The 70873-nt window shown below is 58.3% G+C and overlaps 1 pseudogene; it reads right to left on the reverse strand.

Annotated features, from left to right (window-relative positions):
- Positions 1-33677: 33677 nt before the first annotated feature.
- LOC118614093 lies at positions 33678-33793 on the reverse strand (annotated as a pseudogene).
- Positions 33794-70873: the final 37080 nt, after the last annotated feature.

Consider the following 70873-nt stretch of genomic DNA (forward strand, 5'->3'; position numbering starts at 1 on the left):
GGCGGAGGCGGTAAATGCGGAGGCGCCTTTTGAGCCATCGGCCCCTCCTGCCAGCGGCCGGGTCGGCCTCTGCGCGCCACCGAGGGGCGCGGGCGCTGTGCCCTCCCTGGGGGGGGGGGAGACGGAGAGAGAGACAGAGCCAGAGAGACCCAGAGGCGACTCGAAAGGCAGAACTCCACACGGATGGGGACAGACAGGGCCTGCCCGGGGCGCTGACAGGGACCTGGGCCTCGTGCATGTCCCCACTTCGCTGCTCACACAGGTGACCTTCGGGGGCCTCCCACCCCCGGCCTCGGTTTGCCGCAGGAAACGGGGAGGAAGAGCCGTCCCGTAGGGGGCGTCCCGACCGCACCTTCTGGGTCTCAGAAGCGAGCGTCCTGCTCGCCTCGCCGCCTGCGGAGCTGGGCCGGACCCGCCCTGGGGTCCCCCGTCGGGCGCTGCCACTGCGCCACGTGCCTGGGGCAACGGGCGACGCGACGTGCGTCCTGCGCAGCCGCTACTGCCCGATGCCTGTCCCGTCTCTGACTACCGAGAGGGCTCCCGTGGGGCCCTGGCCTCCGGCTCTGCATTTTCCCTGTCTGCCCACGAGCACGCGCGGATGCGGACAGACACGTGTACACGCACACGCGGTACACAGACACACGGACACGCACACAGGCCACACACACCCCTAAACCTTATTCATCACTTTTTTTGGCTTTTACGAAGTCAAGGGAATTTTCTCCGGAGGCCGCGACGCGGGCGGTACCCTCGGCCAGCGCGGTGGACGGGGAAGCGGACGGCGAAGTGTCCGGACCGCGCACGCGCGGGGGCGGCCGGCCCGGGACGCGCCACACGCGCTCGCTGGCCCGGCCCCACTGCTGGACCTCGGGGCGCGGAGCGTCCACCGCTGCACAGCGCCCGGCCGCCCGGCCAGGCCGAGAGAAACCAGCGTGTGGCGCGCCCGATGGTCTCTCTGCTGCTTCACAGGGTGAGGCCCCCGTGTCTGGGAGCTGGCGCCCCTCCCCCAGCACACAGGACTTGACCCTCCGCCCTCTGACGACCTCCTGGCCCCGCCTGCCTGCCAGGCCCCCTGTGTCGTGCTAAGAGCCACCGCGAGTCCCCGCACACCGGTGCCTTTCAGAGGTCCGTGTCCCCGGCCATATCGTTCCCTACAAAGTGCTCTTTATGCCACACGACTGGGCTCCTCCACGGCGACCTTGAACCAGAGAGGTCGGATCCACAGGTACCTCCCCCGCGGCCCTGGGGATCGTGATTGGTCTTCACCGGGGGTGGTGACGGCCGCCTCCCCCGAGAAGCAAGCTGGTTCAGTTCGGGAGGTGGCCCGCTGAGGGTGGACGTTGCCTGCGCCCAGAGCGGGTCCTGCGTCCGCGGTGTCAGGGGCTTGGAGACGGGGCGGTCACTCCGATGACTCACCTGCCGTCCATACTCCTCCAGCCGACGCCCAGGCTTTGCCCTTTGCACAGGGTCGAGGTGGACCGGAGCGTTTATTTATTCCCCTTTAAGTCTCAGCGGCTGAGAAAGAAAGCGTTTATTTTAAAATTTAAATTGCAGTTGGCAGCGTGTTCCATGACTCACTTACTCGCGCCCCCAAACGCCCTGGGTTTGCACTGTCTGCAGCAAACGCTCGCCTCAGCCGCGGGGTTCTCTGCGGGGTGACAGGCAGGTGGTCTGGCTGCTGTGGACAGCGCTGCCCAGTCGCCGATTTTGCGGGATTTGAAAAAAAGAAAATACAAAAGTTCCCCCAAATGGAAAAATAAAAGAGAATTTCCTTTGTGACTACCTGAGCGGCGGGGGTGAAGCCTGCGGGGGGCTCCTGGCAAGGCCCCCTCGGGCAGCAGGGGGTTCAGAGCTCCCAGTTCCTGCCTGTGTCCTGGACCCTCCAGCCCAGCTCCTGGTGTGGGGGCGGGGGGCTGGGTGGAGGTGCAGGGGAGGCCCACCTGGGGACCTTGTGGCCCCCCCTGAGGTGCGGCGGCCCTGCCCAGCTGCCCACCACGCAGCCCCAGGGCTCTGGGGAGGTCCCCCCCCCCCACCGCTGCCCAGCCAGTGCCCCCTCAGCCTGCCCGCATCACGGGAAAGGCAGATCCGGTGGGGGCGCTCCACGGGAGCCCCGAACCCGTCCCTCCTGCTTTCAGGGTGGGCTCGAGACCCCCGCCCGACCACGGCTGCCGCCCCCCGCCCGTCCTGGCCCCCACCTCCAGCCAGCTGGGACCATTCGGCGCGGTCCCAATCATGTGGCGGAGACACAGTTGACTTTTTTCCCTGTCCATCACAGACAGTATTTTGAAAATTACAGCAAAATTACTCAAAAAATGAAATCAAAAAGCATACAAAACACAAACTCCACCTTTTTATGATTAATTTCAGCAGACATAAAATTACTCTGTCAATTTTCTATAAACATTTCTAAATGCTGGCTCTCTACTTTTGTACCCCGCTCACGGGGGGCTGTACCACCTCGTCTGGGGGCTGGCACTGCTGCGACCCCGCCAGAGACACCCCTGGGAGAGTTCCTGGGAGACCCCGCACTCGGCCTTGACCCCGGCTGACCATGCTGCTCCCGCCGCTACGGCCTCTCCCCGCAAGGCCAACCCGACCCTCACCCCCTTCCCTGCCCAGTTTGGGGGTCTCCTTTCCCCCCAGTGTCTTCCCGGACCCCCTTGTCCAAGTCGAGTCCCCGTCCCCCATGCCCGCTCAAGACCGCGGGCCCTTTCCCAGCGCCTCATGCGGCCCGGGGTGCAGTCTGCGCTCAGGGTGTCCCCTGCGTGGGCCGTGGGTGCCCGGATGCAGACAGACCCAGGTGGCGCTTCCCCGAGCAGGGCTGTGGCCCCCATGACGTTACCACTTCAGGCTCAAAATTGTGGCTGCGAGGGAACCGTGTCCCACTGTGACCCCTCCCAGGAAGGTCACGGCGTTAGCGCCATGCCACGGACGCGACGAGGTGACTTACAGAGCCGCCGCCGCCGCCTCCGGCTCGGAGCTCATCTGCCCACTCCTGGGCGGCGTTACCGTGACGTCCGGTAGCCTCGGGCAGGCATGGCACTAAACCCATCACGATGACTGTAACGCACATGCCGCAAAGTTAGGGGGAGACCTCTGTAAAAGCAGATGCAAAAGACATTTTACGAAGACCCAGATTCCACTTCCGGAGAAGCGGGGCTCTGCCTCTGCGTCTGCGGCTGTAAACTGCCCGCGGATGACGTGCCTCTTTTCCTGGACTTAAAAAAACCATGCGCACGTCTTCGTTGGCGAAGTGTCTGTTCACATGTTTATCCATTTAAAAAGTTGGGTTATTCGTCTTCATATTTTTGAGTTGTACAAAAAAAAATCTTTACATAATCTGGACACAAGTTCTTGACCAGATGTACAACTTGTATGTATTTCCCCAAGTTTCTCATTTGTCTTTTAATTTTCTCAATGGTTTCTTTTGAATAGCAAAAGTTTTCAATTTCGTTGGAGTCCAATTTATCACATTCTTTTTTGGGGACCGTGCTTCTGGTGCTACAGTTAAGAACTCTTTGTCTCACCCAAGATCGCAAGGGGTTGTCTCCTATGCTTTCTTCTCAAAGTGTTAAAGCCATAATGCACACATTCAGATCTATGAGACACTTTTAGTTAACTTTTGCATATGGTATGAGGTGAAGGCCCTTCTTCTGTATATCTGATTGTTTCAACACCATTTTTTTGGAAAAAAAAAATGAAGCAACAAACGAAACCATCCTTTCCTCATTAAATGTCTCGTCCCTCACGCTGCGAATGACGTGATCATAAATGCTGGGGTTTCCTCCTGGACCCTCGATTCCATTCCGCTGACCCGTATGCCAACCTCATGCCGGCAACACATGTTTTGGATCATTTCCTTTGCGAGCGTGTTTCGGAATCAGCGGGTCGTAATGTAGAGAAAAGCCCGCTCGTGTTTGATTTGGGATGGCATCGGACCTGTGAGTCGGCCTGAGGAGGGATCGCCGTCCATCCTCCCAAGCCCGAGGCCTCTCTTCCACACGCGCAGAGCGTCTTCTGTGTCTGCATCTTTATTTTGCCTCGGCGGCTTTAAAGATTTCGGTGTGCAAGTCTAGAACTTTTTGTTCGATTTATTCTGAAGCGCTGTATTCCTTTTGTTGTGATTTTGAGTGGACTTGTTTTCTTAATTTCATTTGCAGTTAGTTCATTGCTAGTCTGTGGGAATAGAATTAACTGCTGTGTATGGAAATTGTATCTCGTGACCTCGCTGAATTCATTTATCGTTCTATTGATTTTTGATGGCTCTTCAGTGTTTTTGCACAGAGGATCATATTGTCTATGAATTTATACATGAAGCAGGCATTGGCAGGACCGAAGGGAGAAATAGGGCTAGCCACACGTAGTCATGCATGGAGATGTTAACACACGTATTTCGGTATGGTAGAACAAATAGACACTAAAAAAGACGTGAAATCACTAAGGACATGGAAGATCTAAAACAAACAAACAAGTGAAAGACTATCAACAAACCTAACCTCACCGACACTTATAATTTATAAAACACTAAATCCCACACCTGCAGCGCGCACCCTTTTACCGAAGCAAAGGTGACATATGATGTTAGTTGCAGGTGCTCAACACGGAGATTTGACATTTGCATACCCTATGAAACAATCATCACAATAAGTCCGGTGATTATCTGTCACCATATGACGTTATTACGATATTGTCGACTGTATTCCCTGGCTGCAGAATGCATGTTCTCTTCCTCTGCCCACGGAACGCTCACCCCAATAAAATGGCCATGTGGCATGACATAAAATAAGTCTCGGTACATTTTCCAGAACCAAAATAATAAATAATGCATTCTCTAGTCACGACGCAAGGGAATACTTCACAAACAATTTTATGATGCCGGCGTAACCATGCTACCAAAGCCCAATGAAGATGACACGATTAAATTAGAAATGAATAACAATAAAGTACCCGAGGAGTTGGCAATTATGATACATGCTTTGAAATAGACCCACAAAGTCGAAGATCACAATGAAAATTTAAAAAAATATCTTGAAATGAATGAAAATTGAAAGCACAATGTATCAAAATTTATGAGCTGAGGTTAAAACAATGCTTAGAAAGAAATTTATAAAATTTAATGCATAATTAGAGGGAAAGAAAAATTTAAAGTTAATGATATACTGTAAGCTAGCAAAATGAGAACAAATTAATCCCCAAGAAAGTAGTATAATTAAAACAATAAAGTTTCGAGCAGAATTAAATGAAATAGAAAAACTGCAATTAAGATATTAAAGAGGGAAAAAAGTTTTTGGAAAGGTTAACAAAATGGGTGAAACCTTAACTAGGCGGACAGATAATAAAAAACACACGCACGTGTGTGGGGGGCGGGGCCGCACGAAAAGCCGCCCACGATCAGCATCAACAGGGGGGGGGCACTTAAAGGGGCCGCAGACAGGCGGTGGACCACGAAGCGAATGCCATTAGCATCCTCATGCCAGTAATTTTTACAGCTTTAATATAAAGGACAAATCCCTTGAAGAAATGTAACTTACAAAACAAGAATAGGACGTCTGAACAGCTCTATAACATTGAATTCATAATTAGATATCTTTTTGTTTTTTCCCCAAGGAAAACTCTAGGCTCAAGCAGCCTGAATGATGAATTTCACGTTCAGGTAAGGAGCGTCGCCAACATGTTCCAAGTCATTTCATGATGCCGGTGTGACCCTGACACTAAACCCTAGCAGAAGTATGAACATGAAGTAAAATTATTGACCAACGTCTCTCATCAACGGACACAAAAATCCTAAACGAGGCATTAGCGAGTAAAACGTAATACGTAAAACTGAGATGCCACGACTGAATGGGCTTGTCCTAGGGATGCGATGTTTGTTTAACGTTCAAAAACCACTTGGTATAATTCGCCACGTTAACGAATGAAGGGCACGCGAGGTAAACCTATAGCTGGGATCAGATAACGGTGAAACATTGGCTGGTCTTATCAGGAATGAGGCAAAAATATCTGCTTTTATCAGTCCTATCCAACACTATGCTGGGAATCTTAGCTAGTATTAGGAAGCAAGAAAAACATAAATGGTATAAATATTTGAAAGGAAAAGGAAAACTATTCATGTCCACAGTCAACATTGTCACTTACATAGAAGTTTCTTAAACAACCTTAGAAAACATTCAAGGGATTATTAAATAAACAAATCAAAACTAAATCATTTTTTAAAAATATATAAAATAGTAGTCGTCGAGTGGACATCATTTAAAACTAATTTTGTTTATGAAAAAAATAAAAAAACTTAAGGATAATTTAAATGAAAGATGTATATGTGACCTTTTTATGTGAAAATCAGATGGCTTATAAAGGTAAAAAAGAGCTAAATAAATGCGGAGATATACCATGTTCATAGATTAAGCAAATCATTATTATTAATATATCAGTTTTCCCCAAATTGACTTATAGATTAAATTCAATTTCATTCAAAATGTAAACTCTCTCTCTCTCTTTTTTTTTTTTTTGGGCAAATTGTACTAGTGACTCTAAAAACTATATTAGCACACACAGGATTTAGAATAAAGTATTTTTAAGAGGCCAAGTTGGAAGACTCATAAGTGAAATCAACACCTACTATAAAGTCACGATAAATAGAATGGAGCATTGTTGGCTTCCCTGTAGGTACACAGATCAATGGAAAACAATAGAGAGTCCAGATCAATCTGTTCATATAAAGTGAATTGATTTTTGGCAAAGATGTCAAGGCAATTCGATGGGGGAAAAGAAAGTCTTTTTAACGAAAACTACTCTCATGATTGGATATCCATATAGAAAAAAAAAATGAAACTCAACCTCTATTTCACACCCTTCACAATAATTAATTGAGATAATAGTTCTACGTGTAAAATCTATAACACAAAAGCTTTTAGGAGAAACCCGAAGAATCTAATTGCAATTTTGGAGTAGGCAAAGGTTGCCTAGCAGGATGTGAAAAGCAATAACCATAAAAGAAAATAAATTGACAATTTGAGCTTCCTCAAAATTAAAAGCCTTTTCTCATCAAACGATACCATTAAGAAAATGAAAAGGCAAGACACAGACTTGAAGAAAATATTGGCAACACGATACGGTGATACAACACAATGTCTGTCCCTAGACGAGCAGTGTGTTTGAGAGAATAGGTGGGGATGTCCTCTAAGTCGGGGATAGAAGGTCAAGCAAAAGTATAAATAATGATGACTGACTTGCATGAAACTACTTCGCAGAAGAAGGTAACCTACCATGTGCTAGTCAGCACATGAAAAGGGGTCGAGGACTTTGATAACGAGGAAATACAAACTAACACCACAATGAAATTCCCCCTCCCATTTGTCATGATGGCTGCGCTGAAGTCTGGCGACATGAAATGTTATAAGAATAGAGATTTATAAGAATCCCCATATGGTGCTGGTGGAAATAAAAAATAATAGCATCCTTCTGGAAAGCTATTGGTCAATTTCTTGCGGATTTTAATGTAGACATATCCTATAATTTGGCCATTCCTGCTCCAAGAGGAATATAAACCCGGTTCTCAGAAAGTGTGCAGGTGAGTGCCATACTAGCTTTAATGTGCACGTGATCGAAGTGGCTGTCGATCGGAGAGTCAGTAGATGATTTATGGAATGTCGACAGAACGGCGTATGTCCTACTCGGAAATAGAAAGTAACAAACTGTTACTACGTGAAACCACATGGGCGGGGCTCGAGGACGTGACCGTTGGGAGGAGTCACGCGGACGCAAGAGCGGACACGCTCCGGGAGTCGGGGAGGTGGATGCGCAGAGGTCAGGGCAGCAGAGGGAGGAGCTCGTGGAGGCGGGACACGGCACCCGCACTCGGGGCGCGCGGGGCGGGGCGTGAGTGCGGGTGCGCGAGGCCCTCGTCTGAGGGGCGGCAGCGCCCCAAGTCCTGGCAGGGCTGTGCGCGTCGACACCCCCGCACTGCGCTCTCGCGACCTGTGCGCTTCATCACGTGTGGATTCTACCCCCGGATTCCGAGAAACAGAATCGCGAGTCCTCTGATGTAACTTATGCGCGGTGAGGCTACATTTTCCCCAGTTTTCAGGATAATTTTCTCTTTGAAACCTCGGCCCGTCATAAGCCGCCGTCCCCAGTACAGATCTCGATGTTCTGAGCAAACAAAGCAAGAGAACGTGGCCCTTTTCCTCGGGTGCCGTCTTCAGTCCTCCTTGTCAGGCCACTCTGGCGACCCCTGTGGTGGGGACCGGGACCCTTCTGCACCTATCGTTCCGCAGTGGGGACCCCAAAACACAGACTTCACTTCGACCCAAGCTCGCTCTGCTTCTGGAAGCGTCGGAGGAAGTCCAGTGACAACTACCTTGTTTTTCTCCAAAGCTGGAGGAAAAATCCACGTTTGAAAGCGAAGCTGCTGTTCTTTGGAAGGAAGTGTCTTTAATATGCAAAGGCACGGAAGCGGGGCGCGGGGCGCGGGGCTCGTCCCCCCAGCGCCGGCGAGCTGCTCCTGAGCTGCTCCGACTGCTCGCAAGGCCCGGTCTCGCCCTCACGGCGACGTGGGAGACGCGCCACAAGTCAGCCGAGTTTGGGCAGCCGTCTTGGGAAGCGCGAGTCGGCCGGCGGCCGGCGACGCTCCTGGGAAGGGCTCACGGGAGGTCGGCTCGGAGGAACAGGAACGGATCCGGAGTGAGGGAAGAGAGCACACCTTCGTCACCTCCCCGCCGACAGGTTCTTTCCGCTGTACGGCTTGTTCTTCTCCCTCCTCTTTTTCTCCACCGTGGCAGCCGGGCGGAGGGGCCACTGGGATCTCCTGACAGGGGGCGTGACCCATGGACCCCGACACCGCCCCTGTGGGTCCCCCAGCGTCTGGGACCCAGTGCATCCTCGCAGGGTGCCCCCGGGGCCCCGCGGGGCACAGACTCAGGCCAGCGCACGGGGCCACCGTGATGCCGAAAGATGCGCCAGCATCTCTGCCAAACGTTCTCAGAGACGCTGCAGCCCGAGCCTGTCCTTGCCCCCCCTCCCTTCCCCGTCCCCATGGGTCTGACGTGCACGGGAGGCGGGGAGGACACCACCTCTCCCGCTCCACAGCTCCACAGCTCGGCTTGGCTCGCAGGTCCCTGCTGGCAGATCCAGCCTCGGGGTGCGTCTCCCAGCAGGTGCAGCCTACCACACCCTTCCTCGTCCTCAGCCTCCCCTCCCTCCCCTCCTGGGTCGTGTGTCTCCCCGTCCCGCCTCCCTTCTGCTGTCCTCCTACGGGTTTCGGGGTTTCGTTGTGTTCGCCCCACCCGTCTGTCTGCGGAATCCGCTCCCCAGCGATACCGGAAATCAGAGTGCCCACGGGCTGGGCGCGGCCTCCGGTTACAGCGTGCGGTTGGCGATCTTGCCTCCTGTAGCCGGAGTCAATAAACACGCGTTGTATTACGAGTCTAGTAGCCGCGAAGACGCGACGGACCGGTCACCAGGGGACAGGCAGCACCGGGCAACAGCGTGGGAGAGCAGGGCCTCGCCAGACCGCACAGAGGCTGCCGCGGATGGAAGCCACGCGCAGGGACTCTTCGGCTGGCCGTCGGGGAAAGCGCCGCGGAAGGAAGAGCCGCACGTTGAGGAAACAGCTGCCTTCGAAAGCGGTCCCCGGTTTCGGGAGCAGAAGCCGCCCCATTTAGCCTTGCTCAGGATTTCCACAAAAGAAAACCTTTTCAATTGCCGACGAGTTCTCCTCCTGGAGGAAAACGCGAACTCAAACCCTTTGCAGAGCTCCAGCCTTTTCCTGTCGCCTGCCCGAGACAGAAATTCACACCCCCCCAGAACACTTATTTTGCAAATTAAACTTATGGATCAGTAGTGGTTGTATCAAAACATCCTTTAGCCAGGGGCGCTGAGTCAGGAAAATATCACACGACGACGGCGAACTTTCTAACTAATTTTCATTGTTCGATGTAAGAAACATGATGACTCAACTTGGTCTTCTGCGAGAAGTCACGGCTCGCAACCTGTCAAACAGTGAAAATTTGAGATCTTTAATGGGAAATGGTGCGTGCACACACACACACACGCACGCACACTCACACACACACGCAGACACGCTGCTAGTCACCATTTTTCTGAATATCTCGCCCAATGCGGTAAGACAAGAAAAGCACTAATATGTGAACAGAAGAAATAAACAGTCGTTTTCTGCAGACGAGGTGTTAAAAGTACCACCCAGAAGCCAGGAACAGGGCCCCTGAGGTGCAGGCGAGTGACCAGAGGGCTCGGTGCGGGGCAGAGGACGAGGCGGACGCACAAAACGGTTTTCTCGCGCACCGAGCTCCGGCTTCTTCCTCAGAGCGTAGACGGGTCCCCAAAGCCCGTTCGATGCCGCTGCTTGAATGTCTCCCTTCGCGCCTTCCTTCCACAGATGCTTCTCCGACCCAACCACGCGCCAGGCCCCCTCGAGTCTTTGGGGAACGAGTGTGACCGGCGGGGAGGAGGAAGCCCAGCCTGCGCAGGCCTTCCGCTCTGAGGCCACCAGACAAGTGAAACTAGCGACGTGTGTGGCAGATTCGACCGGGATAAGTGCCGACGAGAAGGTGAAGGACAAAGCACGTGTGTGCGCACGGAGAGATTCGCGGGGTTCGGGGGGCCCCGCCGGCCGGGCGTGGGCTCGGGGGACCTGGGGATGCAGGCGCCTGGCAGGAGAGTGTGCTCTGCGGAGGAGACCGAAATGCACGGTCCCCTGAGCCGGCGGCCTGCTGGCTTCGTCCGGTAGCCGTGAGGGCCCGCACGTCTGGAGGACGGCGCAGCGCGGGAGGGGGCGTCCCTCAGGCGCGTGGGGTCACCGGGCGGGCGCCGGCTTCCCTGGGAGGCAGAGGTGCCACCGGGAGACTCGGTGCTCAGCACAGGCGTCCCGGCAGCCTTCCCAGCGCACCCCAGACCGTCCCCACGGACCGAGCAGGGGCTCCCGGCCCCGCCACTCTGCCCCTCCCTTTCCCCGTGGGCTCCCATCAAACTCATCGCCAGGTCCTGTTGCTCTCACCTTTGACCTGCAGCTGCTCTCGAGATGCTGACCAGTGGCCTAAGATACCGCCGACTTTCTCCCGGGCCAGCGTGGGAGCCCCCATCTCGCCCCCGGGGTTCACGCCTGGCCCCCCATAATCCACATCCCACGCGGCACTCAGAGTGAGTCTCTGAAACGTGAAAGGCAAGCCGTGCATTTCCCTTGCTCGGAACGCTCCCGGGCTCCCCGTCATTCAGAGAAAAAAAAAATGGAATCGAATTCCTTCCCATGGACTTGAGGAGACACAGGGCCTTGTCCCCGCGGCCCGTTACCTGTCCGGCACCGGACACGGCCCCGTTCACAGCCTCTGCCCCTCCCGCGGGCCTCACACGGGAGGCTTTTCCTCAGGTTCGGCGGCTCGCTTAATTCCTCTCTGCTCAGACTTCACCGCCTCAGAGAAGACTTTGCTTATCACCTTGTTTCAATATGCAAACTCTCTGCAAATTAACCTACAGAATTAATGAATTCTTTCTAAAAAAAAAAAAATCTAATGAAATCGGTGTGCCAACTGACAAATTCATTTTAAAGTGCATACAAGAACATTTGCAAAAATATAGCCCAAATCATTTTTTTGTTGTTGTTATGTTTTGTTTCGAGACGAGAGTAGTTACCCTTGGCTTCTCGAGTGCAGTAGATGCCGAGGCCATTAGACCAGCGGCTGCTGCTGGTAAAACATCGGCCTGAACAGAATAAGGGGCAAGAAACATTCACTCACGTGAATATCCAATCTGAGTTCATTGTAAAGTTATGAAGTTTCAAATTCATGAAGAAAAGACAGTTAGATAAGTGACATTGGAACGAATATCCAACCACATAAAGAAAGATGACGTCAGAAATAACGGGTGGCCTTAAACGCTAAGTAGCAAAGCAAATCGTGACATATCAGAAGAAAATGTAAGATTTATAATCATCTGGCATATAGAAGCTCTCTTAAAACAAAGTATGGAATTTAGAAGCCGTGGGGAAAAAACAACAACGAGATATGGGAACTACAGAAGGATTTGATCCAATTAAAAGAAAAAAATAAAATCTCTGAATAATTAAAGACAACGAACGAAATTGAAAGAAATGTTTTAAACTGAGAGAAAACGATTATTATCAGGACGTAAACACGAACAGCGACTGACTAATAAGGAAAAGGCCTCCAGCGCAGCAGCGGGCACAGAACTCGGCTTCGTAATTTTCATCTGAAGAAATATAAAATCACAATAAACCACATAAAAAAATGGTCACTATCATGAGCAGTCACGGAAATGAAAATACTGATGGAATTCCTTTTCGTTGGGCGGATTCGTGATTCTTACATGGACAGCATCAGGTGCTGGCGGTCACGCAGGTGAACGCGTCTGCTCGCGCGCGGGGGCTGAAGCCACGGGTGTGGGGGTGAGAGGAGCCGCTCTTCCTTCCGCCCGATTCCCGGGGCGGAGTCGGGGGTGGACGCTCCATCCTGCCGTCTGCCTCGAAGCGCTCGCCGAACCCCGTCCCTCCAGGCGCTGTCCCCGCTGGACCGTGCCTGGGTCTTCAGGGCCTCATGGTATCCGATCGGGCCGTCTGCTTCTGGCTGGGTGGTGGGCGCCGCGGGGCGGGGCGGTTTCTACTTGGGGACAGGGAGCCTGAGGGAAAGGGTGGCCCTTGTGGTGGACCCGGAGTGCAAGGGTGGCATGTGGACGAGGGACAGGGTGTCAGAGAGGACGGACGCAGGGGACTGGGCGCCGCGCTCTGCCGATGGGACGCCAGGCGGATCTCTGCCCGCGTCCAGGTGCTCACAAGTGCTCACAGGTGGTCACAGTGCTCACAGGTGCTCACAGGTGCTCACGTGGCCGGCTGCTCTGCATCGTTCGTTCCTTCAGCAGCCGTTTGCAGACACCTTCCTGGGGACAGCCCTAACGCAGAGGAGGGTGGCCTGGCCAGCCCTGCCCTCGCGGGGGGACAGACGAGCTTCCTCAGGTCCCAGCGCTGACCGTGAGCTGCTGCAGGTGAGCGGAGTCCCCGGGCCGTGGGAGGTGGACGCACTGGGCAGGTGAGCGGCTGGAGATGCGGAGGCGGCAGGCTTGGCTCCCCGTGGCGGCTCTGCGCCCTTGGCAAGTTGCTGAAAGTTTACTTAAATGCCTGCGTTTCACCGCAGAAGTCAGACATTTAGATGAGGAGTTGAAAATAGAAAGAAAATGACTCGCCTGTGATGGGGATGGACCCACCTTCCCTGGACTCGGCCCATGTTTGTCTGCGGGGCCTGGGGGCCGCGGACGCGGGGTCCGGGCCTGCGCCAGGCCTCGCCTGCCGCGTGCGTCCTGCGGGTGGGCCTGGGGGCGGGTGGGCGAGGCCGGCTCAGCCTGAGAGCTGGGGCAGCCCCTCGGAAGAGCCGGGGTGCAGAGGACAGCAAGCCGGACAGCGGGCATGCAGCCTTCTGTGTGATCGCCCAAGGGGTTGGCCTGCAGTCGGATCGGGGGCGATCATGGACCGCTCCCCACTGTCTGTGGGTCTCAGCAGCGCTGTCTGAGAACCCGGCTGGGCCACATCAGCCCAACCGCCCAGGGACCTGAGGCCAGGGCACAGGCCACCCAGAGGTGAGCTGCTCCCTCGGGCCCGCAGGGAGTGGATGCTCCTTAGCACTCAGAGGAAGGGCTTGCGAGTACGCCGGCTCTCGTGAGTCACGCTGCACGCGCCCTCCGCCCACGGTGCAGTGGGGACCGGGCCTGCCCTCTGCTGAGCGGGGACCCTGAGCCCAGGTGCACACAGCTGCAGGACAGAGGCCGGCACATGGCCCCTGGCACCCGACCCTGTGATAGCTTTAAATGGGGCCCAAGTGCCTCTCGCATACGAGGACTCCACAGAGATTGGCTGGCTTTATCCTGCATCCGGCTGACTGGGCTCCTGCAGGGAGGGGCGAGCTTGGCCCCTCCCCTGGGTCCCTCCTGCCCACAGACGGGGGGTGGGGAGCTGCCACCTTCTCTGGGGGAGTCGGGACGTGTCTGAGCCTTGCGGTTTGGTTTTGGGTGAGTCAGGAGAAGCGAGTGCGAGTCCCATGTCCTGTGAGCACGATTTTCTGCTGTCACGGTCACACGTGGGCTGAATTTAGGGGAAAAACCTGGACTGGGCATCGCCGCAGCTTGCTGGATGACTCGGGGAGCACAGAGCGGGCGGCCGGCCGCAGGGGCCAGCAGCGGGCACAGGCAATGGCCAGGGCTTGGGGGCCGGGCCGGCCGTGCGCAGGGCCAGCCCGAGAGACTCACGGGCTTCTGTGTCACCGCTGGGCCCACAGTAGCCTCTGCAGACAGGGGACGGGAGGCAGCTCCGGGCTGGGCCCCGAGGCTCCGGGCCTTCCCTGGGTGAGATGGCCCGGGCGTGCGACCCGACCCCAGACCCAGCTCCGCGCACACTCCAGCTAGCGCTTCTCACGCATTCATTCGTTCACTCATCCTCTCTCTCCCTGCAGCATTAATTCACGCCGGCCTTCCGTCCGAGCGTGCCCATTGGCGCTCACTCCGGGCCTCGCGAGACGAGATGACGCGTAGACCTGGATCCTTAAGCGTGGGGACCCCGGAGTGGGGTGACGGGGTGACGGGCGCCAGCCCCGTGTCTACCGCGTGTGCTGCAGGCCGTGCGCAGCGTGCGGGGTGAGGGCCGCTGTCGCTCAGAAGCTGTTCCCCCTTGAAACCTGCCTTGTGCACGGTGAGCTGTTTTCCTGATCTTTCCCCATAAATCGAAGGTTTCGCCGCCACGCGAAGCCCGGGCGACCGTCCCAGCCCTGGCGTCGTTCCCGGAGGTGCCGACGCGGTCTCGCGGGCGGGGCGGCGTGGGCGGTGAGCCTCCAGGGCGAGAGTGGGGTGAACCCTTTGTATCGCCTCGTTGTCGGCTCGTACCTTCCGGGGTGCCCTGCGGTCAGATTCTGGGGGCGCGGCCCTTGTTCAAGGACACCCCCTCTCTGCTTGTGCCACCGACGGCCAGGAGGGACAGTCCCCTGCAGGCCGCTGGCCGCCCGACCGGACGCAGGAGCGACCCAGCACTTCGGGGAGCACTGCGCTTCCCGGGACCTTTGTGTCCTTGGCCCTCGGCCTTCCAGGCTGGGACCGGACACCCGCGGTCGGAGGCCGGGAGGAGGGCAGCTCATGTTATGGCTGGACGCGGCGGGGCAGACCGGGCAGTGGCGCTCACCCGCCCCCGCCGACCACCTCCGTCTCCTGCAGAGGGCCCGGGGCCGGGGGCTGGTCCGTGGCGGGCTCGGCCCTGAAGCGAGGCCGTGAGCATTCTGTCCACTGTGATCGGCGCCCCGAGCTGCGACCTGCTTGTGCCGGGAGGGGCAGCAGAGGACGGGACCTCCAAGCTGCAGGCGGGGCGCTGAGGCTGGGTGCTGGGGCTGGGTGCTGGGGCTGGGCGTTGGGCTGGGTGCTGAGAACGGGTGCTGAGAATGGGTGCCCTGGGCTGGGTGCTGTGGGCTGGGTGCCGAGGCTGGGTGCCCTGGGCTGGGCACCGTGGGCAGCAGCAGGGTCCGGTGGAACCACCGGGGGTTGGGCTCTGACGGGCGTGGGCTCGAGCTGGCTCCGCCGCCGCCGTGGTGGACTGTGGCCTCACAGTGGCATGTCCCTGAGCCCAGCCGCCCCGTCCATGGGGAATGACGACGTGACACAGGACTGGTCACGGCGCAGACTCGGGTCCCTCTGCACGCCCGGCGGACTGCGGTGAGCCAGGACCACCTGACGCCTCCCCCGGGGAGGGCGGGTAAAACCAGGCGGCCGGGCTGAAGGGGCAGGGCTGGCGAGGACACGGGCCAGCGGCCGGGGGGCGGGAGGGGACCTGGGTGTGGCGGGGGCCGCGCCCAGCCGGCGGGCCTGGAGGTGACTGCGAAGCCCCAGGCACCGCGCGGGGCCGGAGGCCGGCCCTGCCTCTCTCACCCCGTCCAGCGGATGCCGCGGCTGCCGGCCGCCTGGCCGTGCTGCGTGGGGCCCGCCTGGGCCTCGAGCCCCCACGTCGCACAGGCCGCGTGTCCCCTCGACACGCGCAGAAGTGCCCCAGGGGCTGAGGCCACTGGGAGGAAAGGGGTCTCCGTGGTGTGGCCCCGGCGCGCATCTGCTGAGCGGTGCCTCACTGCCGTCTGGGGTCCCCTGGTCCCTGCGGGGGGCTGCGTCCCTCCCATCTCTCTGGGGGCGGGGCATGCCTTCCAGTGGCCCAGCAGGAGACCCCGGAGGGCAGGTCCAGGGGTGCGAAGTTGGGTGCTGGGGGGTTGCAGGCCGCCGCCCCTCGGCTCCCCTCCCCCACTCTCCTCGGATGGCTGGAGCTGGTCCCGCTTCTCACAATCAGGACTATGGGGTGGGAGGTCCGAGCGATGTTCCAGAATGCGAATCCAGCCCGGGCAGACCCTGAGATCCTGCATAGCTCACCTGCTCCGGGCGAGGCCACTGCTGCAGGTGGGGGGTCCACACCTGGCCCGCTGAGGCCTCCTGTGGGCCCTGGAGGGAGGGGCCGAGTTCCTGCTTCTGGAAGGTTCTGTCCCCCCTGCCCCTTCCCGAGCTTGTGCTCTGCTCTCTGGTCCTCTTCCTGGGCGAGCCATCTGCTCTCTCCCCTGCAGTGGCTTCCCGGTGAGGAAGGGACACGGCTGAGCCACTGTGGCCATCTGGGTCCCACACAGCCCCTTCCTGCCTCCCCCTCCCCCTGCCCCCGCACCCCCAGCACTGCCCCACTCAGAGCCAGCTGCGGACCTGCTGGTTCCCCAAGTGCCCCAGCCTCTGTGGCTTCCACCTTCCACCCTGTCCTGGCTGTGTGAACCCCTCCCCGTCACTCCTCCGAGGCCAGCCCCTTGTCTCCCCAGACTCTCGTCCCCCCGTACTCTGGGGGCTCCCCTGAGTGGCCCCAGCTGGCAGGCTGCGGGGTCAGCCCCTGGCCAAATCACCCTGCACGCCAGCTGGGGTCGTTCCCCTGGGCCCCAGGACGTGGTCCTGGGACGTTCCGTGGCCCCCACCACACGCCCAGGGCGCGCTGGGCGGGGGAAGGCACCTCTCGGCAGCCCCCTGGGGGCCCGTGTCCTCCCGTCACCCCAGATGGCAGGGATTTCCACGTGGGGACTTCCAAGTGCGTGGAAGAGCTCGAGCTCGAGAGAGGAGGACCGGCTGGAGTTGCTCCAGAGCTCTGGCCCGGTCCCCGGAGGTGACCCGCCATCCTCAGCGTCGCTGACGCCGGAGACGCCAGGCTGTTCCCCCTCCCGTCACCGCCGCCAGCACCAGGGCCGCAGCCGCCAGGCTGCCCCGGCTTCGCCCTCGCTCTCCGCCGCTGTGATTTACTCAGCACGCCCAGAACGAATCCTTCGAAAACATAATTCAGTCATTAGGATCACGCGGCAGCCCCTCCCAGGGCTTCCCGGGGCTTCCCAGAGGGTGACCAGCCAGGGCAGGAGGTGGTCCAGCCCCAGCTGAACCCCCCGCCCCGTTTTCCCCCCAGCTTCCCTCCCCCTGGGGGCCAGCAATAGGCTGACCTCCCTCCATGTCCCTGAACGGACCGGCTCCTTCCCGCCTCGGGTCTCCTGCATGCCCGCCGCCTGCTCAGCGCGCCCTTGGGTCCTGCTCCCCTTCCTCGTCCTAACCCGACTTTCTCAGAGGGCCACCTCTGCCTCTCCAGGCCAGTGGGGACCCTTGCCCACGCTCCTCCTTGGCCTTCTCAGCTTCAGACGACTGCGGTTTACAGCCGCAGGGGCAGGTGCTGGTGGGGTCCTGCCCTTCCGCAGGCGGTGACCTCGGCAGGACAGGGACCTATGTAGCTTCCGTGTCGTCGAATTCTAGGTCATAGAACCGTCATCGAATTACGTGCATTTGGTAAATGCCTTTATTTTGTATTTGTGGACTTCAAGCAAGGCGATACGGAGGCATCGCCTGGGCCGGAAAAACCCGTTTCTGGCGTGCACGGGACCTCCCCCGCTGCCCGAGCTCACAGCCCAGAATTCGACTCTTTTCGTTGCCTCGTGGAGTTTCGGCGTTTCCGGACGATTTCGTGGCGAGGGGAGGCAGCAGAGGCGGTGACTAGGAACATGGAACTGGAGGCGGGTGGCCTCGGGTCGAGCCTTGCTCTGCTCGTTACGAACCGTGCGGTCCAAGGGTCGTTCGTCCTCTCCCTGAACCTCACGTCTTCCCACGCGGGATGGAGGTGGTAACAGCGTGGACACCTGGGGTTTGCTGTGAGAAGGAGCAGAAATGTGTAAGACCAAACTTGACATAGGTTAATTGGTTAGTGAATGTGAGTGGTTGTTAAATGATCGTTATTATTACTATTATACATACCGGATTCACAAACCACTGCGCGTAGATCAAAATATCCATGTATTAAATCACAGTGAGAAATACGACTGTCCCATAAGCTGGAAAAATCAGTATCTGCTGTCTATAGAAAGCTCGATGACAATCATAAAATTTAATTTGAAGTTTTGATTTTGAAAAATTGTCGTTACAATTAATAGAGGTAATCATCGCGGTAACAATTTTTCATTATTTTGATCCAATTTCGGTCATGTTATTGAACGCCTACTCTGCAATAATTTCTGAATCAATCACTGCCACGTTTCTAATTTTACTGTCACAGAAACTCTGGGAAGCGTGAATTCCACTCTCAGCTGTGACAACCCAGCAGGAACGCGGTGTCCCTCCCGTGAAACTTCGGAAAACATGATGACAGTGGTTGAAGGCCCTGGAGCGACACCCACGGACGGGTTTGAGGGTCCCGCGGTCCGGAGAGGAAAGAGGAAGAAGCAGCCACACCCTTTCCCCAGGGCGTTTGCCGCAGCTGAAGTGGCCGAGCACGGGCAGTGGGCAGACCAAGGGCCGGGGCGGAGGTCTCGGCGGCCACACGGTGCGGGCACTCAGAGCTGGGTGTCGGGGACATGCCGAGGACAGGCCTCGAAGGCGCCCAGCGCGGTCAGGTGACGCTTGAAGGGCTTGACACTGGACGCTGGAGACAGAGCGGGAACAGCCCGGGCCGTCACAATGTGAACCTCAGCTTGAAATCAGCCCATGGCCCAAACGAATGGGGGAGCCTCACCCCTACTTACGCTGCTCACACGGGGATAAGCAGATGTGTCCTGGGGGAACAAGACACCACACAGAACCTCTCGATTTTCACACACGTGGCTGGAACAAATTTAAAAACCAGCGGGCCCCTCGGGCGATAGAAACAAGAGGAAAAACTGGTAATAGAATCAGACCCTCGGGTGACCCAGATGTTGGAGGTATCAGCCACGGATTTCAAATAACAACGAATAGGAAGCTAAGCAGGGTCAGGCCTGGTTAGTGCTCGGATGGGAGACCACCTAGGAAGACCAGGTGCTGTAGGTGTAAAAAATAAAAAACAAGGGATCGTAAGCTGACAAGGTCCTTGCTACCTGTGAGGTCAACCAAGGGTTGCCGTGCCTGGAAAAAAAAAGTAATAAAATAAAATAAGATAAAATGATGACAAATAGAAGGGAATAACACACTGTAATGGGAAACTAGGCCACGAGGTGTAGCAGGAGCTGTCGGGACACCTGGGCTCTCCGGTCGAGTCTGCTTTTCGTTAGTCTTGCAGACGCGGGCAAGTCAGTTACTCTTAGAAATCGTCAGTTACTTATCAGTAACCTACAGACGATGACATTTCTGCTAATGAGGAGCATGGGGGACAAGTGAGATCTTGGGAATTCACTCTCCGGCTACGGCGCTGCTGGCCCTGCTTCCTGGGGGAACCTCTCGCAGTCTTGGGGTGCACGTGATGCATGAGCACCTGTCCGGAGCCTCTGAGAGCAGGTGGGGGTCCCCTGGACTCCCCTCTCCTGACTGAACACCTAGCACATTCTCGTCCAGTCGCCACCATGGGCACTTAGGAAAGGTTCAAATGCGAACAGATTGCGCCGTGACGACTTCTACTTTCTTATCAGCAACCCGAGCTCCCCCCGCCTTTTTTTTTTTTTTCCGGTTGTGGCATTTTATTTACCTGTCTGTCTATATGTTCACTTATTTATTTTGATCGGACATCTTGATCCAAATACATATTGATAATAAGTCAAGACATTTTGAAGATTCTGAAACTTGTTTAAAAATCTGCTTTTTGAATAGATACTACTTGTTCCCAAAAGTCACAAAGCAGAGGGACGTGGGGGTCGCCGCTGTGACCGCGTGTGGGAGGACGCGCCTGGCAGCCTCGGGCACCGTTACAGGCGGCCAGACGCTCAGCGTCCGATTCTGGCCTCTGCTTGTTTTATGCACGAGGCGGACTCCTTATTTTCTCGCATTGTCCAGAGCTTCTGGGTCATTCTTTTTGTGTCTGAAGGGCCGAGGAAGGACACGCGAATCGATGCACGAGCAACCCGACGCGCCGCTCAGAGCCGGGGCGGAGGCGAGTCGCAGATTCTAGAGAGTGTGGGCGAGTCGTCATGCCCGGGGTTTCCCGCCGTGGGGTAGCCGCTCGTTCTTCCGCTCGCCGACGACCCATTCTGCTGGGCGTCCAGTCCGGGCCACCGCCGGTCACTCAAGGTCCCCGCTTTCCTTGACCCCCCTTGCAGGATGCTCGAGTGTGGCGAGCACAGGCCGCCCCGCCCCCCGCGGCAGCGGCGTGGGTCTGTCCGCGCCCCCCGCGAAGGCGGGACCTGAGCCAGGCACTGAGAGCCCCAGGGGCGTCAGTAGAGGAGCGACCGAGAGGGCGGTCCCGCGAAGCCAGGGCGGCTCCACGCTCCCCCTGTGGGTCCGAGGGGAAATGACCGCAGAATCCCGCGTTTCCGAGGGCGAGGAGCTCGCCACGTGTGCTCCAGGGGACAACAAGGAAGGGGCCCTCCGAGGACGAGCCTGGAGCCAGCAGTGCAGCACCGCGGGTCCGGGGCCCAGCGCCTAAACGCCAGCGCGGCTGAGACGGCCGGGTGTCCGCCGCCCCGCCCCCCGCCCCGCCTCCTGCCCCTCCCCCCTTCCACGAGCGGGAGTGGGAGTCCTGGGGACGGCCATGTGCCTGTGTGCGCCCTTGTTTGTCCGCTGCGTGGGAGGCAGATGTCGTTTTTCTAAATTCCAGGCAAAGAGGGGCCACATCCAACCCCCCCCCCCAAAAAAAAAGATAATTATGACGCCTGGGCTTCCGCGCCTGAGCCTGGCGAGGATAGTCCTCCGGGGACGATGCGCAAGGCGCCGCGTGACCCCGAGGGCCGGCTGCTCTCCGAGCGCGTGCTGTCCGCGCTTGGCCCCTGTCCCCCCGGAGAAGACTCGCCCGCTCGGTGTCCCCCGGCTTCCGGCGGGGGCAGAGGGACCGTGGGCTGGTTCCGGAGCGAGGTGTCAGGACACAGGGTTCCGCTGTCACCTTCGTGCTGCCCCTCCCGCCGGGGGAATGTCACCGCTCGGCACGTCTGGCCCTCTGGCCGGGCCCTGGGATTGGCCGGGTGTGGAGCGCAGGTGAACCCCAGCTCCGGCGGGAGCCGGCGGCCAGGCTCTGAGCCTTCACGACGAAGTCGACGGTGTTTGTTGGTTTCTGCTGCTGAGATTTTGAGGGGTCGTTTGTTAAGCGACATTATTACAACAATAACTGACTAACGCAGACAGATTGACCCTCAGCCCACACCGAGACTGCAGAGCTGGAAGAGATAATTCTCGTTTAACACCGCGCGCCAAATTTACACACGCATTAAAGATGCAGCGCGCTAAAGTAAACAAAACTATGAATAAAATATGAGAGCAAATAATCAACTGACATCGGAGTTATTCCTCGTGGGAATAAACTAATGGAAGGAACCGGAGGAAATTAAAATAGATTTGACTCAATACAAAAACTTCTGTAGATCATAACAAACATTAATAAAGTCAAATTTCACAAATTATGGGAAAATGGTCTATGAAATAAGCGTCGTTTAATCCACGCTTTCCAGGTGGAAAAACGAGGATTAAGGAGGTGGCGTGGCTTGCGGGGTACAGGCACCGGGCAGCAGACCGGAAACCGAGGCCCGCACGGTGACGCCTGGCGCGGGCGTGACCGCGCAGCCGCCGTCTGACCCCTGTCCCCGGCCGCGCTGAAGCCAGCACACCTTCAGGCCCGCGCCTGGCGGACTGGGCACTTCCTTCGCGCCAAGGAGTCTGTTTTATCGCGTATTAAATTCCGCATATGCGATCCACGGCCCGGTTCGAATCACGTCTTTGAGAAGCGTCATTCCGCCGAAAGGTGAAAAGCTACTCCCGGGGTGGGAAGCGTGAAGATTTACTGTCACAGACGAACAGGGAAAACAAAACCTCACGAAATCAGGTTTCAGTCTCCGGGCGTCTGAGCTTGGCAAGGACCGTACCGGGAACCGCGTTCATGTTCATCCCGAATGCTACCTGCAGCCGGGTCTGGAGAAGAGCTCGTAGCAGGTCCCACTCGGGGCGCCTCCGGCTTGAGCTAGGTAGACCGTGCTGGGCAGTGGAGCCCAGGGAGGGAGGGATCTGTGCAGTGGCTGAGACCTTCGCACCATGTGCTCGCTTGGTGACCGTGGAAGGCGGGCGCAGCCGGAAGCGCTTCGTGTCGTGAGATCAAGCCAGAGGCGCTCCCCCACGGCGCCGGACACGCGGGGCTGGCCCGGCCCGGCCCGTTTAGGCGTCTCAGGTGGAAGAAGTGGGGGCGCACGAGATGCAGGGAAGCGGGAAGGTGCGGCGGGCAGAAGGGCGGCCCCCGCGGCCCGCCTCCCCCCCCAGAAGTGGCAGGATCTGGGAGGTGCAGCTGGCAATGGACTCTGGTGAGAGGGAAGGGATGTCCCTCTCGCTGTGTGCCACAGGGTGGATGACAGAGAGTCCGCCTTCCCGGCATCCTGTAGACACGGTCTTTGCTGGTTTGGTGACCTTAGCGACTGTGCTGGGGAAGTCCATGTGTCTGCGGCTGGGGGCCTCTGGGGGCCAGGGCAGTCTCTGGGGGCTGACAGCGGTCTGCAGGCGGAGGGCGGTCTCCAGGGGCGAGAAGCCAGGATGATGTCATCACAAGAAAGCAGATTCCGCCAGCTAGCCGGGGGGTCTGCGGGCAGCTCCTTCACTGTTTGGGTGGAGTCATAGCCCAGGCCGGGCCAGCTCAGCCATGCAGCACATGGAGACCCTCAGCCGAGCATCCGGGTAAGTCACGGCAGACTCCTGAGCCTTGGAAACGGTGAGGTGACAAACGTTTGCTGTTTTAAGCCACGAAGTTCATAGTAAACAAGTAGGCAGCGCGGGAACGACCAATAAGTAGTTCAAGGTGGGCGGAGGTGGGGCACCCGGGGGCGGGGGGCGGGGGGGGGGTTGGGGCGCACACGCCCTCTCTGCTGTGCCTGCAGCTCCGGGGCTTATTCTGAGTGAGATGGGGCAACCTTCACCTTGACGTGCTGGGTGAGGGCTGGCCGGCCAGCCGGCTAAGTGATTTCTGGCTGCATCTTTGAGGGCGTTTCCAGGAGAGCTTAGTGGTCTTGGTGGGCAACGCCCAGTCTGTCGAGGGCTGAGCAGACGGAGAGGAGAAGGAAGGAGGCTTTGCTCTCCCGCGGAGCCTGAGCGGGGCCATCTGCCTCTGCCCGCGAAGGCCCTGGGTCTCAGGCCCTTTAACTGCTCCCCTGGCCCTCCGGGGTCCCCAGCTCGCGGACAACAGACGGTGGAACTTCCAGCCCCCAAGACTGCAAGATAGACCCCTATTCCTCATGCTACGTCTCTGCGTTGTTATCTCTGTACGTCCGTGCGTTCTTCTCTTGGGGGCACTAGCTCATCCAGGGTTTTGGTACCGAGAGTGATTCTTGAGGAGCAGAATTTTAAGAACGAGGGTTTTGAATTGGTCCTTGGGTTTCTGGAATTGGCTCTCAACCTGATTAGATTTAGAGATGTGAATGACTTGATTTCATGGGCCGTCCCTGGGTGTGAACTAGGAACGGGGATGCGTGAAGCGTCTACCCTGGACTCTGCACACTACCACTTACCCTAGGGAGCGAGGCGCTTCTCCATGTGACACTCTCGGACGGGGAGCGGGGTCTAAGGAATGCAATGACATTGCTCGCTTGCTCCTGAGGTTGCCGGACAAAGTCGGGAAGGAAAAGGACATGCTCAGGCCCCACATAGGTGACCCGAAGGCTCCCGGGCCTCGTGGAGGAGCCGGCGGGGGTTTTGTGCAGAGGAGGATGTGGTCTGAGTTACATTTGTTAAAAAGCACACTGCTGCTTTGCTCAGAAGGGACTGTGGGACAGCAGGTTGGAGCCTCTGGCGTTAGTGAGGGCGGGGGAGAGCTGGCGTGGCCTGCTGGGGCCACCGAGTCCCTGGCGGAAGGGACGTGGGCATCCTGGTCCGTCACGGAGGGAGAGGTGATAGCACCTGTCGGTGGGTTGGTGTCGGGTGTGGAGGGAAAGAGAGTTATGAGTGACCCCACGGCGTTCAGCCACTGGGCGGCCGGGGCGGCCGGCCTCTTACTGCCGTGGTGGACTAGTTTGGGGGGATAAGAGCTGAGAGCCCCGTGTCGGTGGTGACGATCCCGAGGTTGCCGCACATCATCCCAGTGCGGACACCGGCCGGGCTTGCCCAGCGTCTCGCGGTCCAGAGTTTGGGAGGAAGCCCGTGCTGGAGGCACGGTTGTGGGTCCCCCAAGCAGAGGCGGCATTTAAAGGCAAGATGAGATCAGCGGAAGAGGAGGTGTAGGTGTGAGCTTCTTGGGTGACCTTGGACGAGGTGACACACGCTGAACCACGGCGGTGGAGCTGAGGAATGAAAGTCTGTGTGTCCGTCCGTCCGTCATGCTGGTCTTTGTTTTGCGGGTGAGGTGGGTTCTCCACGGGCTGCTCGCTTTGAAAACCTCGGCCTCAGTCGTGCTTACGGGACATCAGCCCTCGCCCCACCGCGACTTCCTTCCTGGGAGTCGGGAAGCTCACGTATTACTAGCAACGTGAGGGAAATCACTCTCAGGCCGACGGCGGGGAACGAGGTCCTCCTCTCACCGAGCGCTTTGCTGAAGGCTGAGGAGACGTGTGTCTTTAAATCCCCATCTTCAAATCAGTCGCCTGCTGCCGACATGCCTTTATATTCAAGGCCTCACCGTCAGATGCTTCTGAAAATAGCCCTGTGCTGGCTGATCGTGACTCTTACATAAGATTGAGTCCTGTCTTCGGCAGGCGCCCGTCAGAAACGCCATGTGACAGGCGGGACTGGAGCGGCTCCCGGGTGATGGGCTTGGGTGATGGGCTTCGTTCCAGCCACATGAGAGCTGACGCTCTGGGACCACGAGGCCACGCCCCAGCGGGCGGGGCCAGGCCTGTGGGCGGGGCCGTGCGGATGGACAGCCCCCCACGGGGCTCACCCCACTCCTTCCTTAGTCTTCAGTCGCAGGCTCCCTCTCAAGCGGGCTCCTCGCCCGGCAGCACCAAGGACAGCAGCGAGGACACACGCATGCGCAGCCCCCACCTGAGCCCAGCTCCGCAGGCCTGTGGGCCACAGCAGATGCCTCTCCCCTCTCCTTGACCCACCCCGCAGGGCGGCGCAGGCCTGCGGGGTGACTTACTCGCCCCAGGCAGTGGAAGCACCGACAGGGCCAGGCTGGCAGTCGCCCGTGCTCCTCACTGACGAAGAGAAGAGGCTTGGATGGTCCCCCGACCCAAAGGCCGCAGGAGGCCAGGGCTCCACCCCGAAGCCCCTGCAGGAGTCCACGGCGCGCGCCCTCGGTCAGCGCCCCTGCTGGCCTCCTTCCGCAGGTCCTCCGTGCCCCAGCACCACGCTCAGCACTGACAAGGGCAGGTGGGACAGAGCCGACCCCACGCCGCACTGTGGAAGTCACCTCCGAACGACCCAGCCCGCCAGCTCCACCAGCCCTGGGCACCAGCCCTGCGTTCTGTGCCGCTGCGGCCTGTCCCAGCCACGTGACCTGTCCCAGCCATGCGGGCTACCCGAGCTCCCTGCTGAGTGCTTGCTGCTCCCTCTGCCTTACTCGCTGAGTGACCTGAGTGAGTTAGGTGACATCTCGAGCCTTGGTTTCCTCTTCCGACTTCTGAGGATGGTGCTGAGTGTCTTCCGGCATCATTGTCTGGCGTGGATGAGAGGCGGTGACTGAAGTGGCTCTTCGCTCGGGGCCTGGCCTGCAGCGGGTGCTCGGTAAAAGTCATCATTATGGGCCGCCCGACCCCGCTCTGCTGTGTCTGGCCGCCTTCCTGTTTCTCCTTTAGGACTTAGCTTGAAAATGTTAGAGATTTAATTCACGTACCATAAAATTCACCATTTTAAAGTGTAAAATGCAGTGGTTTCTAGTGTATCCTCAGGATATCACAGCCACCGTCTCTATCTAGCCCCTGAACATTTTCATCACCCCAAAGTGACCTGTACAGGTGACCTTTGAACAACTGGGGCTTAGTGGCACCGACCTCCCACATAGTCAAAAATCTACGTGTGACTTTGGCTCCCCCAAAGCTCAGCTCCTGACAGCCTGCGGCTGACCAGAGCCTTGCCGGCAGCACAAACGGTTGCTTGACGCGTGTTTCGTATGCTGTGTGTCTTGCATACTGTACTCTTGCAGTAAAGTGAGAGGAAAGGAAATGTTCAGGAAGCCTAAGGAAGAGAAGCACGTTTACGGTACTTTACGTATTTTTTTAAGATGCCGCACGGTTCACACTCGCGTTCGCAGGGCGGCTGTGCCTGTCGGCGGTCACTGCCCTCCCCACGCTGCCCGTGACTCCTCTGATCTTTCCGACATGAATTTGCCTGGTCTCGACTTTCGTGGACACGGGCTCATTCCCTGGGGTCATTGGCGCCCGGCTTATTTCACGGAACAAGGCGCGTCCAGGCGTCGTCTCTGCCGCAGCATCGGTCAGCAGGACCCGTCGTGCGGAAGGGCCACGGTCCCTTCGTCTGTTTGTCGGTCGATGAACACTGGGTCCTCCCACTTTCTGGCTCTCTGAGTAATAACCGTAATAGTGATAATGGTGAGTAAGAATAATGCTATCGACGTCTGCGTAAATTTTTATGGGAACGCGCGTCTTTAATTTTCGCGGGGACGGGCGCAGCTGAGCGCCTTCTGGGCCATGCGGTAACACTGTGTCAGACGTTTTCAGGGACTTCCCAAAGCCAGCGTGCACACGAGTGCCACCGACGACGTGTGGCCTCGGTGTCTCTGCGCCATCAACGCTTGCTGAGCGCGAGTGTGAGTGGGTGTGACGGCCATGCCAGCGGGCGAAGCAGTGCCTCGCGTGGTTTGATGACCGCCCCGCTTTAAATGGTACGCTGTCCCTCCCCCCCCAAATCATTGTGGTCCAAAGCACTTATTACCCTTTTGTTTTGTGTAGCTGTCTATCCATCTAGCTGTCTGTGTACACACGCATGTATACACCGTGCCTATATCCATCAATCTATCACCTAGCTCATCTATCTATCTATCTAATCTACCTATCATCTATCTATGTATCATCTATCGTCTCTCTAATCTATCATCTATCTTTCATGTATGTATGTGTCTATCATCATCATCATCATCTATCAATCTATCATCTGTCTATCATCTATCTATTATCTACCTATCATCTATCGATCTATTATCTATTATCTATCTATGTATCATCTGTCATCTATTGGTCTCACATTGCACGCACCACACACGTCGCCCACACGCGTGCACGTGGGCACACATGTGCGCACACAGTCGGGGTCACACGTGGGGTTCTCCGCCCTGTCGGGAACTCACCCCCGGCGCCCTGCCTGTCACCTCCACCCCCGCCTCCTCGCCCCACTTCCCCCCGCCTTTCTTCCCGCGTTCCAGCCGCCGCGAGTCACTTATTTCTCGCCCAAAACTCCACGCCCATCCGCCGTTGCACTCCGAAGACGCTCACCCTTTCCCTGGCTTGTCCTTGTCCCCTTCAGCCGGGGACACCCCTGCTGGTCCTTTGAGAAGCAGCTGTTCCAACGTGGCCTTGGTGAAGTGGGGCCCGAACAGCTGAGCGTGGGGGTGGAGGAGGAAGCCCACACTCGCTGCCAGCCCGCACCCGGGCCGACCCCGTGCGAGGAAGCGCAGGCCAGGGTCTGTGGGGACCTCGATCACACCTGACCTTTAAGATTTTGCAGGTGAAAGGTCAGCATGTGCCCACTTGGTCTGGGCAGGTGACCCAGAGTCGTCAGGTGCACTGGGCCTAAAAGAATGGTGCGTTTTGAAGGAGAGTGCTTTCTGACGGAGGAACCCCTGAGAAACCCGAGGACAGACGTGGACAGCCGGAGGCTGTGGGAGGGGGTGCGTCCCGGCCAGGCGGGCGGTGGAGGCTCCTCCAGCCGGACCAGGGGCCATGCCTCGTCGGCGCCTTCTGGACCCGGCCGGCCCCTCCCGGGGCCCACGCGATACCACAGCGCAGCGCGAACACGATCGTTAGGCAGACGCTGTCATCTCTGTTTTTCTTTTTATTATTATTAAATCCATCTCTTGTGATTTATCGATTTTCTTAAAAGAAAAGTAAATCCCCTTTTTATTTTCTGCAACTTATTACCAGACACTTGGGCCTGGGACACGCTGAACAAGATGTCAGTTAAAAGTGTTCAAAAACGTTCGCGAATCAAAATCAATGAAAGTACATGGATATCTTTTCTAATTTTACAAGAACAAATGTAGCAGCGGTCGTTAAAACACGCCCCTGGACGCAGCAGGCAAAGCCACACAGCTGCGGCTCCGGCGGACAGACGTGACCACGGCACGGACCGCGTGTGACAGGGCCGTGCGCAGCCCGGGGGACCGGGCTCTGGGTCCGGGCGCTCCGGATCCCCGCCTGGCGACACCCAGGGGGCCGTGCGCAGCCCGGGGGACCGGGCTCTGGGTCCGGGCGCGCCGGATCCCCGCCTGGCGACACCCAGGGGGCCGTGCGCAGCCCGGGGGACCGGGCTCTGGGTCCGGGCGCGTCGGATCCCCGCCTGGCGACACCCAGGGGGCCGTGCGCAGCCCGGTGGACCGGGCTCTGGGTCCGGGCGCGTCGGATCCCCGCCTGGCGACACCCACGGGGGCCGGGCGGGAAGCCTGGGCCACGACTGGAAGACTCCGGAGGGCGCGGCGCAGCCTGCGGTCTGGGAAGTCGCTGCTGGGTGTGACGCACCACCAGACGCATGGGGACCCCCGCTCTGGGCCCCTCCACCCGGGATTCGGTGCCTGGAAACCTGAAGTGAGCCCTGGAGCGGGAGAGGGGACTCACCACGGAGAAAGCTCGGAAATCCTCCTTCCGTTTCCTGTCTTTAAACTGTCCGCTCTCCCAGCCCCGATCCAGAAGAGGTGACGGCAGCAGACAGAAGCCAGAGCCCCCGGGGATGGAGACTCGGAGGCGGGGCGCCGCCTTCCCCGTCAGGCCTGTCTGGGGTCCCAGGAGGGGGCCCCGCGGTGGCCGCAGGCGCGCAGCAGGCCACGGTGGCTCTGAGCGCACGGTCCCCATTTGCTAGCGAAAGAAGCTGGAGAAGGTGACCCCATGGGATGGTCCCCGGGTTCCTGGGCTGGGCGCCACCCTCCACACACCAGCCGTGCACAACAATGTCACCCTACAGCGCGTTCCCAGCACATCGAGGACTGAACCAACAGAGAGTCCACAGAACGGGCCCTGGGTTAGCCGCTGAGCGGCATGTGTGGGGGGCAGATATGACAAGACCACAAAGGCTTGGAAAAGTACACGGAGCTTGTGCCACACCTGGCCAGAGACGGCCCCGCGGGACTCGTGTCCTGGATGGACGCGAGGGACCTGCCCGCAGAAACGAGAACACAGCATTCTGCGTTCGAATGAACAAGAGCCTTGTGACACAGTACTGGAAATGTCTAGGATACAGCCCAGGATTCTTAGCATGCGAAGAACCAGGAAAATCTCGATTTTCACGGAATTAGACAATCAGCAGACGGCACTTGTGGGGAGACCCAGGAGTTGGCATCATGTGACGACTGCTTAAAGCGGCTACTGCTGGAATATTCCAGCAGGCGCTCACGAGCACGTCAGAGAGCGATATCATTAACAATTAGAAGATGGAAATTTAAGTCCTGAAGAAAACATACAGAAGATGAAGAAACAGACAGGCGGACAGAGACGGCGGAGGAAGAAGCCGCCGAACTCGAAGGCAGGTCACCAGGAAGTGTCCAGTCCGAACAACAGAAGGGAAGATCTCGAAGCAGAACCCGGCCTCGGGGACCCGTGTCACAGCAACACGTCCAGCATTCGTGTCGTCAGAGTTAAAGAGAGGAGAAAATGTGGGATGCTAACAAATAGTTGAAAAAATATTGCCTGAAAATTTTCCAAATTTGGAAAACTGTGTGGATCAATAGGACCAAGAAGCTCGGCAAACACCGATGAGAATGAACCAAAGAAATCTGCGTTCAGACACATCAGGATCCAACTGCTGGGAACTAGACACGCGCGAAATTTCTAAAGCAGCCAGAAAATAATGCGCATTCTCTGCCGGAGAGAAGCGGTTCGGATGCCACGGATGTCCCATCGGGAAGCGTGGAGATGAGCTGCCAGGGGTCCGCCCCGAAACACACGCCCTGAGAAAACGCCTTCAAGAATAAAGATGAAATAAAGACATCCTTCGCTGAAGGGAAGGTAAGAAAATTCACTGCCAGAGGAGGATTCTTTAAGGAAAGCCTTCAGCCAGAGGGAAATGAGAGCCGAAGGGACTCGAACTCCGGGCGGAAGCATGTCACGGACACACAAACGCGCAGACTGGCCTGCGCTGTGAGCCCGTTAGCGCGTGTCTGAGGGGAGGGAGCGGGCAACGGCATCGCTGGCTGCGGGGATTTTCAGCACATTCAGTACAGTATGTGACAACTACGGGGTAAGGACGGGGAGGAGGGGGCAGGCCGCTAGGAGGCGAGGCGCGACAGGCCACTCAGAGTGGGGACATGCTGCTCCTGGCGAAGAGCCGGATACTTCAGTCCCCGGAAAACCGGTCCAAAAACTATCTGTACAAATAGAGGGAGTAAAAACCACAGTAGTTAATACTAAAAACGTTCAGATAATCCAAATAAGACAGGAAAGGGGGATAGAGATGTACAAAAATGGAGGGAACGAACAGGAAAATAATAAAATGGCAGAAGTAAATCCAAATGCATCCTTTATTATGATAAATGAAAACGCTACACGCAACTATTAAAAGACAGGGTTTATCAGAACGGATAAAATGACGAAAATAACCCATGTGCTGCCTACGAGAAACATTTCAAATAGAATGACACAGGTAGATCGAAAGTTGTCTGTGTGAACACTAATCATAAAAGTGCACTGGCTACATTATTATCAGAAAAAATGGACTTCAAAGTAAAAAAAAAAAGTTACCAGCATGAAGTAGGGTGTTAACAAGATGAGAGGTAAGTCTCCAGGAAGACAGAGCGATCCTAGACGTGCCTGCCTCTAACAAACAGTTTCAGAATACACAGAGGGAAGTGAGTGGACAAGTAAATGAATCCGCGTGACCACTGGGGACAGCGACACTCTGCCATCGGTAACTAGCAGGTTGACGAGCAGCAGGGGCAGGCAGGGGACCGGCATGCTCTGCCCCCCGCATCTCGATGACATTTACATGACTCTGTACTGAACAGGAGGGGAACAGGCTTTTCAGCCGACATGGGACACTCACCTCGGAAGATCGCTGAAATAGCATCGAGCATGTTTTCGGACCATAATGGAATTAAACCAGCTATCAATAACAGAAACAGGAAAATCTGCAAACACTTGGAAATTAAACAGTACACTTTTAAACAGTTGTTGAATTAAAAAAAAAGTTCCAAGGGAAATTAGGAAATATTTTTAGCAGAACAAAAGTGAGAATATGACCTATCGAAACCATCCTCATTTACGGGCTGTAGCTAAAACAGTGCTGGAAAGGATACTTAAAACATTAAATTCTTATATTAGAAAAGAAGAAAGGTCTCAACCAGATAATGTAAGTTTCACCTTAGGAAACTAAAAAAAAAAATGAAAAGTGAAATAAACCCATTGCAAGCAGAAGGAAATGATAAAGACAAAAGTGGAACTCAAGCAAACTGAAATCAATCAAACTTAATCAAACTTGATCAAGAGCTGGTTCTTTGTATAGATCAATAAAATTGATAAGTTTCTGTCGAGGCTGACAAACATAGATAGAAGTTAAAATACCAATATCAGGAAGAAAGAGAATCTTTTTCTTTTTTTCAACAGACCTTGTAGACATGAAAAGGACGAGAAGGGAATATGACAAGCAATTCTACATGTCTAAATCTAACAACTTACATAAAACAGACAAAACCCTTAAAAACCGCAAACTACCAAAACTCACCCAAGATGAAATAGAAAATCTGCTTAGTCCTAAAAAAACTGGATTTGTAGTTAAAACCTCTGAGAAAGAAATCTGTGAGTCCACATTATTTTGCTGGTAAATTCTACTTCACCCTTGAAAAAGGAATAGCACCAATTCTATACAATCTCCTGAAGGGAAGACAATAGTTCCCGCCTATGCCATGAGTAAGCGTTGCCTCGATACTTACTCCAGACAAAAACCGCGCACGCACACATGCACACAAATTACAAATATTATTCATGGACATAGATACACATATTCTCAACAAACTATTAGCAAGTTGAATCTGGAATTATCTGATAGAGATTAGAACAAAGCCATCATCTGGGGTTATTGCAGGAATTCAAAACTGGGTCGATGTTAAAATCTGTCCATGTAATCTACTGTAATAGCTATCTTAAAAGTGACGCCACGTGATCATGTAGATTGGTGTGGAAAAGGCACTTCACAACTTGAAATCCATTTATAACAAAGAGCAAACCATTCGAAGCCAACTTCGATAAGCAAAATACCTCCGGCTGATAAAGGACGTTTACAAAAATTTGTTACAGCTTACCACTTAATGGTGAAAGACATACTAAGGTCCCCCTGGATTAAAAAGAAAGGATAAAACGGTCCTATTTATAGACAACTTGCCTATGTAGATAATCCCAGATAATATGCAAAAAACCCTCTAGAACTAAGACATGACTTCAGGATGGTTGCAGAATAAAAGATGAACATACACACAGATCAATAGATTCCTATGTTAGCAATAAGTGATTCGAAAAAATAAAAATCACGCCAGTTAAAGCAGTTCAGGAAAGTGGGGCATGTAAGTGTGAACCTTGCACAGCGGGCACAGCATTCGGATGTGCAGAGTGTAACACAGATGAGGGTGCGCAGAGAAGACGTAAATAAATGCGGATCAACAGAAAGTCCGTTCGCGCCACCAACACCGTAACACCGTGCAGGTGTGCGATCCGCCTGGATTGCTCCATGGGTAGCAGGCCCCTCCCCTCCGCACGGCCCTGAGAGGACCCGCGGGCCACGCCCCCAGCAGGCCCCTCCCCGCAGGCCTCACATGGACCCCGCAGGCCACTCCCCCAGCAGGCCCCTCCCCACAGGCCTCGAGAGGACCCGCAGGCCACGCCCCCAGCAGGCCCCGCCCCACGGGCCTCACGTGGACCGCAGGCCACGCCCCCAGCAGCCCCAGCCCCGCAGGCCACGCCCCCAGCAGCCCCAGCCCCGCAGGCCTCGCCAGAGAACCACTCGGCCCGCTGCGGAGAGTAGACGCCTGTTGCTTCTGCCCTGGTTCGTGGTCCCTTGTTACAGCGGCCACAGGAGCTGACAACGCCAACTACGGGAAGGATATAATATTTAATATTTGCAAACCACGTGTTCCACAAAATACTTGTATCCAGGTGTATTTTTAATTTTGTTATTATCATTTGTGCCTACAGCACCGGGTCTTCCTAGGCGGTCTCCCACCCAAGTACTAACCAGGCCTGACCCTGCTTAGCTTCCGAGATCAGATCTGGAGCTTGGTCAGAGTGGTGTGGCCCTAGACCACGGACCATGGCTCCACTGGGGTGGGAACCCACAACCTTCCGCGTGTAAAGCAGACGCGCTCACCGCTACACTATCGAACAATGTCCCAGATGTATTTTTTAAGCCTCTCAAAACTCAACAGTAAGAAAATAAATAGCCCAATTATAATTGAAAAAAAAGTCATTGACTTGTACAATATAAATATGAGCAACTAATTGTCTATTATATTTCAATAAAGCTGTAAAAAAAAGTATCGAACAGTACTCTGAGCGCACACACACACACAAATAGACTAAACACTGGAACAGACAAGTCAGCAAAGGGGCCGCAAAGATGGACAATAATCCCAGGGAAGGATTTCTGGATCACGCGCCAGTGACAATGGCGGGTAGGGCCACAGCGGGTCGCCAGGGCCCGCCTGTTGGCGTGGCCGAAATGTAAATGCTGGCACCGAGACCCGAGGGGCTGTGGAGGAACACAGTCACTTGAATGCCGCTGGGGGGACGCGCAAAGCGAGCCGGCCACTCTGAAATACCGCCGGCGACTTCTCCTATAATTAAACCAACCCCTCCCGCAGGCTCCAGCCGCCTGACTCCTGACAAAGGGGGGCCGTGTGCGCATTCCCAGGGTCCTCCCGGCGGCTTTGCCTAGTGCCCACCCCGACGGAGAGAGCGACCCACGCCCTGGAAGACAGCGGACACGTGGGCCGTGGCACGCCCTCGCCGTGGGACACGACGCAGCAAAACAAGGGTGCGCGCGTGACACCCGTAATCACGGGGATGAATCCCAGAGGCCTAATGCTGAAGGCGGGCGGTCCCGGGCCTGGCCCGCGCTGCGACTCCGTCTCCATGACACTCCAAAAGCCTTTTGGATGGACGTCCCTCCTTCACAACGCCGTTGCAATCCATCCAGGTGGCTGCGGCCGGCAGCGGCTGTGTGCAGTGTTCTGGGGGTCACGGCTGGTCCATTATCACATGTGTTGAGGTTCACGGAACCACACAGCAGAAAAAATTATCCGTACCGTGTGATGACTTTAACCAATAAATAACAGAAAATAAAGAGCCATCGGAAACAAGAGTGAAGGACCATGACACGCCTAAGATCCGAACGCGGGTGCCCCGAGCTGGCGGGGTGCCGGCCTGCAGGGCCTCTCTCGTCCAGCGCTGGCCGAACGGAAGTGGGGCGGCCCCTGCAGTGGCAGCTGGGCAGTTTCCCACAGAACCGAACGTGCTCCCTTCGCACGGTCCAGTCACCTGCTCTTCGGCATTCACCACCCGAAAACACAGCCGCACAAAACCCTGCACGCGGACGTGACCGCAGCCTCGTCCATAGTCACCGAACCTGAAAGAACCAAGTGCCCTTCAGGGGGTGACGGGTCAACGCCCCGTGGTCCCTACAGACGGGTCGTCCCAGCGCTAAGAGCGAACGCGCCAACGGCCACGAGAAGACGGGGCGGCCCGCAGGCACATGGGACCGAGAGACAGCGGGTGGTCTGAGAAGCCCGCACGCCTGTGAGCCCAGCTCTGCGACGTTCCAGGGGAGGCGTAACCACGGGGACAGGGAAAGGGTCAGCGGTTGTGGGGGGGCGGGGGCGGGACGAACGAGGCGGGGGGAGCACGGAGGGTTTCTAGGCGGTGGAACTGCTCTGCGTGACACCGTGGTGGTAGACACGAGTCATTACACGTGTGTCCAAACCCACGGGACGCACAGCGCCGGGAGGGGCCCGGTGTGAGCAGCAGACTCGGGGAGACGAGGACATGTCGTGCAGGCTCATTGAACGCCCCTCTCTGCGGGGGCACTGGTTGGCGGGACATGGGGCAGCTCTGTAACTTTTGTTCAATTTTGCTATGAACCCAAAACTGCTCTAAAAATAACGCCTACTCAACAAAAGAAAAGGTAGGAAGCATCGAACTCTTCCAGGGGGCGGCGTAAGCTGTGCGCATCAGGCCCTATGACAGGCAGAGAAGGGACAGGGCCCAGGTGTGGCAGCCCCTGGCTGGACTCACCCTGCTGCAGACCACGAGGCGACAGGGTCAGTCAGGCCAGGTGGCCTCCCTGGGGACTTGCCTCCTGAGCAGGTGAGCGGCGGGGCTGCTGTCTCTCCTTGGGCCCAGACCGCTGCAGCTGTCACCTAATTGGCTATCGTCACAGCCCTCTGATTGGCTGCGTGCCACCATTCTGTCCCCCTGCAGCACACCGTGTCGGCGCGGCTGACTTGGCCATATATAACCAGTGCCTCCGACCTCCCCACGCCCCACGGCAGCATCGCCACCGCCTTGCCGCTGCTCGTGTCCTGCCCGCAGGGTCCAGACACAGCCCCCGCAGCTGCCCGCGTGCGCGTCCTGGGCGCGTGAGAGGACGCGGGGCCGGTCACCGCTGGGGCATCTAGATGCCTCCGCTCATCCGCTGAGACGGCGGCGAGCCACCGCGCACCCCACTCCACGCCACCTTCTGTGTCCTCGTGTGCACAGTGGGCTGACTGTGGCAGCTGCGTCCCAGAGCCATTGTGAGGGGGACCACGGCGACTCAGGGCTGAGCTGCGGAGAGCAGAGGCCCCTGCGACCAGCCCACGCAGGGCGAGCCCTGTCACGGCCATCGGCATCACACACAGGAGCAGACGTCTGGCACGCCCCCTCCCCCCCACCCTGCCCCCGCTGCTGTCGCTGGGGACCGGCAGGTGCATTTGAATTCTGACACTTGCACGCTGCGAGACTCTTTCTGTTACGAGGAATGGGGATTTAAGTGCCTTAAACGGTGGTGACGAGATGTAATGGGCCCTCCGAAGCGTGGCCTGGTTCAGCGCCTATTTGACCCAGACTCTGCAGCGACATTATCGGGACTCTGGTTGTGTTTTTCATCCCCCGACTTCCTGCCATCGGTCCTGCTCGATTTCATGTGGTTTCGTCCTCAGGGCACTCTCTCTGCATGGGGACAAGGCGCTAACCAGCAGCCACGCGGTCCCTCCTCCTGTCGGGGAGTGGGCACAGTCGTGGGCAAGGCCCTCCCCGGGGCACATGTCCACCCACCGCTGCCCCCCGGCCGTTTTCTTAGGAGCCTTGAGTTCTTGTCTATCACTGACTGGCAAGCTGAGGTCGTGTGGCCTCCCCCGAGGCCTGGCATCTGGGTGGGGATAGGAGGGGCTGGTCCACGCCCTATACGTGACATGGAGTGGGCAGGGCCAGAGGTCAAGCCAGGACCTGTCGCCGTGGAACCGCCATGCTGGGCTCCAGAGAGGGGAGGTTGGCTCTCGGGAAGGATGTGCGGGCTGCCGGTGGCCACACCTGGTTTGGGTCTCCAGCCGGAGTCCTCGGTCACCTCCGCATCTGGGGCACGGGGCTGACGGCGGCGACTCCGCGGCCGCACGCAGTCGGCGTAGCCTTTGTGGCTTTGCAGTCGTGGTTGCTACGTGTGAGCGCCCTGGAGCTGCCTGGCGAGGGGCAAGGTCACGGGCAGCAACCGAATCCGTGTTGGTCCAGGGCGTCCCGCGCCTTCTAGCACTCAGCGCGTTGCGGAGTCTTTTCCTGCTGCCCGGGCAGTGCCCGCCCGCCCGCTAACGAATGAGCGGCAGCGGCGGCCTTCCCACGCTCCAGGCCCCGTCCCCGCCCCGCCCCCGCCAGCGTCACGCCACCCGCGCATGCGGGGACGCAGCCCGCGCCGGCGTCACGCCGCCCGCGCATGCCCGCGCATCCCGGGATGTAGCCCGCGCCGGCGTCACGCCGCCCGCGCCTCTGGTGGCACAGCCCCCTTTGACGCACATGGCGCCTGAGGCCCGCACGCGTGGCGGGGCCGCAGCCTGTCTGGCGTCCGATGTGCTGCTAACTGCTGCTGTGCTGACTCCTAGTCCGCTGAGGGCAGGATGCAGGACCCACCCGTCATTTGCTCAGGGCTTGGCGAGTCAAGTGGGGGTCCCAGGAAGGACGACAGCGGCGTGATCACGGGTCACACACGGACGGACAGCTCCCCGCACTCACGAGCACTGTCCTCTGGGCGTCTCCTGGATCAGGGAGAGCATTCGGGCGAAGGAGAGTCGCCAGGGCGGGCAGGAACTGAGGGAATCAGAAGACGGGGTTCAGCGGGCGCCTCCACGCCGGTGCCAGCCCGCCCGGTGTCCTGTGGCCATCAACTGCCTCGAATCTGGAGACAGCTCTTCCTCCTCCCCGTGACGTGGAGCCTGGGACTGGCGGAGAGGTGGGCGCCTTGGGCCAGGGCCTCGGGTACAGGGCGATCGGCAGGGCGGGCACCCGGGAAGGGGATGGTGGTGGCTCCTCGCGGACGCTCACGAGGGACCCATGCCATCTGGCCGCAGCGTGGGGCCGAGTGCTCTGTGGCTTAGGGGAGCCACGTCTGGGCTGTGTGCCAAGGTGACCGCAGGCCATGTCACTCGTCTGAGCCTCAGCCTGTCCACAGACCTCGTGCGGGTAACGTGACTGCCTGGCAGGGGTTTTGCAAGGGCTGAATAAGGTCGAATGAGAAAGAAGCGTGAAAAGCTGACTTTACGTACCTTGCGATATAAACGTCACTTAAACATTTCAACGATATTTTTAAAAATTCTGAGAAGGCGGAGGACGGCCCCTGCCCCGCGTGGCTGCTCGGGTTGCTCATGAAAATCAAACACGTCGATGCCAGGGAACAGGAAGTGGACGCGGCGAGCGGACGGAGTGTGTGTCCACCGCCGGAGCCGGGCGACCCGGCCACACCACGCCCGCGCTACGAGCACACGGCCATCGTGAACCACGTCTGACCGTCCAGGCTCCGCGCAGCCCAGGTGGCTCCCACGGCCATGCTCTCGTGCCATCGTCTCCCGGGGGTGGGGGGGCACACAGGATCCCCGCGGCCCGGGCCAGCCTGGCAGCATCCGCCTTCTCCGGACCGGACACGAGGTTACGAGCCGCTGCTGTCCACAGGCGCAGACGGGAGGGCGCGTTCGGCTCACGCACGCCGGGAAGCTGCGCCCCCCCCCCCCAAACCCAGAGCTTGGTGGCACCTCCCTTGGCCCGGGGACTGAGGGCGGCAGCCGCAAATCCTGTCCTGGAGGTTCTGGGATGTGGACCGGAGTCCAGTTTCCTGTCTGCAGGGAGGAGCCAGGCATGGGCAAGCGGTGTGAGGGAGAGAAAGGCCGCCGGCCGCCTACAGGAGCCGCAGGATTCTGGTGACAAGGGGCTGACCGCGGGCTGGCCGTCCGACGGGGGCGCCGACCGTGACCCTGGCCACGTGGAGCAGACTTGGGGCGTCTCTGCATTACCGCCTGGGCAGCCTCGCAAACACGCTCTATCTCACGCGCGCGGAACCGCTTCCTCCACGAGCAGAGCCAGCTGCTCTGAAGACGGCCGGCTGCCCGCGGTGGAAAGGTCAGCGAATCTTCCAGCGAGGAGTGGGGGAGGGACTCGGCACATTGGATGGACCTCCGGGTCTCCGAGGACATCCACACAATCACACGGCTGAGGGAAGGAGTGGTGGGTGGAGCCGGGGTCCTGCAGGGGGGGAGGGGGGCGATTTAGACCGTTCCAGCTCTTTGGGGCCAGGACCGGTCCACTCCTGGCTGTGTCCTTGGTCCCAAGGACAGCGCTGGCCCGTGATGCTGGTGAGATCTTGTGGCTTTTGGGCATTGCCAGCGTCCAGGGTTGGGTGGCACCGTATGGCTCAGACCATCAGACGCAGATGATCAGGTCACCAGAGCGCACAGCCCACGCCAGTGCCACAACCTTCGGCCCTGCGAGGCTGGAGTAGGAAGCCCCTGGCCACACCTGGCTGGTGACGTCCATCCCACTCACGCCTACTGTCCATCCTCCAGGGCCTGGGACCAGCCCCCTCGCCCAGCGCTGCCCAGCCCTGGGCTCCCTGCAGCTCCCGCAGGGGCCAGCAGCCTCGGCCCACTGGGCGCCCTGGCCAGCAAGGCAGCTATGTTACTGCTCGGCCGGCTGGGTGGACTCTGGCCCCGGCTGCAGCGGGGTGGGCTAACAACACAGACAAGTGGCCGTCCTCCTTCACCGAGAGATTCTGGCCAGGCCACCGTGGGGACACCGCTGGGGTGGGGGTCCGGCTCGACAGTGTCCAGCGTGGCGGGAAGCGCCATGAGGTCGGGGACCCCTGGCTTGTGACTGTGCCCCCTGAGGGGTCTGGCTGGCCATCGCGCAGCTCGCCTGCCCGGCACCGCCCTCTCTCCGCAAGAGCACGGAGGCCCCGTGTGTGCCGAGCGCTGCCGTGACAACACGCGGCTTCGTGGTCGCTGTTGTTCACTCCACTTAACGAGCAGTGGATGAGGCGTGCGCAGCGCCCGGCTCTGGCCATCAGGCACCTGTTCTGCGCCAGGCACGGCAGACATGTGAGCAGCGGGAGGTGAGTCCCGCCTGCCTAGTGACAGTGAACAATTGTCCGGGTGTCCCTGCGCCAGCCCGCGGTGGCTTCCGGGGACCGGGAGGGCCCTGGACGCCGAGATGACAGGAAGACGGGACTCTGCGCTCACGGGCTCCCTGTCTGCGAAGCCACCGATCAGCGGCCATGGGACCAGCACGCGGCTCGATGCCAGGAGCTGACCCCGGTCCACGTCCGCCCTCCGCGACCCCGGGGTGGCCAGGTCGGAGCCCCTCGTTCTCCCCTCGAGATTGTCCGGTTCGGCCACCAGCCTTCTTCCTGCCAGAGGCTGAGGCGCTGTTTCCGGCCGTGTTGCTATGCCAACCCCAGGCCGTGTTGCTATGCCAACCCCAGGCCCTGCCTGTTTGGTGTCAGCTGGACGGTGAGCATCCCACCCCCGCCCGCAATCCTGGCCCTGGGAGGAGGAGGCCGGAGCTGAGCGCAGTGGACAGTGACAGGGACGCGGCTCATGGTGAAGTGGGGCTTTACTCGGACACCTAACTGTGACGCCAACGTGCCACCTATGGCCGCAGGGCCAGGTTGGGCTCTGGTGCACGAAATACAGGGGCCTTGTCCCCAACGCGTCTGCCACGGGAGGAGCGAGCCGATGGCGCATGCGCCGTGAGGGAGGCGCCTGCGCAGGGCGGGACCGTGCCTGGCGGAGGCAGGTGACAGACAGCAGGCAGCTGCGAATGAGCGAATAGCGAGTGAATAAGCGGATGAATGAGCCACGCGTGAGAGCGGGGCTGAGTCCAGCACGGTGGGGGGGCGGGGCACAGGGGTCCCCAGGAGCAGGTAGCAGGCCGGGCCTCCCGCGGTCCTACAGGGCGCGACAGCGCAGTAGCAGCAGCACGTCCAACGCGCACCGCGTCCCCCACGGGGCTAGGCGCCCCGCCAAGCGTTGTGTGTGAATGAACTTGTCTGATCCTACAAGGAACCGCGGCACGGGCTTGTCACTGTGGCCACTTTACACGGCAGGAACGACGCATAGGACACCCGGGTCACGCAGGCGGGAGCTGAGCACGAAGGGCCGGCCGCGTCGGGGGCGGAGGCGACACTGGGCAGATGGGTTCAGGCGGCTCCGTGTCCCCATCGGAGGCGGTCAGTGCCTCAGGCCCCGGCCCCGGGGTGGGCTCCGCAGGCTACAGAGGCCGCCGGGAAGTGGATGCTCACGGTGGGCGCCCCGAGGTGGGGATTCCCTCCGGGGGGCCCGCGGGAGCCCTGCCCAGAAGCTCTTTCCAACCCGTGTCCTGCCACCCCAGTGGACGCAGGGGACAGGGGCGCCCAGGGCGGGGCGGAGGGGAGGGGCGGGGGCAGAAGGGCCGGCCTCGAACCCGAGTCCGCGGCCGCGGAGCCGCGCTGGCCCTGGTCTCCAGGCTGCTTTGTTAGAGGGCTCCCGTGACCTCCCTCTCCACGCGTTTTCTCAGGCAAGTGGATAATTCTCCTTCAGTCCCTGGAGAGAAAACACATCCCTGGGCCTGAGACAGACCGCATTTTCGTGGCATTTTTTAAACGCCTTTGAGTATTAAACTTTTATAGTGTTTTTAAACATTCAGGAGGCACTCGCGAGCCACATTGCTCTGTGGCCTGCGGGTGGGAGTCGCGGTCGGCGGGAAGCGGAGGGCGTGAGCGACTCCCGAGGGGGATCCCAGCCCCGAGTCTACCCTCGAGCCTCTAATTCCACATCCATTGAGTGGGGGGCGGGGGGGAGGCTTTGTGTGGACCCGGTTTGTGCGGCTCATAGGGGCACTCAGCAAGTGGCACCCACTTTCCGATCGCCATGCAAGCACCAGCAGACAAGCTGCTGATCAGTGAGTCGCCAAGTGTGGCCAGTTCCTGCCCCAGCCGGAGGCAGTGGCCTCCTTGTGCCCAAGCCCCCGCGGGCTGCTGCTGAGGTCTGTCTGCACCGCCCAGCTCTGCCTGCGGCTCCAGGCTGGGCAGCAGGTGGGGGGGGGGCGGCCAGGCCCGGCACCCTCTGAATGCGATCACAGCAGGGTGGCCTCTGTGGCCGAGCTCGACCCGCATTTAGGATCTGACGAATCGCTTTATTTGTCCGGCATTTTCTGGGGGCCCGGAAGAAACAGTGACACCCCATCATCTCTGCTCAGAGTGCTGGCCCTGTGGACAGAAGCAGCTTCGCAGGGCTGAAAAGCCATGATGACAGGGAGGTCCCGTCCGACCGGGGGGCAGTCCCGCGGGGCAGGGACAGGGCAGCAGCCTCGTGGGAAGGGCAGCGGCACTGGTCTTCGGGGCACTCGAGGATCGGAGACGTGAGGGTGCTGGCCGGGGCGCTGGCACCAGAGTGTGGGGGGCGGGGCGGGGCCACTTCCATCCCCGAGTGGTTCGGGGACATTCACTCCACACCGTTACCCAGGGAGGCAGCAACGGCGTCCCGCCCTGCCCCCCAGACAGTCACCCCGGGTCAGAGGACGGTCCGCGAAGCAGCGATTACACTGACAGGCGGGCCGGGGCGGGACGGGCCGCAGGACGGGGCGCACCTGCTGGCGGACAGCGGCTCTCCCAGGGGAGGGCGCCAACCCCCTGTCCTGTCCCAGCGGTGGCGCCACTGTGTGGGGGCTGAGGGACGTGTGACCCTGTCCTGGATACGGCAGAAGGACGCTCGTGAACAACGGCCACGCAGTGCGGGTCCGGCCGTGCCGGTGACCGTCCGCTCCTCGTGGCCACCGGGGCTGGGGGCTCGCAGGTCTGGCGGGCCGTGACTGGTCCCTTAGGAATTAGGAAAGCTTCCCATCAGGGGAACCGGTGTGCACGGAGCCGCCTGGCACGCCCGGCACTGAGGTGGTCACCGCGGGCCAGAGGAGCCGGGGCGGGGCAGGCTGGGGCAGCCGTGCGGGGTCCCCGGTGGCACGCTGAGGAGTTTAGCCCAGAGACCAGCGCAGGCCAGCCGTCCGCAGGCCTCTAATGAGGCAGCGCTGCCTTCGGAAAATGGCTTCATTGGACCAAAGCGGCCCACCAGGCAGCGCAATTACCTCCCCCTCCACCAGCAGTGCCATAAAAATGACAGACTAGCAGCGAACAAACGGCAGTAAGTACCCAGGAGCGATGACAAGCGAGAAGGACTGTCACCAGAGAAGCAGACGCGGCGCAGGGTTTCTGGGGACGGCGGATAGAATCAGAGCGACCTGTCGGCGGGAACGCGCAGGGAGCAGCTACTGCCGGCGGCCGCCCCGCCCCACCCCCGCCGGGAGCCCCGGGCGCCGCCTGCCCCAGGCCACGGGGGAGCGAGGAGCATGGGGGGGGGCGGGGCGGGGCGGGGGGGGGGGAGTTGGGGGGGCTCTGAATGACTGGGCCCCCGCGAGCATCACAGGAGCAAGGCGGGCAGCGGGGCTGTTGGGTCTCCTTGCTCCACATCAGCCGCCTTGGGTCTGAACCCCAGCTCGGCGGCACCCCTCCAATGCAGGAATCCTGGGAGTGGCTGGTCCGGTGTCTGGCACGTTCCGGCGTCAGCTCTGGGGAAGGCGACTAACCTGAGGCGGAGGCAGAGTCGTGCCCAGGGCAAGGGCCTCAGCCACCCCGGGGTTCTGCCCGTGGGGTGCCCGGGGTCCCATCCTAGGAAACAAGAAGGGAAAAAAATCAGCAGTAAAAATCACCAGTTGTATTATTTTAGGGACAAAAATGAAGTCATTTTGTAAAATTTTCAAAAATTAGGAATCATGTCAAGTAGTTGTTTACATTTCTCGACAGAATGGGAAGTCCTCAGGGTACCCGGCAACGCCTGCGCCTGCCGCGGCGGCCTTCGGGGCGAGACCTGGCTGCGGTGTTCAGGCGACATGTGTTTCGTCCTCACACTGCATTTTTTTCAATAAACGTAAAAAAAAAAAATCAGCGTTTTTAGAAATCTGATGACATCAGAACTCAAAAAATGGCCAGATAGCAGAATGGCTGCATCTGAATATCGAATTATTCATCTAGGCAGTTGGGTTATGGAATTTTACCAAAAAGGGAAAAAAAGGAGTGGGAAAGGGGAGAGCGGAGAGATCAAAGGGGAGGAAATGCTCACAGATGAAAAGAGTTTTTTTCTGAAATGAGAAAGGCCCTGAGTTTTTTGATCCCAAAGTGTCTTTTGTGCGACAAAATAGATTAAGAAAAAAATGCAAGCATTGAGTACATCTGGACACATGCCCGAACTCCGAAAATTAAGAACCGCTCCAAAAATCTTCAATGGCGGAACGACAACACAGACGCCCCCCTGGGGTGGGACCAGAGCCGACGGGTGGGGGGGGGTCACAGCAGCGCCAGCGAGAAAACGTCTTTACAGACACACAAGAGTTTCGATTCTCTAATCCTGTGCCCAAGAAAACCACACTCGAGAAGAGCAAAATACGGTGATTTTTGTGCATGAAAAAAAAAATCTCAGAAAAGTAACTTTACATTCTAGGGACTCTTTTTGAAAAACAATTTGAATAGATATCTACACAAAACAAAAGCGAGGGAAAATCCTGAGTCCAGTAAGGGGACATGGGATGGAGAATAATGGCGCGGGGAAAAAACGGTAAATCTTGCAGTTGATGTCGAATGGACCTTTAGGCACGATATTTGAAAGTGAGGACATTTTATTTATTTTTTAATCACGCGCGTTCATGTGAACGACGCGACGACTGGACATGCGTTTCCACAGCGGTGGCATTGCCACGGCTCTGCGGAGTAACTTCCACGTCGTCGCAGGCGGCAAGACCGCCTTCTTCTCTGGGGCTGAGTACGAACGCGTCTCACCGTGCCTTCACCCTCCGTGCGCGCGCGGACACGGACGTGGGTGGCGTCATGTCTAGGCTGCCGTGACCAGTGCCGGCGGGAGCAGGGGTGTAGCGGTCTCTTGGAGACAGAGATCTCATCTCCTTTATCCTTTGGGTGCCTGGCCCACGAGGGGCTGCTGGATCGTAGGTGGTTCTCTGTTGACTGTATCGAGAAACCGCCATGCGGTTGTCTGGAAGGGGCCACACCGGCTTAGCCCCCGCCAGGAGGCACGGGCCCTTTGTCCTCATCCTCACCTACGCCTGTTACCTGTTTTCCTGGGGGAGGCTGTTCCAGCAGGTGCGCGCTGATATTGTGTGGTTTGGATTTGCATTTCCCTGGCGATGAGTGATGTTGAGCATCTTTTCATACACCTGTCACTCATCTGTATGCATTTTTTTAAAAGATTTATGTTCGGTACTTACTTTACCCAGTCTTCAATCGGGTCGTTTGTTTGTTTATTTGTTTGTTTGCTATTGAGTTATATGAGTTTCTTACCTGTTTTAGACATTAACCCCTCATCAGATGTGTGGGTTGCAAATATTGTCTCCCTGTCCATAGGCTGTCTTTTTATTGTGCTGATCATTTGCTGAGCAGAAGCTTTTCAGTTTCATGGGGAGCCCCACACGTTTATTTTTCCTTTTGTCGTCTGAGGTTTGGGGGCCATATCCAAAAAAATCGATTGCCATGGCCAATGTCAAAGAGCCTTTTTCTATGTTTCCTTCTCGGAGTTTGATGGTTTCAGGACCTACGTTTAAGTCTTCGGTCCATTTTGAGTTGATCTTTGTCTGTGGTGTGAGGCGAGTCTCCACTTTCATTCTTCGGCACATGGACGTCCAGTTTTCTTTCATTGAAGACGATCCTGATGGTGTATTCTTGACACCTTTGTCAAAAATTAGGTGGCCGCATATGCCTGTCGCTATTTCTGGGGTCTCTGTTCCAGCCCCCTGGTCTGTGTGTCCGTTATTAACGGCAGTGTCACACCGTTCTGAAGACTATAGCTTGGTGATATCATTTGAAGTCAGGGAGTGTGAGGCCTCTGCCCACTTCATTCCCAGGATCGCTTTGGACATTTGGAGACTTTTTTGGGTCCATATGAATTTTAGAATTGTTTTTCCTATTTCTGTGAAAAACGTCATTGGAATTTTGATATGGATTGCACCGAATCTGTACATTGCTTTGGGTGGATGGACATTTTAACATTAATTCTTCCCATCATGAACGGGGAATATCTTTTTATTTACTTGTGTCCTCTTCAGTTTTATTCATCAATGCAGTATAATTTTCAGTGTACGGATTTTCACTTCCTTGTTTAAACTTATTCCTCGGTACTTTATTCTTTTTGGTGCTATGATGAATTGGATTCTTTTCTTGATTTCCTCTCCAGAGAGATTGTTGTCGGTGTAAAGAACCATGAGGCGGTATTGCAGCATCGTTCAGAAACGTTTCCATGACCTTCCTCTTCCTCCGAGCTCCATCGAGGCACCAGGAAGGGGGGGATTGAGGGAAAGTTCTCTACAACTTTAAAAGAACAAATAATCATTTTCTAATGGGCGGGTGGGGGGGATCAGGAAGCTTCCCAGTTCTCTTTATAAGACTGAAGTGTCCGAGAGTGGGTGACTGATGGGTGGAGATGTCATCACTAGAGACGAGACCCCGCACAAGCAGAAACCGACTTGTTCACCTGCCACCGCGTTAACCAGTCGGCGTGACGGTTAATCACATATGTCACCATGCCGGGGCTGAGGGGTGTGTGGAGGACGGGTGAATGTGACTTCCACGCGCGTCTGCGAAGGTGTCGTCCCTGGATCAGAGCCAAGAGCCGCCCTTGCCCGGCTGTGCCGCCGCCCGCCGAGCCTTCCTTGGAGGCTGGAATGGAGCAGAAATGGGGGGAGCGCACAGTGTCTCTCTCGAACGAGGACATCCACCTCCTCCCGCCCTCGAAGCTCCCCACCCACACGCCCTCGGGTGTGGGCCAGAGCCACGGCCCGGCTCCCGATCCAGCTCGCAGGTGGCAGAGTGGACGTCTCAGCTCTGCGGCCATGTGATCCCGTCCCTGTGGCAGGCCTCCGCCCGTAGACATCTCTCTCTCTCTCTCCCCCTCCCTCCCTCCCCCACCCCGTCTCTCTCTCTCTTTCTCTCTCCCTCTCACTGGTTCTGCTCCGGAGAACCCCACTAACAAATTAGAAATCACAATAATCATAAAAGCAATGAAAATTACGCTACTTAGTAATCAGCCTATCAAAGTTAATAAGGCCTTTCTAAGGCGAATAATAAACTTTCTCTGAAAAGCTTAAAGTAGACATTAGTAAGTCCTAGAGGTACGTCATGTCCCTAGGTGGCTAGTCCCACGTCGAAAGATGACAATGCTCCCCAAACAAAAATATCAATTTGATGATGTGTCATCAAACTTATGACAAATTTTTTTTTTTTTTTTTTTTTATGTCAGAGGACAAGTTCATCCTAAAATCTGAAGGGCAAATAAATGACTGAAAAAGCCAGGACGATATTAAGAAATAACAGCAAGGAAGGGTGGGGGAGTTTCCTGTGCTCATTAATATCTACTACAAAGTTACAGGAAATAAACAGTGAGGCGTGACCTGTCAGCTGCTCCCGGGGCCCCCGCTCGTCCCTGTGGCCTGCCAGCCCGGGGGCGCCGGGGCCGGGAACGGGGAGCCTCCGCCCGGGTCCTGCTCCGCGCCCCGCGGCGGCTCGGCCGGCTCCGCAGGGCGAGAGCAGCCGGGCTCACGCAGAGCACGGCTCCCGGGACACGGGATGTTAAATCAATCAAACTAAATTAAAAGCTTTGGCCGTCTCTGGAACTCGGGGTTGAGAGGCGGCCTTTTCCTCTTCCCGCCAACGCTTCCCGGGAGGACGCCGGGCCTGCGGCGTGAGTCGTGAAGGCGGAGCTGGGGGCCAGGCTGGGTGGCGGGTGGCGGCAGCGCCCCCCGCGGGGAGCCGTGGCTCGCCCCGACTCAGGTGGCACCCTGCCCGCTCGGCCCCCACGCAGCCCTGCTCTGCAGGCTGCTCAGGAGCGGAGGTTCAGGCGGCAGCCGGGCTCCCCAGAGCGCGGACACTCTGGGGAAGCAGATGAACCTTCCGGGGACCTGCCCTCCGTGCACGATGGTCATGTGGGCCTGGTCCTCCACCCCCCGCCCCCAGGCACTGTGCCAGGCTCTGTTCTGGTTCCCCTCGTTCATCCAAACCCAAAGGCGGGAGGGGGGGACAGCAGGCAGACAAGGCAGGTCGCACCCCTGCTCCCCGCGGAGTGGCAGTCTGGTGGCAGGGCCACCTAGGCTCTGTGGGTCCCCTGACGGAATCGGCCAGCGGCCATCTAGGTGGCTCTGCCCTCACCTCTCACACCTGGTGGGTCAACTTTTCTGAAAAGCCACTGCTAAGCGCCTCACTTAACACCAAGGCACCTTTTTATGTGATGATGCGGGCGCCAACACTCTCAGAAGATACATTGATCCTTAACATGTGAGCACCTAAGAACTGAGCACCAAACACCCGAAGCCAAAGGGCTGGGACGGCCAGGAGAAACGGGCCCGTCCACCGTCATGGTCGCAGACGTCGGCACCCCTCCGTCGGACGTGGACAGATCCGGCGGACAGAAAATCAGTGAGGACAGTCGGTGGTGACGGACAGCGCCGACCACCAGCTGGACCTAACTGACGCCTATGAACTGCCTCATCCCACGGCCGCCCGACGCCCATCCTTCGCAAGCTCCCACGGGACGTGCTCTGAGATACACCACTCTGGGCCGTAAAACACACCTTATAAAAAGAAAAATCAGACAACATCTGCTCTCAGCCGAAAATGGAATTAAATTAGCAATCCATAACAGAAAGGTAGCCGGGAAATGCCAAAACACTCGGAGGTTAAGCAACACACTTCTAAATAGCATGCGAATCAAAGAAGAAATCTCAAGAGAAATTAAAAAGATATTTCCAATTAAATGAAAATGAGAACACAACTTTTGAAAATGTGCAGGATGTGGGAGAAGCAGGGGTAGGAGAGAGGGTTAGAGCGTCAAGTGCATATATTAGAAAACAAAGACCCACTAAAATCAATCGTCGAGGCTGCCGCCGTAGGAAATTGGGAAAAAAAGAGCTAATTAAATGCAAAATAGGCAGAAGAAAAAAATAATAAAAAATTAGAGCGGAAATCAATTGAATTAAAAAGAGAAGATCAGTAGAGAAAATTGGCAAAACCGAAAGCTCTTTCTTTGCAAAGATCAATCAAATCAATGAGCCTCTCCTCTGACTAAGGAAAAGAGAGAGTGATGATGCTAATGTCAGAAACGGAGGAGGAGACATAACTATAGATCTCACCAACGTTGGGAGGCTAGTAAAAGAATACGGTGAACAGCCCTATGCAAAAACTTGATAACCTAGATGAAATGGAACAATTCTTACGTAATGCAATTTGCCAAAACTCACACAAGAGAAATGGATCATCTGAATAGACCTATATCGATTAGAGAAGTTGAATCGATAATTAATAATTTCCCCAAACAGAAAGCACCAGGCCAAAATACAAGCACATCAAATCCAACAATGTAATAAAAGAATTACAGTTAACAGCTAAGTGTGCGAGGCTGGTTCATGGTTTGCTTAATCGGCGTAATCCATCGCGTCACGGGCTGAGGAAGAAGAATCGCACGAGCGTCCTCAGCAGGTGCAGGAAAAGCACCTGACGAAATTCACCAGCCATTCGTGATTAAAAAAAAAAAAAAGGAACTTCACGCAAACTAGAAGTAGAGTGTTAAAAGTACTTACAAATCACCTACAGCTATCGTCACGGGTAACGATGAGAAGCTAGAAGCCTTGCTGCTTGGATCGAGACATGGCGAAGACACCCCCACCCGCCACACCTTCTCAGCGCCTCCCTGGGAGGCCGGGCTGATGCACCGAGATGAGGAAAGGAAGTAAATGGTATACCGATGGGGAGGGGAAAAATAAAACTGTCTTTGTTTGCACGTGGCGTGACCGTCTGCGCAGAAAATACAAGAGTCGACAGTAAACTCCTGGGACCAACGGGAAGGCCCCAGAATACGAATTTCACACACTGCAGTCAGCTGCTTGTCTGTACACCAGCTGCGAGCACGTGGATCTGAAATTAAAAACGCGACACCATTTTCATTAGCACCCTAAAACTAAATACTTAAGCGTAAAGCGAATAAAATAGGTATAAGACCTATATAAGGAAACTACAAAACTCGGATAGAAGGAATCACAAAATCAAATAAATGGACAGATATTCCAGGCTCGTGAATAGGAAGATTCAGTGTAGTCAAGATCTCAAGTGTCAGCGTGATCTGTAGGTACAACGCAACCGCAGTCAAAATCCCAGCGAGCTATTTTGTGGGTGTCAACAAGGTGATTTTAGAGCTCATGTGGAGAGGCAAAGAGCCAGAGTAAGCACTTTAATGACAGAGAAGATCCGAGCGGGAGGACTGACACCCCCCGACTTCCACGCCGGCCGCACGGCTGCGCGCTCCTGACAGTGTGGAGCTGTCGAAATAACAGACAAACAGATCAATGAAACAGAGTCAAGAGCTCGGGAATAGACACGTAAGTACCATTATCTCGTCTTCCACAGAAGGGCCAGGCAGCGCGGCGAGCAAAGATGGTCCCGCGGACCCGCCGCTGGGACCGACGGGCAGCCGCGCGCCAAAGGGCGAACCCAGGCGTGCAGCTCACGCCTTTCGCGGGAATTAACTCGGCGTCGATCGCCGTCTGAAACATAAAGCAGGAAACTGCAAAACTCCTAGAAGGTAACACGGGAAAACCGGGCGACCTCGGGTATGGCGGTGACTGTTTAGACGTAATCACGAGGACGCGGCCCACGAAGGAAATAACCGAGGAGCGGAGCTTCACTCAAATGAAGACTTCCCGCCTGCGAAAGGCGAGTCCGGAGCACGTTCCGGCCGGTACAACCGCCGCACACGACACCACGTGGCGCCCGTCTGGGGACGGAGATGAAGGCGGGAGGCAGAGCGTGTCCTGCAGGACAGGCTGGGTCTGCCCGGGGCCTCTGTGGACGCGCCTCTCCGTCACCAGCTGGCATGGAGGGGGGCGGGGAGGGGCGCCCTCCTGCCTGGCATCCGCCTGGCCCGCGGGGGCCTCGCCCCAGCGGTGCCCGTGGAGCTGAGCGCAGCAGCGTCTTCAAGGCGGGAAGGACGCCAGGCGGACGCTACGAGGTGCCACGCCCTTCTCCGCGCGACCAGGGCTCCCTCGGCTCCCAGAGGGGGTGAGCGGCTGCCTGAGCGAGGTGCGCCCACCGCGGCCCGCAGCTGGCGCGTCGCGGGCACGCGCGCTGGACGGGGTCCCGGCGCGGAAGGCGTGAGCCCGGAGCGGGGCGCCCCCGCTTCGCAGCGGCTCACCCGAAAAGGTCTTAATGCCTCACAATATTTCCGTTTCAAGGTTAATTAAAAGACAATCCCGCTGCCTTGCCTTAGGGAGCGCCTCCGCGCGCCCTGGCGCCTCGAGTGTCAGTTTTTATTATCCGCGAAGCTCCGCGCCAATGCTCGCTCCCCCGCCCGGCCTCAGACACGCTCGAGCAAAGCCGCTCCACGCTCTCGAGGAGTCCTGACAGGACATGGGTCCCCATAAATTTTTTCTGGTTCGTAATTTAGGGAAATCGCCTAAACTTCAGAAAATGTGCTTTGAATATTAAAACACTAAAGAATAGATTCTAAGTGTACAGGGACGCACGAAATAACGGTCCGCTGCAGGGCGCGCCCGCGCTAGGCGCCGGGAGCTGCACGGGGGGGTGGGGGGGGGCCCGGTGGCCGCGCCCCCGGCCTGCCGGCGCCGAGTGCTTTGCTCTGAATCACAGGACGTGGTTCTATCACGTTGACTAATTGGCTCCTAACCAATTAAACCAGACCGAAGCCAAGAGCTGCTGGAGTCTGGTTTTTCCTGGAGGGCGCCGATGTAGGGCAGTCGCTGGGGAGAAAGCGGCCGGCCCGGGGCGCACCGAGGGCTCAGCGCGGCGGCCGCAGCCCGTCCACACGCCGACCCCGCAGAACCTTCCGCGACCATCCGCGTGAGCCCGTGCAGGGCCCGGTCAGCCGCGAGGCCTGTCTGCGCCCGGAGCCAGCCCTGGAGGCCGAGACAGACCCTGGCGAGCGAGTCTCCGTGGGGACCGGGGCGCGGGGACCGGGGCTCGACGCCTCGCCCCCTGCTGCGCCCCTGCCCGTCGTCCCCGCCTCCTCTGCTGCTGCCCCCAGCACCCCCTGGCCTGCCCTGTGAGCTCTGGGTGCTGCGCCCAGCTCCTCCCCACGTGGCCGGGAGGGGACACAGGGCTGCAGCAGTGAGGAAGTGTGGCCGCCCCTTTCTGGCGGGGGTGGGGGGGATTCGGGGGGCCGGGGGGGCCCCGCAGGACGAGGCCGAGGGTGGCAGGGCCGCCGGCGCCTGGGGAGGGGGCGCGGCGCGCTGAGCAGACAGCTGCGGGCGAGGAGGGCGTTTCGCCTGGCCGCGCCGGCATAGGCACCCACGGCGCGGCTGGGCTTTTTGTCTGTTCTACAGTGAGTTCGCCGGAGGATTAGACCGCGCTTTTTCCCAGGCTGAATCTTGTTATTCTGAAACCCCGTTCACAGGCACTCAGAAGTCTGCGCCGGGCGGACTTCTGACCACGTGATCCGGTCACTAGCAGGGCTGGTGGAGGGGGACTGTGTTTGCGCTCACCCACCCCCTCCCTCACCCGCCCCTCCCTCACCCACCCCTCCCTCACCCACCCCCTCCCTCACCCACCCCCCCCTTCACCCACCCCCCCTTCACCCACCCCTCCCTCACACACCCCTCCCTCACACACCCCTCCCTCACACACCTCTCCCTCACACACCCCTCCCTCACCCGCCCCCTCCTCCCTTCACCCACCCTCCCTCACCCCCCCTCCCTCACCCACCCCTCCCTCACCCACCCCCTCCCTCACCCACCCCCCTTCACCCACCCCCTCCCTCACCCACCCCCTCCCTCACCCGCCCCCTCCCTCACCCACCCCTCCCTCACCCACCCCTCCCTCACCCACCCCCTCCCTCACCCCTCCCCTCCTTTATCCGTTTCTCCTCCCAACTTCTCGGTCCCATGGCCATCAGGCTGTCTGAGCAGCATCACTGAGCCCGTGTCGGGGCGACCTGGGGCTTGGGGTCGCAGAGACCTCAGTCCGCCACTCAGGGACCCGGGGGGTCCTAACGGAGGCCCTTCCTGTGCATTCGTTCATCAGCTCGCACCACGTCCTGCTGCGTCTACGGGTGGCCGCACCTACGAGGGGCCGACACCCACCCAGGGAGCACCTGACAGCCAGCGTCCACCGAACGCGGTTGCCCATCAGAACCCGCGCCCGGGCCAGGGGACGCCAGGCCCTCGCGTCTGCACGGCGTCCTCACGCGCTCTCCGGCGTGGGGGCTGGAAGTCGAGTCCGGCTGGTATTCGGCTGTTATTTTTCGTAAGGCTCCCACGGCCCCTGAGGCCAGCCTCCCATCGCCGGCAACGGACGCTTCCGCCTCCCCTGCCCGCACCCGGCTCGCGGCCCCCACTGTCACCCCCTCCCCGGCTCTGCCGTTCCAGCGGCCACGTCCTCTGTAGCTGACGCGCAGCCCTTTCCTGTCCCCAGGTCGCATTTCCACCTCCTGCGTCCCGGGACTTCCTTCCTGCCCACCTTCCCGCAGACCCGCCTGCCCCCTGCCGCGCTCGGAGATGCTCCCCGAGTCCTGCCGCCCTCCTACGCCAGGGGCACACGGGCCTTCTCCACGGAGCCCGTCCTGGCCGCTCCAGCCCCGAGCCGTCCTTCCGGCTTCTGTGCCCTGCGCCTCCCCTGCCCCTGGTGTCCCCTGCCCATGACCACCTGCTCGCCAGACCGTGACGCCCCCAGGCCGGAGCCTCCGCCGTGCTGACATGGGGTCACGCAGGGAAGCGGAAGGACTCAGCAGACGACTTCCTCCTCCTGGCTGTCCTGCGCTGGCGCTCGGCCCGTGATGTCTCTGTTCTTTGGGCATCACTAGCCTCCGAAGAGGGGTTATTTGCAGATTTTTAAATTAATGTAAGGGCCAATATACGGCAAACGACCTGGGCCTAGGACGGCGCCCAGCACGCCTGGCACGGAGCAGGTAGTCTGAACCCAGCAATTTGCTCCTCCTCAACCGGCGTGCCCTGGGTGGGCGGGGCCCGGGTGGGTGGGGAGCCTGGGCTTTGGGCTCCATGGGGGTGTCTGGATGCCTCCTATTCCTATTCATTAAGATTCAGGTCACGTGCCACGGAACCCCAAAGGCCTCTGTCCCCCGAATCTGGGACACACGTCCCTTCTTTAACCTGCCATCAGCGGCCAGACTCAGGGAGGACGGGCGGTGTGGGCCGCAGTGGAGACAGGCACGGGGAGGGCGCGTGGGGCAGGCGGCAGGGCCAGGGGACCACACAGGGAGACGGACGCGCACCGGCCCTGCAGGCCCGGGGCTGGGCCGGAGTCAGGACGTCTTCCCGCGGGCGTGGGACGTCCTGACTAAAGGCAGCACCGCATTCCAGGAGGAGCGAGCTGGTGTCTGGGTGGACAGCGAGTGGCCTGTCTGTCGGGGCGACCCCGGAGGCCAGGGAGGGGAGCCCCTGCTCTGTGGTACTGCGCGAGGTCAGGCTGCTCAGCGGACTCCAGCCATCGGGACCCCGATGACCCAGGGAGAAGGGTCAGGCTGTCATCTGAGCTTCCTGGCAAAGGCTGCAGAGAAGCATGTCCTGTGTGTGAAGCCAGCTCGCCTGCCCCCACTCAGCCCTGCAGAAGTGCGGCCCGGGGGGTCGTGACACAGGGGCGCCCAGTGGGGCTGAGGGGACAGGGCCACGGTGTCCTGCTGTCCTCACTGGCCAGGGAGGGACCAGCATGAGTGGGTAAGGGCCCCCTGGCCACAGCATCGCCCTGCTACAGGGGACCCCTGCATGGCCGGCCGTGCCCCTGGGGGCACCGTGGGGTGACTTGACGGCACGCCGAGCCCTGAGTCAACCTCCCGCCTGTGGGCTGGCGTCACCCCAGATCATCTATGGAGAGGAACAGGCCTGATTAATCCCAGACACTCTGCTGCCGTTTAATCTCGGTGAACGTTAGACAATAACCTCATCATGTGCTAATGTCTTCAACATGACGGGCGAGGAATGAGACGCGGCCATAAAATCAATTATTTTTGCAGAAATCGTCAGAGAAGACGAAACATCATCAGGAGACAAAAGCAATTACGATTAGGGCTTAATACGCCCCGCGCCGATTGTGTGTGCAACACGCTCGGCAAAGCTCACCTAGAAACCCCGCCGTGCGCCCCGGGCTAAACAAGGGTGTGAACGACGCTCCTGAAGACGCCTCTCTGGCTCCTTCTCCCGCCTCTCCTTCTCTGCCCCCCCATTCCTACTCTCTCCCCTCTCCCCTGAGATTATGTAAATAGAGTCAAGAGTCACCTGGATGTCAGGGTCAAAGATGGTAGAACCGCAAATATGTTGAGACACCTCAGCATAGTAAAAAAAAAAAAAAAAAAAAACAGCGAAATGACAAAACACACTCACCAGACATCAGGACGCGGTACTACATGGCCCTGACCCCACCCCCGTCTGCCCCTTTGGCCACTGGGAACTTTCTGTCCGTGCCTCAGTCCCCCTGTCTGCAAACGTGGGGCGGCCCAGCAGGATTTCAGGTGGGCGCACCTTCCTCAGGCCCCACGGAGGCCGCGTGCCAGGGGGACCCACACATGGCGCTTGGAGTATCACCGCGCATCCTGTGTGCTCAGGCAGGGCCACCCGGAGGGGCGGGCGAGATCAGCCAGCACCCGACCACGCGTGTGTGTGTGGGGGAGGGGTGTGCGTCGGGGCAGAAGCAATGGCAGCCGCTCCGGCTTCTCACGTGGCGTCCGAGATGAAAACAACCGCTGTCCAATGCCCGAAAACGCGAGCCACATCCCAGGAGGCCAGAGGCAGCGGGGCCCGGGACTGTCCGGCCACCCGGCCGACAGCGGCCATCAGGGACGGGTGTCCTCGGTTTCCCTTCTGGAATTCCAGACGCCACGCGAACAGCAGCGCGGGACGCGGACGCGGTGGGACGCAGGCCGCGCGGGCGCGTGGAGGGCGTCTCGGCAGGTGCGTGTGGGAACTTGGAATCATGCGGCTGTCCACCTGACCAAACCTCACGGCGACACACCAGAAAAACGGCAGGACCGGAAGGAGACACCGAGCCGTCCCCGAGCCCAGACCCCAGGCACAGCCAGCCGGAGCCAGCGCCCGACCTCCTCGTGTGCGCCCCGCCAGGCGGGGTCGCGCACCCCGCAGGGAGGGGAGAGGGGTCTGGAGGGCTGCGGCCGCCTAAACCTGGAGAAAATGCAAACGTGCGCCAGCCACCGAAGGTCCAAACGACTGTGGGATCCGCACGCTGCGCGCACCGCAAGGCGGAGGCGAGGCGCGCACCTGGGCGCAGCGCTGCGCGCATCTCACCGTGCGCGTGTGTGGCCCTGACGCGGGGCGCTGCGAGAAGGCCCCGGGGGCCGGACCGGCCTCTCCCTTCGCCTGACGCCGCTCGTTCCCCTCCGTAAAAAAGCAGAAAAGCAGCGAGCGACAGACGCAGATACGTGCGCTTTGCTCCGCCCGTGTCCTAATTCGGTTTTGAGGAGCCTACAGAGACGTTCTGGGTACGGGTTTCCGAGTCACCCCGGCAGGCGCGACCCGACTGTTTGTTTGAAAGGAGAAGGACGCCCGAACACGCGGCTGCGCCCGCGCAAGCGCGTCCCAGGCCCCAGCTGTGCAGCGACCCCTCGGTGGGCCTCGTCCGCGTGGGGGCCGGGTGGAGCCCCGCCAGGGTGTCTGCGGTTCCCCGGGGGGGGGGGGTGGGATTTCGGTCCCCGGCGTGAGATGAAGCGGTTGGGTTAGCGTCGCAGTCCCGTCCCAGCGGCGCCTGGGGGTCCTGGGACCCCGCACGCCAGCGCGCCACGCCCTCAGAGCGTGCGCCCCGCACTGCTCGCCCCCAGCCTCCGGGCGCCCGCGTCGCATGGACAGAGCGCCTCGGCCCTGAGCCTGGTTCTCTTTCCTCCTTGTCGGCGCGTCCTCCCGCGAGGCGCCGAGAATGAAACTTAAGAGCCGCCAGCTTCCCCGGCTCCCGCGGCCAGCTGCGCCGGATTCCTGCGGCTGCCGCGGCAGCTTCCCACGGACTCGGTGGGTTAGAACGACGTGGAGTCGCTGCCTTAGGGTCCTGGAGGCCAGACGTTTGCTGGGGGCCCCGCCGGGCTGAGGTCCCGGCGTCGGCAGGCCCACGGGCCAGTCCGGAGGTGCTAAAGGCACCCCCGCCCGCCCCCTCCGGCGCTGGGGGTGCCGCATCCGGGGCGCGAGCCCCCTCCGTCCGCCTCTGAGGCCGGCCGGGCGGGGCCGCATCCTTCTGGCTCGGGGCACTGACCCCAGGCCGCAGCCGCGTCTCCCATCCCGCCCCCGTGATCATCACGAAGGACCTTCGCGGTGACCGGGGTCCCTTTCCACTTCAGGGCGGTCTCCTTATGTTAAAGTCAGCTGGCTGGCAGCCCTGACCCCGTCTGCGGCCTGCCTCCCCTCCGCGGTCACTCACATTCCCAGGCCCTGGGGGAGTGGGACGTGGGCGTCCGTGGGGCCGGCGGCGCCGTTCTGCCCACCGTGCGGACGAACAGCAGCGCCGGCGCTTCCTGTCCTTAGCCCACGCCCGGCCGGTGTCATCGTCCAGATCCGTTTCCCACACCCCCCCCTTCGGGCCGTGTGCTCGGTGACCGCAGGTCACCTGACGAGATGCGGGCGCGTCAGAAACTGCTCGCGCCTCTGCCTTCCGTTCACGAAGCCCCGGGGAGCGGAAGGTCAGCTCGGTGGCAGCCCGAGGCGCGGGCGGCCCACTCCTGCCTCGCCCGGCATCCCACAGGGCACTCGACCCCGTTTCTGCAACAAGTTACCGTTCAAACTAGAAGGCAGGAGGGGCTTCTGGGCGACGAAGAGACCTAACGACCAAACTGGACGTGGCAAGCTCGCTGGATCCCGATTCAAAAAAACTGTCCCTACGCAGACACTCCTGAGCGAGCCTTAGGGAAATGTAAGAAATCACTGTTAATTGTGTCAGGCGCGACGGCGGCCTTTCGGTTATACATGAAAATGTCCGTTTCTCAGAGATACACACCGCGTCGTTTAGGAGTGAAATGATGCAACGCCTGGCATTTGTGAAAAATAGATTTAAAAAGAAAAAGCTGTAAACGGACAGGCGAAGCAAATATGAAAAATAAAACCTCTCTACTTAGAGATGCATTTGAAATTTTACACAATCAGATTTGTTTAAAAAGCATCGATTATGTGTCTAAGATGATTAAGTACATGAACAAAATCGTTTTCTTCCAACTACGCAGTGAATGTTTTCACCAGTTAGTGGGAGGTACACTCAAAGGACTGGGGTCACTGAGGACATTGGTGACTTAAGTCTGTCACCTCGTCGGCTCGAGACTTGCATACTCCCTGCCTCATTTTACATCCGGGACACTGGGCAACCCGCCTGGAAGATGCTGTGAACTCTGTTCCTGGTCTTTTGAGTCACGGGCCAGCTTCCCTGTCCCCTCCCACCCCCCAAGGCCATGTACGTCCCCCTCCACATGACAGGTACTCAACACCTGCCCCTGTAAGGATGCAGGAAAGGGCGGCTGGATGTTGACCCAGCTGCAGCACCGCAGCTCATGAATGAATGGATGATGCTAATCCCACAGACCACGCTTTGCAGGGAGATCGCCTCATGGTCCTTCTGGGTCCAGAGACTCTTTCTACAGACATCGTGTCTATAAATCCATATCTGCGAGGCCAGGCTCTCGAGTGAATGACTTAGCAAGTTCCCACCACAGCCCCGAGGGTTTGCAAAGACTCCGAGACCATCGAAATCACGGGGAAGATGATGTCCCCCTGGCGGGCCCCGCACGCGGGACACTAAAGAGGCCGAGCTGAGCAGAAGCACGGCTGCGGCTCGGTGCGGGTCAGACGCGATCTGCACACAGACCTGCGAGCGCACAGAGGCCCCGGTGCGCATCTCAATCTCATCATATGCCGTAAAACCCGCCGGTGCCGGCATCCAACTCAAGAATTATTTCCCAACTTTACGTCTCCCGTCCCGCCTCCGCCCGTCATCTCTCCCTGCTCCCCTCCGCAGGAGCCTGCCTCCCTCCCCTCCTGCCCCCTCCCTGTCCCCAGCCCCCCCTCTTGCCTCCTCCTCCAGAATACATGAAGGGCCCTTGGCCAGCTCAGCGTTTCGTGAGCTGGTGAAACCGGGGCAGGTGGCAGATCCTCCGTCCCCTCGGGGTCGAGTTGAGAAGCACAGCTGAAAATGCGGGCTCAGCCGCGTGAGGTCTCCAAAGCCTGGGTGCCCTGGGCAGGCTCTGGGGGGACACAGCCACCCTGGCTCTTCTTGAGCCTCGTCTCACCCTGCCCAGCCCCCCGCCTGGCTCGCTGTGTCTCTGTCACTGTTTCACCCACCAGAGCAATCTCTCTGAGGTCGGAGGGAAGGCTGACCGTGAGCCGAGGGGACGCCAAGCAGAGGCGGGGGGCCTGGGGACCGTGCGCAGGCAGCATGCCTGCTCCCTGCTCCCCGCTCCCCACTCCCCGCTCCCCACTCCCCGCCCCCCCCAGCCCGGCATCACCCCACGCGCTGCTCACTGTGAAAGACGGTCCACGGGGAGTAGGGGTGCCCAGTCTGCGGGGTGTGGGGGGCCCGGTCCGTGTGTTGTAGGGGGGCCCAGTCCATGGGGTGTGGGGTTCCCCGTCCATGGGGTGTGGGGGGCCCAGTCCACGGGGTGTGTGGGAGCCCAGTCCATGGGGTGTGGGGGTGCCCGGTCCGTGGGGTGTGGGGTGCCCGTGGACAGTGGGCCCTGTGAGAGGAGACGGGTGGTAAGCACACTAGATAATTGAGCAGATACGTGGGCATCGAGCCCTTGCTGTGCTTTGGGGAAGGGTGCCCCTGACTGCGAGGATGGAGGAGGGGCCACACGGACGTTCATGTCCCTGGGGGGGGGGGCAGAGGGGGCGGTCTCTGAGAAGGGGACAGTTGTTTGGGGCCCGAACAGCTGCAGGAGACCCGGGGGGCAACGTCCAGAACAGAATGGACGCGAAGTGCGCCGGGACTGGAGGGGGGTGCGGCTCGGCGCCTCGTGGATGCGGGGTGGGTGGGGGCGACGGCGAGGGGCGGCCAGCGGGGCCATGGCCGCTGCGGTGATCCTCGGGGGGCTGGGACACAGACCGCTCCGAGAAGCATGTGGCTCGGGGCGCTTTATGCTTCTGCGCACTCACCGGGGCTGCTGCGGGGACTGAGGGCACAGAGGGTCCCCTCCCGGCGACGCGGGCAGCAGTGGGGCTGGCTTGGACGGGCCGTGGCCGCGGAGGGGAGCAGGGGCCGTGGCCGCGGAGGGGAGCAGGGGCCGTGGCCGCGGAGGGGAGCAGGGGCCGTGGCCGCGGAGGGGAGCAGGGGCAAGGAGACTAGGGCCGTGGGCGGGGCTGCAGAGGACGGTCCTGTCTGAAGACCACGCCCGGCTTCTGGACTGAAGCCGGAAGGCCAGCGATGCCACGGGACTTGGGTGACTCGGGGAGGGGAGCAGGGCGCCGGCGGCCAGGGGAGGGGGCAGCGCGTGCTGAGCGCCGGTGAGGAACAGTGAGCAGCTGCTGGGCGTGCGGACTCCGGCTGCAGACAGAGACTCAAGTGTCGGCAGCGTGCACACGTCATCTAAGGACAGAGAAAGAAGCAGGTCACCCAGGGAGGACACGTGGCCGGAGGACGAGGAGCGATGAGGCAGACCCCCGAAACAGCCTCGGGGGAGCGGAGGTCTCGGAGGGGCCGGGCCCCCAGAGCAGTGACGAGGCCTCGGTCCTGACCACATGGCGCCCCTCTGCTGAGCACAGTGACAACCTGGGAATGATGCAAGAGGCGACCCCAGAACTCTGCACAGCAGCGAGAGGGAGGCAGACTGGCCAGGGTCCCCAGGACCGAGGGACAGCAGAGTGACAAGGCGTCTGCGGCGTCTGCGCCCGCAGGAAAAGGGCCCTGGCGTCTCCTGTGCCCTGGGGAGCGGCGGAGGCCAGCCCGGCTGGCTCACCTCTCCCTGGATCAAAATCAAACAAACATGAGTCCCATCCACAGCACCAGGCGAGCCCGGAAACAGTGACAAGTGGGTCAGGGGGGGCCTTGCCAAAAGTAAGTGGCTCGGGAGATACTCCCCTTCCCCACGCGCCTGCAACTCCGCACCCCACCCCCAGCTGCGGGGTAAGGGACGTGGGACGTGTGCGTCTTACGTTTGGGGGGCTTCATTGTGGGGGGGGGGTGACCATGAACGTCACGCATGTTTCCAGGAGGGCGGTGACCTTCACAGTCCGTTTTCCGGTGGGAAGAAACTTAATTTCATCTCGTCTCCTCGCACTCGCTCGCGTGAGGTTACCTCAAATGAGTTATTTTTAATCATCGTTCATAAATCACAGCAAGGCTGGGCCCCGAGGCACCAAATATTTGCATAAAAACATTAATTGCCACTCCCTCTCCCATTGGGTTCTTGGGAGATTAAATGCTGTGCAGCGGACGTGGGGGGCGGGCGCCTGAGAGTCGCACCCTCCCCCACGGCCTGCTGCAGTCCACGGTGTGCGGCTCAGAACGGCTGGGTCACCTTCAGATGCCTCTGCTTCCGTGAAGCCCGCCCTGATTCCTCGGTGCCGAATGAAATGAGTACTCTCTTGTCTGTCGCCCGTGAGCCGTGACCCGCCCCTCCCAGGAGACGTGTGTATGTTCGTGGTGTGGTCACCCAGGGCCATGTCCTCGCCTGGACCACACGCCCGGCCCAGGCAGCACCGCGGAGGCTCCCACCTCACCATCTCTCTCTCTCTCTCTCTCTCTCTCTCTCTCTCTCTCTCTCTCCCCTTGTTGCAGAAGGAGACACACAGCTCTGACGTGGGGGCGGCGTGCGCCATGGGGACCCCAGTGCCACGTAAAAGACAACCTCAAAACACAGGCCTTGTCCCAGACCCGTTTCGGGCTGCGCAGGATACCTGGACCGTCCGACCTCGTTACAGAAGAGAAAGCGACCGTGGGTCATGAACCCAGCACCCTGACCCACGGGGCTCCGGCCGGCTGGGACTCACGGGTTCCCCGTGAGGTCCTGCGTGGGAAGCGGCCGTGGTGACCTTGGCCGAGACCGTGGGGCCGGAGCGCGGACGTGCTGCCTTCTTGCATCGTTCCTTTATTTGCTCGTGTTTTCATGTCCCTGCCGTCCCCGGGCACTGTGCGCAGCGCCGTGACCGGGAGGCAGACAGAGCAGACGCTGTCCCCCTCGGTCACCGAGCTGCTCGCCTGATGGCCCCTGGAGTCTGGTTGCTCCACCCAGCAACCTTGTCCGGAGAACTTCGCCAGTCAGAGCCTCAGAGCTGGGGACGCGTTTTGGGGGGAGGTGACGTGACCTTGGCTGGTGATGCGGGGCTGTCGTGCTGGCTCCGGCACGGACGGCCTGGATTGTCCTTGCTCCCACACACGCGGCGGGGGTGGGCGGCCTGGGAGGCTCGCGTCGCTCTGCGTGGGTCCCGGCCGGAACGTGTTCTGTTCCCCGGACGTGGGGGGCAGGACAGCTTTGCCTCGTGTGTGGTCCAGACTGAGCAGAAAGTCCCCTTGTTTCTGAGATGGGGGGGCCGGTCCACCCACCTGGGTGTGGCACATGGGGGAGGGGCATCCTGGCGCTCAGAGGACCTCGGGAAAAGTCAACGGGGGTCGGAGGACTCGTCTCAACGCTGCAGAGGGGACTGTCCACAATGGGACAAGGGAGACAGGAATGAAACTGCCCGTGAGGGGCTGAGGCCAGGCGGCTGGGCAGGGCGCTGGGGGCTGGGCACGAGACCCCTAGCCGGACGAGCACTGACAAGACCGCAGGCCGCAGCGGCCACGGGCCCGGCTCGGCGTGGAGCCCATACCCAGGAGACAGGATGACACGGAGGTCGCTGACCGGAGGCCGAGTGGTCACAGGCGCCTTTGAAGTCCGGGACTGCGGTTTCGCTCAGAGGCCTTGGCCTGGAGGTTCCGTGTGGCAGAAGGGGGTGACCCCCTGTCCTGCTGAGCAGGGGTGGGCGGCACCCTGGTCCCAGGCCACAGGCAGGGCCGCCCTGGACAGGGACTGACCGTGGCCGAAGCCGCGGCCCCAGCACTGTGACTCAGATGAGCGTGTTGGGGGGACAGAGGCAGCGGCCCAGCTGAGGAGAAGGAGACGGGGCTCGAACGAGGCGGAGCGTGCTCGGTGCTGGCTGAGCCCGGGGCGGCTCCATGGCCTTCAGAACCAACTGCCTTTTCTCGGTGCAGAGCGTGGAGCTGGCCGGTGTCCACCACGGGCGGTGGCGAGAGGCAGGGCCTGGAGGGCAGGCGGACTCCCCCACGGCTCCTCCACGCGCCAGAAAGGGGCACCTACCAGCTCAGGGAGCTGGGGGGACCCAGGATTAAGGTCGTCGTCTCTGGTCTCTTGATCCAAAAAACGTGGTTTTGGGTGTGGCAGGAGCAGGTGGAGCGGGGGAGGGGTGCCCTTGGGGGTCTGGGAGGTCACCTTCCCTCCCTCTGCCCCTCGAAGGACCTGCGCCAGCGCCGCCAGCAGCAAGGGGACCCTCAACGGTGTGTGTTCAGGGACGGGTGGCCCAAGTTGTCACACATCCGGCTGCACAGCCCAGCTTCTGGGTTCTGCATGAAATCACACATCTGGCTATAAGTTGATATTAAAAAAAATAATAAACTAGTTTTTAAAACAGCTATAGATTACCGAAAAATGGTGCAGGAAGCGTTGAGAGCCCCACAGACACCATGCTCAGTTTTCCCACTTATTAGTGTCTTACGCGCGCATGGGACATTTGTCATAACTAATGAACCAGCACAAACATGCTATTATTAACCACGCTTCAGAGTTTATTTATATTTCTCTGCATTTTTGACACTGGTTTTGTGTGTGTGTTTGTTTAAGCCTAATGGCTTTTTATTCTCCTGTTCCCGGGTCCCCGGTAATATCCAGTCGTCACATGGCCTAGGCCCCCTGTGCTGTGGGGACCGCTCAGACTTCCCTCGCTCTTTAGGATTCCGACGGTAATGAGGAGAAGTGGCCGGTGTTCTGTAAGATGTCCCTCAAATGGTGTCTGTCTGACATTTGTCTCAGGCTGAGACTGAGTCATGGCTTTGGGGAGGAGGACCGCAGAGGCGAAGTGACATTCTCGTCACGTCCTATCAAGGGCACGCACTGTCAGCCTGGCCACAGGGGCGCTGGCCTGGATCTCCTGGCTGAGGCGTGCCGGTCAGGCTCCCCCACTGCACCGTCCCCCTCTCCCCGCGTCCACAGTGTCCTCTAGGGAAGGAAGTCACGCTGCGGGGCCACCCTACGGGTGCGGTGCCGTCCCGCCTCCCGGAGGCGGGGCAGCTGCGTGAACTTGCCCTTCTGCACGGGAGACTCGTCTCCTCTCCGCTTTTCCTTGTTTATTTAGTCGTCCCCTTACATCGGCGTGGGTGGGTGGGTAGTGACTTTCCACGTCGGGTTACAATGCACCCCGTCTGTATCTCGTCGGTCAGCTCGTCCCAGCTGTGGCCGAGGGGAGCGCTTTCGGTAGCCACGCCCCCTCGTCACAGTGACCACGCCCCTTGCTACGGGGCCACGCCCCCTCGTCACGGCGGCCACGCCCCCTCGCGGGGCGAGGTGACCTGGTGCTCACTGTTTGCTGCACCTGCTCGGGGGGGCTCGCGTGGTGTGTTTCCTGCCCATCTGTGGGGTCGCCAGTTCCCCAAGGCGGCCGCGGGGTCCTTCTGCTGGAAAGTGGCCTTTAGAAGCCCAGGCAGGCTTTCAATGAGGGGAGTTTCTGAGACTCCGTAGAGAACGGAGGGCGCCTGGGAATAGGACCCACTGTCCGGCGTCCGGACCGTCCCTTGCCCGAAAGTCCTCACGGGATGGCCCCTTCCGGCAGACAGGAGCACCAGGGTGCACTCGCCACAGACCCGGGGCCCCGTGTCCCCCCACCAGGGACTTCCAAACCCCCGGCCTCCTGAGACACGGGGCGCTCGGGGAGGAGAAAGCGCGGCTCCCATCGCCCCGTTTCGGAGAGGCTGTGGTCCTAGAACCTCCATGCCGGTCGGGTTGGGAGCGGGAGCTGCGCCCGTCCAGCAGGGCCCACCTTCCTGAGCCGATGTCGAATGCACTCCGGAGGACAAGGCGAGAGGGACAGGCGTCAGGAGCAGCGTCCGGCCCCGGGCCAAGGCCTGCTGTGGCCGGGGTCCCAGTTGGCGCCTAAGGGAGCTGACTATCTGGACTTCCTGGGAACGGCTGCTCCAAAAACGTTTTCGTGTCACCTGTTATTTGTGTCACCTGTTATTCCAGTCGCAGCGCGTGACCTGCCTGTGTGTCTGTCTTTCCGCCAATATCATGTTGTTTTAATTATTGTCACTTTGTAGTACAATTTGAAGTCATGCAGAGTTGATGCCTCTGGTCCTGATTTTTGTTCTCAGAATCACTTTGGCAGTTTGGGGTGTTTTGTGATTCCACACAAATCTTATGATTTTTTTCTTCTATTTCTTTAAGAAAACGCCGTTGGGATTTGGATAGGGTTTGCATTTAATGGCGTTGGGGCACATGGCATTTTAGCTGTGTCCCTTCTCCCGGTCCATGAATAGGAAATATCTTTCCGTTTCTTTGTATCTTCTTCCATTTCTTTACAAAATGTCTCATAATTTCCCGTGTATAGGTCCTTCACACCTTTTGTTCCTAGGTATTTCATTCTGTTTGTTGCAATTACAAAGATCATTGTTGTTTTCGTCTCTTTTTCTGAAATCTCACTGTTAAATTTTCATGCATTGATTCTGTATCCTGCGACTTCACTGTTTACTTGTTTCTAATGGTTTTTATTGTTTATTGTTTCTAATAGTCTTTTTTTGGTATAGTCTTTGGGGGTTTCTATATAAAAAAATCATGTCATCTGCAAAAAGTGACGATTTTACTTTTTCATTCCCAATTTGGATCCCTTTTCTTTCTTTTTGTCGCCTCTTTGTCTGGCTGGGACTCCCAATACTATGCTAGCACAAACGGTGGTGGCCGATCGGTATATAAGATTCAATTATAATTAAGATCTTAATTTCATAAAAGTTATATCGATAAGAGAGTATAGGGTGACCCTAACATACTCCAAAAACAAGAACTTCCAAAGGGCCGATCAACACAAGAAAAGAGCCTCGACTCATTTGTGATGCAGGAAGTACAGACTGAGACCACGAGGCAAACCACTATGTACCCAGGGCGACGGATACAGCTTAAAAAGCTAGAAAACGCCAAGTGTTGGCGAGCACACGGGGAAACCGGAAGTCTACGCCAGTGATGGCGAGAGTTTAACTACCTTAAGCTCCGTGATTGCACTCCTAGGTACGTGCCCGCAAAGAAACACGCACATGTGATCAAACACGTTCCTAAAAGCACTGTTTCTGCGAACCAACCACTGGAGATATCTCAAACGCCTGTCAACGATGACATGGACTAATACATCCCGGTGTGGGCGAGGCAGGTGCAGGGGGCCGAAAGGAACGAACATCCACTTATAAGTCCTGGGGATGTGAGGTATAGCACACAAACGAAACAAAACAAAAAACCAAGAATAAAATATAAAATAAAATATAAAATAAAATAAAATAAATAAGATAAAAACTAGGAAAAAATTTTATGGTATTATGGTAAACTTAAATGATCACGTGTTAGAGCAGTTATAAAATATGTTTTAGGCATGCAGAATGAGATAATTATTACCTTAAGAAATGAAAAAGTCTCATAAAACAGTAAATGACTTTATACTTGGCTCATAGGTAAAGTTGTTTACGACTCAAAATTATATAAATATATACTATAAAATCATATAAATTTTTCTATAAACCAATCCAGGAATTATTATACACATGTAATAAAGTTTGGCTGGAGGGAAAGTGTGTATGCGGGTTTTAGGGTGATCATAAGAAAATCAAATCCCAACTTCTTTGCTAGGAACAGAGCATGTAGTCAATAAGACGATGAAGAATCAATACTGCAGCTAAGTGCATCCCTTAGACGGGGAGCCCGGAGGCAACCGCGAAGATGCGTCGAGCGATCACCCCCCGGGGAGCAGGCAGAGAAAGGGCTGGTGCAGGGGGCTGCTCTGTGTCTAAAAAACACTCGCAGAGTTTTACAGCTTTTAAAGCTATTTGATAAAAAATAAACATTTAAGAAAGAAAACCTACAGCCGTATCATACATATACATATATAAATGTGATCTACGACAGCACGAAAGGAAATACACATTTACATCAGTAAATGCCTACACACGTGTAACAACTCACACAATACATAAGCTTTCGGAGAAAAGAGGAAGAGGCACCAATTGTATTAAAATCGCTGTCTAATTAAGATACCACAGCTAGACGAGCAAGCACAAGAAGAAAAATCTATACCCAAGTCTGTTTTAAACAGATAAATAAATCCTGAATAATATTTAACATCAAGACCAAAAATGTATTAAAAATAACATCACAATCACACAGAGTGAATCAGGGGGAAATAACGTTGGTTAGAAAAGTCCCTATCAGTGGGTTTATTAGGCTCTTTCTCTAATGATCTCCCCAGATGCTGAAGACTCTTTTGATAAACATCAAGGCTCATTCCTGATAAAAAGCATTTAGAAAGCGAAGACAGTCACGGAACACTCATTATCACAATAAAAGAAAGACATTTACCAGAAAACGGAAGCAGACATTGCACTTGATAGTGAAACGTTAATGATAAGCCCAGCGAGGACGCCCACTATGTATCGCCGTGTGATATTATGCTGAAGGTTCTCACCAACTTAAAAATTAAAAAAATAACACGAGAAACATGACATGATGTGTGTGAGAACATCCTTTCCTACAAAAATGCGGAGATAGAAGCCGGTAAATTGCTAGAACAGGGCTGAGAGTTCAGCGCCCCGGGGCTGAATACAGCAACCGGCAAAAATCAATAGCTTTTCTATAACCGGGGAAAGCCAAATAGAAAACGTAAGAGGGAAAAAAAAAGACCCCATTCACAGCCAAAATAACAACATAAAAGAACTCCAGACAATTCTAACCCTCTGAAAAGTAAAAACTGGCCTGAAGAGACAAAGACACGCATCGACGATCGGAGCAGACTGGCGCTGTGGCCAGCGACCCCGCATCTCGGCAAAATGCAAGTTTAGTTCTTGCTCAAATGACATTTCTCTGTGTCCCCTGGACGCGGCCTTGCACATGGCTGTCCAGCGACTCGGACCCTTTGCACCGCGTGGCTCTGACACCCTCTGGCCCCAGGCTCCTCGGCCTGGTCTCTGCTCGTAGGTGGAAGGTAGCAGAAGGGACAGCCGGGCACAGGGCCAGATGGAGGTGGCTCGTGTCATCCCTGCCCACTTCCTGGCCACGGGGTCACCCCCACATGGGAGGGAAGGTGAGCGAGGCCAACCCCCGTGTGTCCGGGAGGACAAGGAAAGGTGGCTTGACGACTCACAGTGTCCGCCACGCAGGACAGGACTCAGTGCTGTGAGAGGTCATTTTTGAGCCCGACCCCGAGAATCCACGCATCGTGGCATCTCCGGCCCACTACAGCGGGCTTCGTGGTGAAGACCGACGAGCTGGGTCCCCAGTGCGCGTGGACAGAGGGCCCGGGGACAGCCGGTGTGGCGTGGAGGGGGCGCGCTGCGGGCGGGAGAGTGGTGTGGGCTTCCCGGGCCCGGGCGGCAGCGCGGCCTCGCGCGGTGCTGCACTAGCGCCCGAGGGAGCAGGAGCGGCCGTCCGGGAACAAACCCGCGCACCGGGTATCCGCTCGGAATGACATCCGGTGACAGAGCACAGAAGCGTCACATCACGTCCGCGAGTGATGAGAGTCTGTAAGAAAACCGTGTCGGGGAGCTGACGGTGCACCTGCTGGAACAGGGGAGCCGGATCGCCGCGCTCAGCGTATGCAAACACGTTTCGGTTTGATTCAAAATGTGTCTGCGATGCGTCTACGTGACCCGTGGCAGGGAAAAGCCTCATGACACGAAGGAATTAGGAACCGAAGGGAAAAAGATTGACAACTTCTGCGCGACAAATGACAAAATACACAAAGATAACTGACAGCTGGGAGGATGACAAAAGCATTTTCAATAGAAACAGCAAAAGAGTAATACCCAGAACTTACAAAGGATTCACACAAATCAACACAGAGCAAGACAACTTGGTAGAAAACGGTCGAAGAACATAAACCGTAGCTTCGCTGAACAGGAAATAAAATGCTCAGGAAACACCTTCGAAGAGCCTCAGACACGAACCCGGGACGGTCAGTTCCGGGAACGGGTTCGGGAGACGTGCAGGTCGCCGGGCCCAGCGGGCCGACCATGGTCGCCAGCCCCGCGGGGCGGAGTGAGTGCGGTCTGCGCCACTCGGTGAGGGGTCACTGCCACGGCCACTCGGCACAGCGGCAGGGACGCCATCCGTGCTCCACAGAAGTGACCGCTGCCTTCGTCAGAGAAGGCGGGTCCGCTTGCTGACCCTTGTCCTAGAGGAGCGAGGACTCGCCTCCCCGCCTGGCTCTGTTCACACCCGCGGTGGCCTCTGGGGACGTTCCACCCAGAGGAAGACAGCCGGGTGGTGGCCCCCTGGCCGCACTGTCCGACCCTCACTCTGACGGCCTGCACTGGAGCCCTGGGGGGAGCAGGGCACACAGGGCGACCACGCGCGGAGGGGTGCGGGGAGCCGGCTTCGCGCCTTCAGGGACATGGCCCGGTCGGTCAGCCACCCAGCGGCAGCGACCTCGCCCGCCCTTCCAGGCTCCTCCCCCGCCCTTCCGAGCTCCTCCCCCGCCCTTCCGAGCTCCTCCCCCAGCCCGGGCGCAGCCTCCTCTCTCCTCTATGTGTCTCGAAGCTTTTAACCAAATTTAATGAAAATTCTCCCGGCATTCCTCTGTTCTTTGAGCATCCTCGTTTTTTGCATCTGTAAAGAGCGTATCTAAGGCAACGGGGTCCATGGGAGGGGTAAAGGGGGGGACTTGTCGTGGGGACCCCGGCCAGGGCTGGGTCCTGCATGGGGGACTGGCGCCCCGACTAGGGAAGGCAGCACACTGACTGTCCCCGGGGGCCTGGAGCTCCACGAGTCAGGGGACAGGCCCGTCACCAAGGGCAGATGGCGAAAGCGGGGAAGAACCCGCCCAGGGCAGGGAGCCAGTGCGGGCCCTGGGCATGGTCATCCCTTCTTGTCAGACTGACTCTCTGGAGCCCGCACACTGGGGACCCTCGGGCGCTCATTAACTCCTCGAGTCCTCTGGCTTGGTCTGCCTCGTGTGCCGGACCCCTGGTCAGCGAGGACGAGGTCGCGAGGACGGGGTCCCGAGTCCCCACGGGGCGTGAGGGTGCACCGGCGGACAGCTCGGGCCCGCGTCCCCACACCCGCCCGCCGCCCGGCGCTGCGGACGGAGCAGCGGCTAAACGCTGTAGATATTGTTAGGGGAAAACACAATTTACAGCTTCTTAAGGTGGTTTGAAGTTCAGAAGGAAAGAGACGGGAAAAAAAAAAAAAACCCACAAGACACAGAAGCAGCATCACCAAACCCGACTCCAGCAGCCGTCTCGGGCCCGGAGTTTTAAACCTGCATTTCAAAGGGATTCGGAACTTCTGCCCGACTCGCAGAACTGCTGCTTCGCAGACTCTGCTGGATCCCGTTGCTCATCACGAGTTTTATGAATTTTGTATTTTCACATCAGGGCTCTTTGAAGTTTTGTCCTTGAAACGCAAAAACAAAACCTAAGTGCAGCTTTTTTTTTCTTTTCCTTTTTCTTTTTCTAACAGAGAAGTGTGTGCAGCTGCTGCAAAGTTCACAGCCAACGACCACCGGAGGGCCGAAACTTGACTTGACAGTCAGCGGCGCTGCGGGGGTCGCGGAGGATCCGCCCTTGCTCGGGTGAGCACGCTGGAGCCTGGCCGGGCGAGGCGGGGGAGTCCGACTAAGTA

This window comes from Rousettus aegyptiacus, unplaced genomic scaffold, assembly GCF_014176215.1.
Source record: "Rousettus aegyptiacus isolate mRouAeg1 unplaced genomic scaffold, mRouAeg1.p scaffold_m13_p_2, whole genome shotgun sequence".
In the NCBI taxonomy this organism is placed as follows: domain Eukaryota; kingdom Metazoa; phylum Chordata; class Mammalia; order Chiroptera; family Pteropodidae; genus Rousettus; species Rousettus aegyptiacus.